Source organism: Centroberyx affinis, unplaced genomic scaffold (assembly GCF_046629955.1).
Source record: "Centroberyx affinis isolate AG114_WGS23_722 - 3 ecotype Tasmania unplaced genomic scaffold, CSIRO-AGI_Caff_v1 ptg003342l_1, whole genome shotgun sequence".
Lineage (NCBI taxonomy): Eukaryota > Metazoa > Chordata > Actinopteri > Beryciformes > Berycidae > Centroberyx > Centroberyx affinis.
In genome coordinates this window covers 79,831-150,905 of record NW_027281338.1, presented here as the reverse complement: position 1 = coordinate 150,905, position 71,075 = coordinate 79,831, and the positions used below count along the sequence as shown (strand labels likewise).

Below are 71,075 nucleotides of genomic sequence, written 5' to 3'. Positions count from 1 at the left end.
AATAAACGTTTTCTCCTTTTTCAGAGGAAGAGGCATTACTGGAGGCTGGACAGCAAGTGCCTGACTCTGTTTCAGAATGAAAGTGGAGCCAAGTTTTACAAGGTAGGCGACCCAGGCAGCCGGATCTGGTTTCAGCCGCTGGCCAAGCAAAGCAGCGGCTCAGACTGAACCAGAGGAGACTGAGAGAGAGAGAGTCAGGCTGACACAGCAACACTCAGCTCCGTGTTCACATCACACGCTCATTATTAGGATATTATGACTTCATTTTAATTAGTCTAATCAGAGTGTGATATAATGGGCTTTATACAATAGACAGTTTCAGTTAAGCGGACGCATGCCTTTATTGATCTCTATCAGTTTCTTATGGTAACCAGGGAGCGAGTCAATGATCTGTCTTGCTTTCTCCTATTTTTTATTCTCATGTATGTATAGCAGTATGTGTGTCTCATACCATCATCGTCATACCCACAGAAGCCGTAATACATTAACATCACAATAATCCTAAGAAATTATTTTGATATTGATATATAACGATATCTGCTAGCATATGCATTTTAAATAATCAAATGAATGTTCATTGCGTTAAATGGCATAGTAAAGTAAAATAGTAAATACTAAAGTATGTAGAACTCTTAATTTTCAAATAATATTCCCTAATTTGTTTTGGATCTCATTTTGTGAGTGTTTTTTTTATTAGTATTCGCTTTTTAGCGTTAATTTAGACAACAGAATTATGTATCACGCTAACTCGATATCAATGTTTTCATCACGATATTATTCTACTGAAAGACGATAAATATTGAATTATTGCCCAGCCCTACCTCAGGTACTATTCCTATAATAATACATACAATGTGCAAAACCGCAACAGGGTGAATACTTTCTGTGGCAACTGTACAGCTGATAACATATGAAGATATATTCATATGAAGTCATATGAAAATTCAAATTACATGCATTGTAATGTATGTAATTTTCCAGTGTGACTGAACTGCAACAACAGTGTATTTACGAATATATAACAGGTTTGAATTTGCATGCGATACCTGACAGTGAACTTAAAGTAATGTGTTGCCAGTTATTCTATAGTCTGACAGACTGAGCTGTAATACCTGTCACAGCAGTGATACAGGAGAGGATGCTCTTCTCTGTGATTAATGGATGTCATGGAGATCAAAGAAGTACGAGGAACAGCCAAGGACTACTGGCAGCATCGATATACCTGTACCACAGTAAATACAGCAGTAGATTTATGGCAGGAGAACATCGAGGAAAACACTGAGTCAGCAATCCCTGACGAACTGTGAAATCGATGATTATGTGGTGTGTGTTTTTATAAACAAGCTCCGGGCGAATATCAGAAGCTAGAAGATGAGTTTTGAGGAGATTATAGCAGTAATACCTGAGAGGGCGTTCTGCACTTGGTTTATGGTTCTGCAGTAGGAACATTTACATTTTCACTCTTATCCAGACTGACGTACAATGAGACTTATGTCAAACCCCCCCCCCCCCCCCCCCCCCCTTAACCCACGCTTTCCTGTCTCTCTTCACTGTCAGCCAACAAATAAAGCATAAAATGCCAAGAAATAATCTTAAAAAGTAGCATTTACATTCAAAATAAAAGAGAAAAAAAAGATTTACAAAAACGTCATCATGTCACAGTACCTGGTCCTTACTATTGGTTGTGTTTAATGTTGGTGATCTAGGAATTTAGGATTATTCTACTGTTGAACTGGTAAATTCACAATTTGCAATTATTTCTTTTAATGCTGTTATCTCGAGATCACAAGTTAATTATCTCGTTATCTTGAGAAAACAAGATAATCAACCCGTTATCACGAGAAAACAAAATGTTGTTTCCTCTTATTACTGATAATGTTTATCAGAGATCAGGAGTGCCGTGCCAGCATGCAGAGATGGCATCTTGACAACTGTAGCAACTGATTTAGATGAAAATGTCAGATCAAGGAGTATCCATTATTGATCAACACATCAGACTGTACTTCAATCAAGGTCTAACACAGGCAGAAATTGCATTGTGTCTTTCTGTTAGAGATAACATTCAGATCAGTCCTCTTCATTTAAGGAGAAGACTAGCAGTTCTGAATCCTCCCCGACAGTCATGACAGTGATCTTGAAGGCTGAAATCAGGTGTGATCAAATGAACCAGACACTCAGTTTCGAGTTCTCCATAATTATCCAGTGATCTCGAGAAATCGGCCTTTTGTTTTCTCGAAATAACAAGATAGATTAACCCATTATCTCGAGAAAACGAGCTTTGTTATCTCGAGATAACAATAACAGCATTAAAAAAATAATTGCAATCACGGTCGTTCTCAGCTTCCGTAAAAATGTAAACGCAATCCTTTATTGTCATTCTAACGGTGCGTTCATGTGCTGCTGGGAAAGTCCGTCACCCAGGTCTTCCAAGTCAGCTGCTAAACAGCGTTGCTTTCACGTGCTATTTAGTCAGAAAATCAAATGATACACAAACATGGCCGCCCTGCAGCTCAACAAGCTAATTCAACGAAGTTCACTGAAACAAATGTTAGTTGTGATGGTTATTCTGCCAACTACAAACCTGTAATAAAGCTGCATGTGTATAGAAGAACAAAATGTGATTTTTCAGCTATGTTGAGAAGGTTAAAGGTTATTATTGCATCATAACTCGGAAAACTGTTCACGTAAAATTTCCAAGTAGGAAATTCGGGGGTTTTTTGTCCTGATATATCCAATAGACAGGTTCTTTATAACAGTGGTTCTCAACGTGGGGTCTGGGGACCACCAGGGGTCCTTGAGGGGGTTCCAGGGGGTCCCCAGCAAACTGATGAATTGTTAAACTTCAGCAATATTTCATTTACAAGAAGTTAACACAGTTAGAGAATGTAGAAGAATGACTGTTTTGATCATAGTTTCTCTGTTATCTATCTACCTACATTATAGATAGTCATGGAATTCTGGACAAAATCATATCTAACAATAAAAATATTCTCAGATTTGGGTCTGAGAGACAAAATCTCATCAAATGGGGGTCCTTGGCCCTAATGTGGACTAAAGTAGAGGTCCTTGATATGAAAAAGGTTGAGAATCACTGCTTTATAAGACTGGAGGTGCGAGTTTCATCCCTCCTCCCGCCGCAGCGCTCGGCTCTCTGTCGTTTCTCTCTCTCCTTCATACTCTCCGTACACTCCCGCCTCCTTTCATCTCGTATCTGCCGGCGACCTGCTAACCTTTTAACACAAAGCGCCGCAGCACGTTTGTTTGAAGAGCGAGGCGGGGGCGGACGGAGTGAGGGAAGGGGAAGCCGGGAGAGATCTGTGGTCGTGTCGGGACCCCGCCGCCTCTTTGGCCCGACGCCACGCTGCCTCGTGCCCAAACCGGGGAGGCGCGTCCTGCCTTTTAATCAGGGTGGTGGGATGAAGGGATGTTTGAAGAAGGGGGAGGGTTGGGGGGCGGGGGGGGGGGGGCTTCCCTTTTACCGACCAGAGAGCTTTCTATCATGTGGTGAACTTGGCAAACCACAAGCCGTTCATCTGACACCGACGGCTGCCGAGGCTTGGACCCGCCGGGCCGATCCTTCTTCATATGTTTGTTCTCTTGGCGGGGAGGAGGGGATGGTGGGGTCGGAGTGGAGGGTGGGGGGGGGGGGGGGGTTGGGGGTCCCCCACTCTGCCAGAGGAGGAAGGAAGAGGGGCCGAGTTTTAAACATTGAAATTTGATGAGCGTCACACAGTTCAGGACGGAGGGAGAAGAGGAGAGGGTCTTTGGATCTTTTGGAGTAGAGAACGGAGTTGGGAGGACTAGTTGAGATCTAGTCTCGTTTCTAGTCGACCGGATCGTCTCTCGGCCTCATGGACCCTTCTTATTGGCTGACGTAACTCTTACAATGCTTATGACAAGGAGAGTTTCCTGGAGATTGAGGAGAGGAGATGTGTTGTAGGTGCAGAGATTTGAGTCTGAGAGCTGAGAGCGGACTGGGAACTGGCGCTAGCTGAAACTGTCTTTTGCATAATCTTGGACTCTTATTGATCGACGAGCCGGTATGTGAACTGTGAACGGGACAGCAATCAAAATTTTCTCTTCAACGGCTTTTAGCAGCTAGATCTGATTTTCACAATGGAGAAGGACCTGCAGACTTTTGCTGAATCCAAATGTCCGGACTTCAGCGGGCTTGCAGACTTCCGGACTCGCGCTCCCGTGAAGTCCAGGAGGCTTTAGGGCTGTCCGCTGTCAAAATTCATCAAGTCTGCAAAGGCTCTCATGCGGACTTTTAGGGGCGCTCCATGCAGACTTCCAGCGAGTCCGCTACCTTGCAGATCTCTCTGGGAATATTTCCCATCATTCACATTCGCATTACGGATGTGTTCTAAATCAGATGACAGAAGGGTTAGAGAAGAAGAAAGAAGAAGAAAAACAACAAGAAAGGCAAATGTCAAGCCTGACGGAAAAACAGCCAAAGAGGGGATTCCTGTGTACGTTTTTAACATCTAGACCTACTTATTGGATAGAGCTCAGGCCGCGAGTCTGTAGTCCACACTTTTGGATTCAGAAAATGTCCCAGTTCTGGTCAGTTCTGTACCTGCTGTAGTGACCGGTACAGAAGTGACCAGAATGTACCAGAGTTTGGCTAATAGCTGGTGGTAGTTTCTTCACCCTGACTGCCACCTTACGTCTCTGACCCCTCCTCCTCCTCCACCCACAGGAGATCCCCCTGTCGGAGATCCTGCAGGTGGATCCGGCTCAGGACTTGGGCAGCCTGGCCCAGGGCAGCAACCCCCACTGCTTCGAGGTGATCACGGCCAACATGGTGTACTACGTGGGAGAGAACACCGGCGGCCTGCACCACAACCCGGTGCTGGCGGCCTCCGGCGTGGGGCTGGACGTGGCCCAGAGCTGGGAGAAGGCCGTCCGCCAGGCGCTGATGCCCGTCACCCCCCAGCCCAGCGTCTGCACCGGGCCCGGCCAGGGCAAGGACCACAGTGAGTAACCAGTACCATCGGGCCAGTCCAATCCAGTCCAAGTTCAGTTCAGTTCAGTTCAGTCCAATCCAGTCCAATCCAGTCCAAGTTCAGTTCAGTTCAGTTCAGTCCAATCCAGTCCAGCTCAGTCCAAGTTCAGTTCAGTTCAGTCCAATCCAGTCCAGCTCAGTCCAAGTTCAGTTCAGTTCAGTCCAATCCAGTCCAGCTCAGTCCAAGTTCAGTTCAGTCCAATCGAGTCCAGTTCAGTCCAAGTTCAGTTCAGTTCAGAATCAGAATCAGAATCAGAATCAGAAATACTTTATTGATCCCCAAGGGAAATTTGGTTAAATTGCAGTTGCTCACATTCTAGAAGAGAAATATATATATAAGCATAGAGAAATTATAAGAAAAATAGAAATAAGAAAATAAGAAATATGTAAAATATGTGCATTATGCTACAATATATAACAATAATAATATAGAAATAAGAGAAATAAGAATTATGTACAAATACGTGCATAAATAATTAAATAATTAAATAATTATTGAACAGTTGTATTATTGCACAAACTTATTACCAGAATTATTATTATTATTATTATTATTATTATTATTATTATTATTATTATTATTATTATCATTATTATTATTATCATTATTATTATTATTATTATTATTATTATTATTATTACCAGAATCAGTTCAATCTAGTTCAGTTCAGTTAAGTTCAGTCCAGTCCAGTTCAGTTGTCTCTGAAGGGAAATTCTTCTTGCAGCCATGCATAAAAATATATAAATGTATATAAAGCATACAGATATGTAAAACATAAATACGGAAAAGTACATAAAACATAGTACAAGACAAAGGAGTCGTAAATTAAAAGTATCATCATCCACCCATAGAAATAGGGTTTGATATGGGATTTGAAGGCAGATGCTAGAGATTAGATATTAGACTGAAGCTGCTGATAGCCAATATTTTGCACCAATATTCAATATCTTTAAATTTAACCATTTTCATGCCAAAAAAAATGTAAGTATTCAGTGTTTCCTCCATCTCCATTTCTTCTCATCAGGGTGGAAAAGCTTCTGAAACATTTAGACCATCATGGGACACTAAAACTCTCCATTGAAACCCAGACTGATGAAATTCTGTTAGGGTTAGCAGCTCTTTGATGAATAAATAAAATGTGCAAAGAAAATAAGTTGACAGACTGATATTTCTGTAGATTTTTCTGTAGCTGCATCATTGACTTACACAGGGAATTGAACCCCTAACCCTGGCAGTGTTAGTGCCTTGCTCCACCCATCGAGTCGTTTCTTAAACCAGATTAGTCTGAGCTGCTGTGTGACTGAGACTGGGTTCTGTTTTGATGCCGTTGTGGATTTATGTGCGGAGAGCTTCCGAATATTGTTTCGGGGAGACAGCTGTTATGTAACCCGCCGCCGGCCCGTCACTGGAAACCCGCCGCCGACATTTTAACGTGATTGAAGGGATTTCGGAGGATTTTCCGCTCCAGCTCGTTCTGACTCAGCTCAGGTTGAAGTGACTTCTGCTCTGAAAATAGTTTGAGTTTCATTCCACAACGAGATCCCCAGCTTTTGAAACACCTGATCGCACGGCATGACAATAAACCTATTGGTCATCTGAGGACCTTAAACCAGTGGTTCTCAACATGGGGTCCGTAGACCACCAGTGGTCCTTGAGGAGGTTCCAGGGGGTCCCCAGCAAATTGATGAATTGTTGAACTTCAGCATTATTTCATTTACAAGAAGTTAACACAATTAGAGAATGTAGAAGAATGACTGTTTTGATCACAGTTTCTCTGTTATCTCTCTGCCTACAATACGGATAGTCGTGTAATTCTGGACAAAATCATATCTGACAATAAAAAATATTCTCAGATTTGGGCCTGAAAGACAAAATCTCAATGGGGGACTGTCTAAATGGGGGTCCGTGGCTCTAATGTGGACTAAATTAGGGGTCCTTGATATGAAAAAGGTTGAGAATCACTGCCTTAAATTACAAAACAGTGAGATTTTAGAAGATGTAGTCAACTGAATTTCTGAATATCAAGCAACCGTTTCCTTCCAAAATGGATAGTGTTTTGAAATTAAACTATTGAAATGCACATCAATAAATTAATGGATAGTGCTGTAACTTTTTGAGCTGAACCTGATATTCTGGAGTCACAATATTACAGTAACTACTACAGTATGCATTTATTTATTTTAAATACAGGCTGGAGCCTTTTTAACACCCCCAGTGACAAAAGGTACAACAATACAGTAAATTAAACCCAATTAGACAAACAAGAAAAATACAGGAATTAATCAAAATGCCGTTACGGAAAACTAAAGCACGCAAATACAATTATAAGAATGAAGTAATCACTAATCACATAAAAGCCTGGCTGTCCGTATAAATGTGGAAATAAGTGATTTAAAAGATGATTTACCACTGATTGTAGTAATTGAATAATTGGACACAAAAGTGTATCAGATGCTGTAAGGTTGTTGAAAATTGAAATATTTGACCTGACATTTTATCAAGTACAGTGAACCACTGTTACAGATATATTACTATCAATAAAGTTACATAAATTCTCTGAACGATGACCTAACTGATTGGTGTCAAATGGCCAGCTTCCAGCAGCAGATAAGATCATCGACACACAAACACTCAAATACTCTGAGGCTGCGTTCAACACCCAGCATGTTCTGATCGGTTTATCTGAACTCTGCAGTGTTTCCTCCCTTAGTTCAGTTGGTTTGTCCAGGTGAGAACGATGACCTCTGAACTCTGGTGGCACCAAATAACAGCACCGAGTCTCAGTTCTCTAACAAGAGAACTGAGGTGCAGTTTGTTAATCCAACCAGCTACAGGAAACCACCCCGAAACACAAGGGATTATGGGTAGAAGGAGACGGAAAGCCTAGCAGAACAAAATGAAGTCTGGACTGATGCTGATATTCAGCTGTTTCTTCATGTGTTCTTAACTGGTATGAACACCACAGAAGAAGAGACGGACAAGTCCAGACAGGATGACAGGTCACTAAAACTCTGTCCAATAAACAAGCTACTTGTGAGCCATGTGACTTGTTTTGTTTCCATGCCCTGGTCGGCTTGTAATTTGTCAGCGTGAACCTAAACAAACTAATTACAAAAACAACAAAGTCAAGTCCTCCACTATGTTTCAGACCAGAGAAAACAAACTGGAAGTGACATCACACCTTTGGGACGGGGATTGGCAGCCGTGTGGAAAGCCAAGAATCGGCAGGTTCTCGTTCCAACTGAACACAACACCTGGTGATTTTACTGATTAGCACTCCTTCAATCAGAGAGCAGGAACTAATCAGTGAAATCACCAGGTGTAGTGTTTTGTTTGTCTCGGCCTCCATGGCTCATGGTTGCCTATTGCTCCACATGCTAGTTGTCTCAAAGCTTCAAAATCCTACTTTAAAGGATAAGGCTGGTGTTTTTTAATGCATTTCTTACTGTCAACAATCCTATGAAAATAACAAAATCTAAATCCATTGTATTAAAAAAAAATATTAAAAAACATGTCAAAGAGCCATGCCGCTGCTCTGGACAGCGGAAAGTAGATCCGTAGCACAGAAAATAGTCCCCCAGCGTAATGAAGAATTTGTTCCCATTTAAATTTGATTTGGTAATAACTACATAAGCCTGACTTTTCATGGTAACAGTTAGCGATTTTTAAAATGTAAACTATGTCTTTGTGAGCTGTATTTAAAGGTTTTTAGCTTACAGTGACTTCCGGGTTGAAGGCTAAAAACGGAACGTGGGAAGTCAGAAAGTAACGGGAGTAGAGCAAACGCATTGTTGATTTTGTTATTTTCATAGGATTTGTTGACGGTAAGAAATGTATTTAAAAACACCGGCCTTATCCTTTAACCTGTCAGGCCCCTCTGTCCACATCAGTATACTCTTGGTTCTTTGTGGCACATCATTGAACCCCACTTTAACAGGTGAAATCAATCAGGGATAATCACTTTCACCTGGACTCACCTGCTCTGTTTGGTTCTTGGAAAGAGCAGCTGGTCCGTCAGCGCCTGATGGACTCACAAAATTCACCAGCTGCTTTCACTGTTTTACTTATTTATCTATTTATTTAATAGGGACAGATACAGGATACATAGAGAATAGTAGAGCAATTTTCCAATGTAATGCATCACAGCATTTATAGCTACTGCTAATTTCCGACGCTCGTCCCTCGTTGGGCTTTTTACAGGAAGAGACGACAGTCACGCGACAAAATAAAGCACACATACCATGTACATAATACTCACATACACAGCACAACTACACATTCTTTATATGTCTGAGAATTAATCTGTTGCTTGTAAATTAGATGGGATTATGGTGCATATTAATGTAGGCATATACATTTAATCTGTGTGGGTTTTTTTTTTTCCATTTATTTATTTATTAGTTATTATTATTATTATCGTCATTATTATTATGTTATAGATGTATAGGAGTCATTTGATTTGTTGACCAGAATGTGACCATGTTTATACAAAAATTCAATAAAATACTAATTCTGGAGCACGACAAAAAAGAATCAAATTAAACACACGACTGATACATACAGCAGAATACATAACAAAAAAGCATTAAATTAACCAGACGACAGATTGAATATCAGTATAGGAAAACATGAAAGAAAACCTGACTTTGACTAAGGTGTGGGAAAGAAGGAAGGAATCCTTATTTATTAGGAATTGTGAATGAGATATTGGATACTACGATACAGTTCATTGTTTGTAATGTAATTTGAAGGTGAATGGTAGATGTACTGACAACATGCACTCTGTTTTCAGTATTGTGCCTTTTGTTTGATCACTTTGTTTTAAAGTGTCTCGTAAGCCCATGTGGGCCGGGCACCAGTATGGTGTGACACTATAATAAAATCAAATCAATTAATCATACAGTATAAAATATGGCAAGAAGAATTGGATTAACCAGGAATAAATGACGATTTCCAGGCAAATATGATGTGTAGAATAGAAAATCGCCACTGAATGAAGGCTGGTTCAAGTCAAAGATTGTCAGCGTTTGCCTGGTGGCTGATATCAACTTCCCAGCTTGTATATCGCTGTCAATAAAGTTACATAAGTCCTCTGAATGATGACCCGACCGATGACCTAACTATTAATTCGCTGACTTCCCACGGCAGACTGCTAGTATCGATCTCAGAGGATGACCTGATCGAGCCTGGCCGCAGATCTGAAATCGATAACGGCTCATCAGTGGAAATTCACTCGCGGGACTCCGGACTCCGCTCTGCAGGAACGTGTCCTCGGCTTCTGATGTCACACAGAAGTACCGACATGCGACAAAGAGTTCATGGAGTCATTCCTATGTTTCCCAGATTTATATGGCACATAATGGGAACATGACAAAGGGTCCTATGTTCCCAGGGTCCTATGTTCCCAAGGTTCTATGTTCCCCAGCTCTATACAGCACATAATGGGAACCTGAAAAAGATGTTTCCCCAAGAGTCTGAGTCTGAGTTTGAGTAAAGTTTTATCCACAGAACCACCCAGACTCTTTAATATTCTCTGCCGGGTCAGATTTGACCCGGAACACCACAGATGTAACAATTTTTTTTAGAGACCTTCAAAATCAAATAAAATGATAACCATTGGTTTTGTTGTGTTTTTTGAAGCCTTGTTCCAATGAAAAAAAGTGGATAATATTTATGAAATATTTTAACTTGAAACGGGTCAAATTTGACCCGAACACAATAGGAGGGTTAATGTGTGTTAACAGAATATTGAACTGGGGACCTTAGGACCCTGGGAACATAGGACCCTGGGAACTTAGGACCTTGGGAACTTAGGACCCTGGGAACATAGGACACTGGAAACATAGGACCCTGGGAACTTAGGACCTTGGGAATATAGGACCCTGGGAACATAGGACACTGGGAACTTAGGACCCTGGGAACTTAGGACCTTGGGAACATAGGACCCTGGGAACATAGGACACTGGGAACATAGGACCTTGGGAACATAGGACCCTGGGAACATAGGACCCTGGGAACATAGGACCTTGGGAACTTAGGACCCTGGGAACATAGGACCTTGGGAACATAGGACCCTGGGAACATAGGACCTTGGGAACATAGGACCCTGGGAACATAGGACCTTGGGAACTTAGGACCCTGGGAACATAGATACGCCCCCGACTTCACGTGTCTCTTTTAGGCGAGTTCCTTTATTTGCACGTATAAAAATGAGAGAACACGAAGAAGAAAAAAATGAAACAATAATTGGGGATCCTCGTCCCAGCTGGACACATCCTCAATGCTCTTTCATCACTTGCTGAACAAATAATCTGCCGGTTCGCTCTCCAGCCTGATCCCAACAACAGATAGGAGGTTTCCTCTGTGAGCTCTTTCTTTCACAAAGAAGGAAATGTGGGAAATGAGATTTTAATGATTTGACAGTTTGCACAATAGAACGCCACACGTCTCAAATGATTGGAAGTGGGGGGGGGGGGTCTTCAAAATTTGTTCGGAAATGTGCGGTTGTGTGTTACAGTATCTCTCGGTTTATAAACTTACATGTATTTTGTCTGGTGTCTCCTCAGAGGATCTCTCCATCAGCATATCGGTGTCCAACTCCCAGATACAGGAAAATGTGGTACGTGCTTATCATCATTCATACCTTGTATTTTTTAGACTGTTTCTATGATTGCAAAGTTGTTTTTGGACAAAAACCATTCCATTTCTCGGGAAAGAAGCAATGTTTGTTTGTTTTTTTATCACTGATGTATCCTTGAAATTATACCTCAGGGATTTGACAAGTTTCAAAGGCCCAAGAGTCATGAAACACACTCAATGCACAAATGAGCTTGGAAAAGTTTTAAATTCAAGTAAGAAAGACAGCAAATGACTTCAGTGTCTGATTCTGTTCTCTGTCTTCTTTCTCCTTCAGGATATCAGCTCAGTGTACCAGATCTTTGCTGATGACGTTCTGGGCTCTGGGCAGTTTGGGATCGTCTATGGAGGTGAGACAGGCTGAGGTTCCTTTGTATCTCCAGTTTCCTCTCTAATGGGACGCCTGCTGATTTTCCTTTCTTTGCTATTCAAAGTAATCAGTAACCATGTCGTCCCCAATGAATGATGCAGAGTTGTAGTGGGGCAGTAAGTTGGAACATTTTGAAAATGTGGGAACAGCACAAAGAGACGCATCGTTCCTTTACATTTCACGGAAACCAGATCAGCAGTGTCCAAGATACTGTGTGTGACGTACAGACAAATAAACAAAGGTTGTAGCGCCTCCCTTGGGCCAATAAGTACACTTTTAAAGAATGATATTGTGCATGAGGGACGGATTGACGGACCGGGTCCAATCCGTAGTCCCTCCTCCAATTTCATTGTGAGGGAAGATAAACTTTTATTAAGATAAGATAATACTTTATTATCTGTTCTCATGGAAATTTGTCTTGCCTGACATGCTCCATCATTAAAGTACATGATACAACATTGAAAAAAACATGATAGTTTTGAACAAACACCTCATCAGAATGACATAATGCAGTAGACACGACACCTGCTGGGAAAAAAAAAAAAAATCACCTCCGTGCACTCCTCTGTTGATTGAGCAATGTTATGGAGTAAGGAACAAAGGAGTGCTTGTGTTTATTCCTCCTGCAACATGGCACCCTGAAGCGTTTCCCAGAGGGCAGCAGTTGATCCTCCTCATGCAAAACATGAGAAGAGTCCTGGACGATTCAAGAAATTATCTTCTGTCTCAAAATGTAGGAAAAAAAATATTGAAAATTGCTACAGTCGGTCCCTCTGGTCAGGGGAATGAGGAATCTACCATGTGCTCAGGACCTTTATCACGTCATCCCGTTTTCCCTCTCCCATCTTTCCTGTCGCTCCACTGCATACTGTCTAATAAAGCAGAATTACCATGAAAACGGGATAGTAAAAATTTGATGCAGTTGGTGGAGAGATGGCTGAAATTTCACCCCTTTCTCCTTTCCCTGTCTTTTGTAGGTAAACACAGAAAGACCGGGAGAGACGTGGCGATCAAAATCATCGACAAAATGAGGTTTCCGACCAAACAGGAGAGCCAGCTGAGGAATGAGGTGGCCATTCTCCAGGTGGGACAGACTTGTATTACCAGATAAAATACAGTAAGATCAAATTTAATGATCCTCGAGGGGAAATCGGATCCTTACAGCAGACTAGAGGTACAGCGTCTTCGTCATGGCTGGAAAGAATTCTCGCTATGTTGACCATTGACAGATTTATAGATTAGCAGATGCATGACTGGATATTATTCACATGATCAGATTTACAAACTGACATAACATGTAGAGAATGTGTACAGAAATGTGCACATTCTCTACATGTTTGCAGCGTTTTGAAATATTTCACCTCCATAAAACCGGAAGAGCCACACTTTCCAAGAGTTTTTGTATGAAGATGTTCGACTGCAAAAGCTTGATTGACCACAAGGATTATTACACTATTTACTGCAAACTGTTATTACGTTAATTACATTAATGGAAAGTTGTCAAAAAAAAACAAAATAAACAAATTCCACTGGACTTAAAATGACAGCTCACCTCTCAGATGAGTGGTGAAACGTCTTCACGCTTCATTTTAAGTCCAGTGGATTTTGTTTCTATTGGGTTTTTTTTTGGACGTCTTACTGTATGACTGAAATTAATCTACACAGACTTAATGGAAAGTTATTTCATAAACAGTTAATAATAATCCCCTGAAACCTGGTTTTGGAAACAGCTTTAAAACCAACCAAGTCAAAACTTTTAAATGATGTCAAAATTGTATCCTGTTAATCACGTCACGTAGTCTCCACACTCTTCTTGACTAAAACTTTGTCTCAGAGTGTGAATGAATCTTTCAGATTTAGTCTAATATTTAGTGTTACATCTTAGTGTGTGAAGTTCTGTTAATATTCCTGATGTGTTCCTGACAGAACCTCCACCACCCGGGGATCGTGAACCTGGAGTGTATGTTCGAGACCCCGGAGCGGGTGTTCGTGGTCATGGAGAAGCTTCACGGTGACATGCTGGAGATGATCTTATCCAGCGAGAAGAGCCGGCTGCCCGAACGCCTCACCAAGTTCCTGGTCACACAGGTCAGTGAGGAGGCTTTGGACGACGAATTCTCTTTGTTCACATGGCGGCCATATTTGATTTACATCATACTCCACTCGGGGTGGGAAACCCTACATGACGGTGACGCAGATGGAAACTCAACCAGCCTTTAGACAAATATTTTTTTAAAATATACTCCAAAATTATCCTTGTATTGTCGAAAGATGAGCAGAGCTGGAGATAGTTCAAATGAAAGGCTTCAGCAACTGGACTGATGTTGATCCATAACGTTAGCTAACATTAGCAATCAGCTACTTCATGTTGTTAATGTTATATAATCTCCAAACAACTCGGTCTTATACTTATTGTCAGTATTTACAGCATTTATGTTTAGTATTAGTAATGTGCTAACATTATGCTTCATATCCTTAGCCAAACTTCTTTGATAGTCAAACTCTTTATGCTAGCTGTGTCTGCTTGCTAATGCTAGCGTTTGGTTATTTTAGCTGTTTAAAACTGCTAATGTTAAAACTAGTTGGCTACAATTTCTATAATTAGACCTAGCTGATTTGGAGATAAAGCTAACAACATGAAGAAGCTGACTGCGAACATTAGCTAACGTTATGGATCAACATCAATCCTGTTGTTGTTTTCTCTAATTTGGAGTGTGATTTAAATTGTATTGCTCCTGTCTGTTTTAGTATGTAGTGAGCTGCTAACTCTCTGTATGTTAAACTGAAGATGGCTTGCAATGCAAAATAAATTTCATAGAAATTTGACAACAAAGTAGAATTAAATCTAGGTAACAATTTTAGCAAATTTTAACAATTCATGATTGGATGGTGAATTTGTACCTTTGGTGCCCACAGATCCTGGTGGCCCTCAGACATCTTCACTTCAAGAACATCGTCCACTGTGACCTGAAGCCTGAGAACGTTCTCCTGGCCTCCGCAGAACCCTTCCCTCAGGTTGGAACATCTTCTAATTCTACAAATATTATACGGTCTTTTGTAACTGTTAACTGTTAATTTTGAGTAACACAAAATACTACATTTACAACCTTAACTATTAGATGTGAAAGACTACTGACTCCACTCCCCTGCCTCTCTCCAGGTGAAGCTCTGTGACTTTGGCTTTGCTCGTATCATCGGGGAAAAGTCTTTCCGGCGCTCGGTGGTCGGCACCCCGGCCTATTTGGCCCCCGAGGTGCTTCGCAGCAAAGGCTACAACCGCTCTCTGGACATGTGGTCGGTCGGCGTCATCGTCTACGTCAGTCTGAGCGGAACGTTTCCCTTCAACGAGGACGAGGACATCAACGACCAGATCCAGAACGCCGCCTTCATGTACCCACCCAACCCCTGGAAGGACATCTCCGGAGAGGGTAAGGGACGTCTGGGGTTTTCATGGACCGAATACATAATCTCTACCGAAGACAGAATCTGGGTCTACAAATGTAGCTGTGATGTAAACGTAGCATCAGCGCTGCAGTCAAGACCACCTTAAGTCTAAGTCAGTTCTAAGACCAGGTCAAGTGGAGTTTGACTCAAGACCAGATCCAAAGGGGTTCGAGACCAAGTCAAGCCTCAGACCAGAGGAAATTGATTCCTATTCAAGACCAAAACAGGAAATGAACAGTGAACATGTCTTTCCAAATGTAAAAGTAATATTAATTAAAATAAATTAATTACATAGAGGTTTGAGGACCATAACATTCCCTTAAATGAATGCCTCAAAATGTTTGTAGTGCTGGAAATAAAATAGGTACGCGGAAAACAGTCGAGTCAACATCTAATAGCAGAGTCAAAATAGTGACTGGACAACTCTAAGACACCAAAAAAGTGGACTGGTAACTGCATGGTATGGACTCAAGACAAAGTCCATACCATGCAATTGTGATATTTTGGGGAAATTGTTTTAGAATTCCTTATATTTCTGTATTTGAAGTTGTTTCTATCATGAAAAGATGGACAGAAACCTATTTAAATGTCATGGTTAAAATGGAAGTCAGGGTTTAAAAATGGAATTGAGACATACAGTAAATGTAGTGTATGATGAAAACTGTGATTTTTTTACAATGGAGGTTTCAAGGATTTCAAGGGCTCAAGGGTCGGGAAACTCACGCAACACATATAAGACTGTGGAAACTTTCATTTCGGATTAGAAAAACAAAAGTTGCAGTTACCAGTTTTTTCTGTCTGGCTGGGACACTCCTCAGAGAAGGGAGCATCATGGCTGCATAGAAAGATATCAGATTAATAAATTAATTTCCTGTGTTGACTTTCACGCTGTGTGTTTGTCCTTCCCCACAGCCATAGACCTGATTAATAACCTGCTGCAGGTGAAGATGAGGAAGCGCTACAGCGTGGACAAATCTCTCAGCCACCCCTGGCTTCAGGTAATTATAATGTCTTTATTTTCCAAACAATTAGTATCCAATGCAGCATGACAGGAAAGATACAAGAGCAAGGGGACGGCATCGCTTCAGCTTTCAGCGTCTACTTGTAGTGTGTTTCATTTTAGTCTACTGTCATACCAGATTGTCTTGTAGTATGTGAAAGGAATAGTTCAGTAATTAACTACTCACCTCCATGGCTGTGGAAACTCCATTGAAGTTTATTGCAAGCAAAATTCTGAAAAAGTGCTTCGATGCTCCCTGATAAAGACAGGTATGCCACAACACGTTTGGTGCGCTTTTTAAATTTGGAATGTTGTAATATAATGTTAATCATCACAAGAAGAGAGATTTGCCTTGAATGCTTTTTTGGAATTTTGGAGATACAGCAGCATTCCTGTGTTCTCCTCCTCTTTGTTGAACTCCATTGAAGTTTGTCTGAAAACCAAACACAGAGCAAGCTGGCCCCTGTAGTTCCACCTCAGCCTTCTCCTGAACTATTGAAGTTAACGGGGCTTTTTACAGTTTATTTTTCTTTTTACAGTTCCCAAAAGTGAATGAATGTCAATCAAATAGCTCATGCAGCATAATCCAAGTGTTGTGTAGCCCGGTTGCCCTATTGGTCTAAAAGTCCAGCGTTTACCTCATGATCGCCTAAGATTTCCTCAATGCCACTGCTTTGTTTGAGAACATGTCAACAGTTGCACTGTAGTAAGAGCCTAGGAGTGTAGACGTGCATCGTAAAAAATATTCACCGTATTCAACAACTTACAGATGCACAGCCATTCAGTTTAGCCAGTACAACAGGTTCTTAGCGATGCCTGTTAGCTTACTGAGGCTCAATCTCTGAACTCATCGTCTATCGGTCTGACGACGATTAGACTCTGGGGGCGACGGACAAAATTTGGGGGTTTCCGGTGTAGCCAGCGGACATCCGGGCCAAGACTTCCTCTTCCGTGAGCCGGTCGTTGTTTACAGTCCGATTAGCAACTTGAGACGCGAGAGTCGAACGTTTCTCCACACAAAACACAAACATCGATACTTTTTGTAGGTGTTTTAGGTCCAGACGACATTTGGGCTAATCTCTATAAACAGATATCTGCATATGAGACGTCGTCTCTCAACTCCGACTCCATTCTCGCGTCTCAAGTTGCTAATCGGACTGTAAACAATGACCGGCGCACGGAAGGGGAAGTCTTGGCCCGGATGTCCGCTGGCTACACCGGTGGGTTCGATGGGTCGACGATGGGTTCCGAGATTGACTGAGGCTGAACCGATGCTGCCGTTCCTCACGCAGGACTACCAGACCTGGCTGGACCTCAGGGAGTTCGAGACCCGGCGGAGAGAGCGCTACATCACCCACGAAAGCGACGACGCCCGCTGGGAGGAGTACGCCGACGAGCAAGGCCTCCATTACCCCAAGCACTTCATCATGGCGCCCAACCTGGACGACATGGAGGAGGACCCCTAGTGGCCCGGAGGACCCACAATCCCCACGCCGTCCAGAGGAAGCGGCGGACGAGGGGCAAATCCCTCCGGGCTGCGGCGGATACTCTCTCCTGGAGCCTGTCGCCGTGGAGACCGTGAGCTTTCAAAAGGCCGCGCGGGTGTGCGTTAAGGGCGTGGCCTTGCACTGCATCGTGGGAAAGCGAGAATGCTCCGTCCAGGCGCCTGCATACGAGGACACTGTGACACGGGAACTCGCTGTGAGCGCCGACAACATTCAGGTTGATTTCCTAACATTCCAGACACTTTATGCATTTTACCTTTTCCTCCACTCACTGCCTTTTTCTACAAGCCATAATATACAGACTTTGTGAGCCTGAGAGACAAAGCCTGGATGTTTGAGGGATTCTCCCAGAATTCAACATTCAGTCTCTTGAATAAACCTCTGCACTGCCAGTCAAGCCGTGGAAGGGCTAGCTAAAACATTCGGACCAAATCCTAGAGACTTAAAGGACTTTTTTCAGCTCAAATTGCGTATTTTTATGATGTCATTATTACATTTGAAATCTCATAAAACCGTGTAGAGATGTTGTAAATCTACAACGAGAGTGCTATTTTTCAAAATGTTCTTTGAAATTGTCCCATGTGACGTTTTTTGAACTGGAACACTTCACTCAAAACACGTTATGTCTTGAATATGTACTGGCTGTAAGGTTAAGGTTTTTTTTTTTTTTAAGTTGTTATTTGTTGGGATGTCTTTGCACTATTGGGTAACTCCTTTAAAGGGGAATTCCACTGAAACTGACTTTTAGGTTGTTATTCCGCAAAAGTAAATGCTTTCCTAAAAGTTTCCCCAAGATTTTTTTCTGTTCATCATCTGTTTCATCACTGAATTGGCCTGATATGTCTGAAACGGAGTCACTTTCCTGACTCTATTTTAACAGGTAGAATTATGAGAAAAAAAAATCATTATAGATACAGGTTTAAAACAGGTACGGGAACTTGGCTTTCCATACGATCTTGAATACTCAAAGCTCTTAAAACTTGGGTTCAGTTCCCCAAGACAGCGAGCGTCTGCCCTGCTGAAGAACATTTTAGGATATTCTACGAAAACGTCTACTTTTGCAGAATAACAAAGCCAGAGTCATTTTCAGCGTACTTCCCCTTTAAACTCCGGCTCCCTCGGAGGCCTTGAATGAAGACTAGCTGGGAATCAGGAGCTGCTATCGTCTTACTGTGTTTCTGTAGAAACTGCCTGAGAAAACGGCTCTCCAGTAGAGCCTGGCGTGACTCCAGCCTGAGAATTTACTCCAGAAGTTTTATATTTTTGCTAGAACATCGTCGGCGTCAAGTGGATGATTGATTGATTGATTGAGTTTTGATGTGAAAATGTTAAAGGTGGAATGGTAAACTTAGGGAAATGTACATTTTACACTTTGGAATTTTACTCTTTAGGTATTTAGCTGACGCTCTTATCCAGAATGACTTACAATTAGTGCAGCAGTAGAATAAATTTCACTTCCTAGATCACCAACATTACAAGCAACCAGTAGTAAGGAGGTCAAAGGTCAAGGCTTCAGTGCCCTGACTATACGCCTGCAGTCATGAAAAGATCAGATAAGAGAGAAGTGCTGGGGAGGGAAATAAAAATGAGAGAGAGTGAGAGGTAGAAGGGATTTCTTTTTAAAATGAGAGAAATTTTGTGCGAGTAAAAGAGAGGGTGAAGTACTTCAGGGTAAAAGGTGTGGAGATATTCATCGAAAAAACATGAAAACTACAATATGATCTACTTCAATTTCCAAATCACAAGAGGCTGCAATTATTTTATGCTGCTGAACCCGATTTCTGACCTATAAACTAAATTGCAAATTTTAAGCAACTCACTTTTTGATTAAAAGTGTTTCTTGTTGGCTGAAATCTAAAATATTGAAAAATCAGTCTGTATTACTGTATTGCAATTTGTATCACAATCGCAATATTTTGCAAACTAATCACAATATGATTATTTGTCGATGTCAGCTGCAGTATGGCGGTGTGGGACCGGACCGGACCGGACCGGACCGGACTGTGTTTGGAGATATGGAGAGGAACAACAAACTTAAAATTCACATATTGATTTTCTGCTCAACCACAACTTCTCCTCAAGCATTAAATGTGTTATTTCCTCTCTGTTCGTACAGATGTGAAGCGTTCACAGCCGTGTTTCTCCTCCCTTCTCGCTTCTGTTCTGCTGTGTTTGTCCTAATCGTTCGTTCATCCTGCAGCGTCGGGTGTGGAGAGACGGTCCGACTCAAGGCCAGTCCTGCCTGAAGGCCGGGCGACGACAAAGACCGCGCGCTCTGTGATGGAAAAACAGAAAAATAAATAAAGTCTCCATGCAGACAAATGTCCATGTATTAATCCATAATAAGAGGCCTGTGTCTCCTGTCTGTGGCTTTAGCTGTCAGACACTGACGAAGAAAAACAAGGCCCTTAAAAACTTGGATACCACTTAATCACTCATAGTGTTAATCACTATTAGGGACTAAGTGAACAGCAAACCTACAGTTTTTTATAAATATCAGTTGAATCAGGTTGAATTAGACACACAACACCTCCAGAATAGAAATGAATAGAATAGAAATTCATTTACCAACCAAATTGGAAAACTGTTTTTGGCCTCACTTCATATGAACCAGAAGGCAGTCAGAGAGCGCAAACCTCCGCCAACGCTGAACAATCCTCCAACTCGCTGTTGCACCCAAACGCATCATTCCTATCACTTCAGTTTGAAGTTAAATTGATTTCTTCCCTTAGGATTTGAAGTCAAGTCTCTGTCTCTGTTAGTTTCATAGTTATGGCTAAAAAAAAACAAAAAAAACGATAATGGTCTAATGGAAGAAATCCCTGATCCAGCAAAATCGAACCAAATTTCTGTTTACCAAATTTCATGCAAATCTGTTCATAAGTTTTTGTGATATCCTGCTGGTGAAGGAAACATGATTCATCAAACCAGCACACAGAAAGGTGTAATTAGATTAATGATGTTGTTCATGTGTGTTTTTTTTTTTATTGTTTGGCTTTTCCCACACAGTCCATTTGTTCCTCCATGCTGCTCAGACTAAAATAGAACCATCAAACTCCCAGAATGGAAAAATAAAGGTTTATTTCCCAGAGAGACTGGACCGATGTTGTTTTGTTCTTGTCAGTAAGTGAAATTTTGTCCCCGCCAGACAAGGAGAGGAGGAGGCAACCAGTGCAATGCAAGGACACTGAAACTTGTATATAATATAAACAGGCAAACGTCCACATACTAACGCTGCCTGTGTCCACTTTAACTTTTAACTTAACTGAATTCAAAGTTTCCATGGTCAGTTATGTGTGGAGTGAGGTTCAGGACTCCTGGGCCTTGAAAACTGTTAAAACACTGTAGAATATCAACAATATATGGGTGTTAGTGAGGAAATGGTCCTGATGTTTTTGTTGCTTGACAATGATATATTGTATAAATAGTTGAGTAATATTCCTTGCATTGCACTGCTTGCGTCATTCTTTACCTTTAGCGTACGGTCTCCAGCTCAGGTTTATTATTCCTCACTGACTGTCAATTTTTATTAAGCAAGATTTATGAACAATTTCACAAACAGCTGCTTCATTAGATATGTAGCTCTCAAATCATATAAAGATAAAAGACAAAAGACGTGCATCTGCACACAAAAAAAAAATTTAAATCCAGGAAAGATTTAAAAAATGAAAGAATTTTTTGTCTTTATTTTTTAAATTATACATTTAGATTTTTTTTTTTTTTTAACAGGTTTCAAGGCCCAAGGGTGCATTCAACGCATAAATGTCAGTGAGAACTTTCAATTCAGTTCAAATAAGAGAAACACAACGTTATGAGGATTTTGCACAACAGCAGTAATATTAATATACAGAGAAGCATGGACTTATGTGTTCGCTTTAAGGGGAGCATTTTATTTATTTGTCAGTAAATTTATGGATCTCTTTTAAATTTTGTAATTTTTTCTGGTTTTCAGTTTCAGCTCCTTAGCTTTGTACTGCAGAATATTCTGTTACAGAGTTAGTTTGCCATACAGATGATGTTGAATTTTCAAAGAGCATTTACGGAGACGTAACCTCTGGGAAAAGGTTTAATAATGTGCTGCCACTGGATTGGCAATTTTCAGTTTTGGCATATCTAATTAAAACCGACCTAAACAGTGAAATGTTTAATTTGTGTTATCTCAAGATACAGATTTAAAAGGCAGATCCCAACCCTTCAGACTCTGGTTGCAGTTTCAAGGCGAGAAACCTGTTAAATATCTTTAACAGTTCAAGGAATTAATAAAATCCTGTAATTCCTTCCAGATTTAAGAGTCAGACTCCGTTGAATGAACGTGTTCAGCAAAGAAACCAAAGAGGAATAATGATCCACACAAAGATGTTTGGGAACGATCATTTAATTATCGATCTCGAACACGATCGCCTCACACCGGCGCTCCTCTGGAAGGCGGCTGGTTGTTTTGGCAGGGATATCCCCCCCCCTCCCCATCCCCCCCCACCTCTTGTAACCGAATCTTTTAATTGCTACCGGAGGAAAGCCGAGCGCGTTGTGAATGGCTGCCGCACAACTCTGAGCTCACCAAATTGCTTCAAGATGTTCCTGAGACCACGAGGCCGAGCAACGGTTTACGAGGGAGAAAAAGGATCCTGCTGCCTCAGGCTTCACCTCTGAACCATGACCTGAAGTGGAGTCACCGCTTTTACCCGACACTCACTGTCATGTCAGGATGCACTGAATCTTAAGCCCAGGGGTTCTAAAACACTCTCCAGTTTTAAAATTCAGTACATTTCACAGGATAAGTTTGGCAATTTTGGACCTATATATAAGTCGTTTCCATCCCTGTAGCTCTTGGACCCACAGACAGTATTGTCTCCAGTCAGCTGTCAGTAAGCTGTCAGCAACAATGAGTCCAAACTGTTGGTCAAAATATCTCCAAAAAATGCCAAACAATTTCAAATGCCAAAATCTTTATTGTCTTGTATTTTTATATCAAAAAATCTATTACTTTTACTTCCCTGGAGAGTATTTTCAGTGGTTACTTCACGGTGCATCAGTAGGTGTACATATAAAATCGAAACAATAATACCATCACAGATTTTTGAACAACCAAAAAAGATATTTGAACACTTTTCCCTCCGTCATGTCCCGCCCAAACATCCCGTTTCAACCAGAAATACATTCACAGAATTACGGAAGCAAAACATCAATGCCATTTCCCTGTGACTTTAAAGCTGCACTAGGAGATATTTCTTTTTTTTATGTAAAAATACATAAAATGAGTGTCCCATCCCCACTAACTGAAATGCTGTAGATTCTCCCCGTTTGTCCAAATTACTAAATTCTGCTGTCACTTTGCTCACTGGTGGGAAATCTTCTGGAAGAGACCGATCCAAACTGAAGAGGGAAAATCCAGAAGTGACTCACCAACGTTAGATCTTCTCCTCTCTCGTCCCTTTGGTTTCCTTTGGTATAAAGCAGCACAGACCGCTTTACTGAGTTCAAACAGTTTTCTAACAGTTACCTGTAGCTGCTACATGGAGCCTCCAAAACTCAAAGTTGCAGCTCTACTTTCTTCACTGGAGTTCAAAATTTTTGCCAGCGTTCAGTATGATGTAAACTCCTAAATATCTGGGTAATATGACTGTCAACTCCAACTGCCATATCGCTCTACAGCTGAACATTATCCTGCATAACAACAAGCATCACAGTATTTCAAATGACAGTGTGTTAAAAACGAGTCATGTACGACGAGTTAATGTTTGTCCCATACTTTTTGTGTGCAATTCACAAACTTTTAAGATCTCTAGAAATTATCAGATTCATTTTCCAGACTTTCATGAACTGCTGAGGAAACTTTTCCAAAGGGGTTTTCCAAAGTCCTGCCGGCCTTTCAGGAAGCCCGGCGTGTCTCTGATCCGATCACGAGAAGCTGAGCTCGGTGAATCCAGCCACAGGCAGCGGCGCTGGGCTCTTCTTCTCCATCTTTAATCCCTGCGGTGTCTTGGGTTTGGCCAGCCGGCTGTGGTGGAGCAGGCTGAAGAACTGGAAGCGCTCTCCCATCTTCCTCGGGTTGGTCAGCAGGTCGAAGCCCCGGATCAGCTGCTGCCTGGTGGACGGGTCCCTGCAGTTCCTCAGCAGAACCTGAGGAATACAGAGAGTCAATCTGCTGGGGATCTAAAGGTTTCTGTTATTGTTCTCTGTGGCCAGCGCCACTCATTGACTTTTTACTCAGTTGTCCGTGAAGCACTTAGCAACACTTTTGCGAAGTGCTAAATTAAGTTTATTATTATTATTTCTCTGACTGGGACACTTGATTAGATTAGATGAGACTTTAATGATCCCTGTGTGGAAACAGGTTGTTGCAGCAGCAGATGAAGGACAGAGCCAAGAAAAATGGGATATAAATAAGAACAGAGCAAATAGGGGATGTTTAATATATGGCAGCCAACAATACTGGAACATATTAAGTAAGGGATAATGTTTAGCGAAACAAGTTAGCTGAGCGTTTGCCAATCATATCACTCCAAAGTCAAGAAGTCCAGTTTATTTTGTTGATTTCTAATCAAATTAAATGGTGACAACTTGTGGCAAAAAGACGTTACTCTTTGTTTACTGCAGAGAAACACAGTGCAGAGAAACAGTGACTGTAACTATGGTTACAGTGCTGCTACAGTGTAGCATGGATGTTAGCAACAGATGTTTCTATGGTTAGAGTTCTGCTGCACTATTTTTGGAGGAAGCATGTAGATTACTTTGGCTTGTAATAAAACAATCATTATCCCTAACATATACGAGTGAAAAAACATGAAAAACTCCAAAATACATGATTGCCAAGCTAAAAAGAAGCCTTTCTTAGTTCCTGAAAAGCCAACATTTTGGATATACCGGACAGTGGCAATATCAACATGCATTACAAAAATAAAAATACAGAGATACATGCACATAACGTAAACAAATCTGAGTTTTTTCACACTGTATGGCCTCAAAAGCTGGCCTTCCAGTTGGGGGACAACTGGACTCACTCACCACTAATTGTGATTAATAATCGTGATCACGATATCTTGTAAAGTAATCAGATTCATCGGTTTAGCCGTGATCCTGCCTATCCAAGCTACCAAAGCGCTCGTTCGTCAAAAGCCCGTCGGCTCCGTTCACCTGCAGCCGAGTGTCGATGCCCATGTTCTTCAGGAAGTTGCTCTGGCTGACGGGACCCAGACAGGCCACGCCCCCTCCGGCCATCCTCCGCAGGTAGCTGAAGTCCACGTCGGCGGTCAGGTCGGCCGAGCCCGGGGAGGCCAGGACGTCGTGGAGCTGGTGACCTTTGAACCCCTGAGGAAGGAGGGAGGGGGGGGGAGCAGAGAGGATAGATGGTTCTGGGTCATCAGTTTCGCTGATGATGCGGTTCTGTATGTGGCTAAGTGGGTGGAGATTGGCATTAACACTGCCAGAGTTAGGGGTAGACCGATATATGGGGCCGATACTGGCATTTTATTAAATATCAGATATCATCCAGTCAGTGTCGTCCACCTCTGATATGATGGAGGTTCCTCCCTGACCACAGCTACAGAAAACTGGAATTTCTTGGATTTTCTTTGATCATTGTTATTTGTCCATTTATTATTCAATAATGTTTTTTGTAAATTAATTCTTCATGTAAAGGCAGCATTGTATCCCAGAGTTCCTCTACCATAAAATAGGTGTGGTGGGTCAGCCTGGCTTAAAGAGCTGCTGACTCTAAAAGAATTTCATTAGTCTGGGTTTCAGTGGAGAGTTTTAGTGTCCCATGATGGCCTGCATGCTGTTTCAGAGAAAATCCTAGAGGAAACGCTGAATATATGGAATTTTTTGGCATTTAAACATCATTAAATTTAAAGATGCTATCGGCATCTATATATTATCCCATTTGATCACCCCCCTGCCCACTTTCAATACAAACATCAGTCAGACCCATCGCTTGTTACTGAGGGGGAACACCAATGAAAATTCCTTTTCTGTTGTTATTCTGCAATTTCCTAAAAATTCCCCAAGATTTTTTTTCCCCCATTCTTTAACAGAAGGTACGAGTTCACAACGAAAATCAAAGAAAATGCAGTGACATGACATCATCAAGTTGTGTTGCATGAGATGTTTGAAATAATTTTTTTAAGGACTAATAGCAATGGGGGAAAAAAAAGGTTCAGGACACCAACTTGATCCGTTCAACATCCCACAATTCACCAGCCACTTTCACTGTTTTACCAGCCAACTAGATGTTTAGAACAGAATAAAGCCCTACAAAGGAAAACTGCAATATCTACTTTTTCTATGTTATTAAAGCCAAAGGTCAAGACTTAGATTTCATATCAACAAAAGTTATACCATTAAATACTATAAAAAAACCCATAAAATATTCACCCTCTGCTTTCAATGTCACATTTGTCAGGAAAGGAGATGAATTTTGAAGTTGTGTCACAACTTTTTTTGTCAAACTGACATGGTTGGTAAATCTTGGTCATACAATTTTTATTCACTTATATATTCTATCTATTCCCCTGTGATGTCGGCTTTGAAATATGAGACTTCTCTGGTTGTGGGGGATGGGGAAGATAATTTTCATTTTTTTTTATATGATGTAAGAAATGGAAAGAAAACTAATTAAATTTGGTCACAAAAGTGTCAGGACTTCCCAACTTACTGCTCTACGGTTTTGTAAGGCAGAATAAGGCTTCAAATGTTGCAAGTTGGTTACCTGTAGAATAGGCTAACTTACCTGAAAAATAAAATAATAAAATTTATCACAATTTATTTCTTATGATAAAGCCCCAGTCACTTTTATATTGTTTTCACTTGCTTAGATAATATTGAAGGGATCAAGCTGCTGTTCTGAACCATTTTTCCCTCCATTGCTATTAGCTTTAGTTCCCTGGACTGAGCAATCCTTCAGCGGGCCTTTTGGAATAATTAAATTTACTGTGTGGTTAAAGCACCATCAGATCACTACGATTTTATGGACATTTCATATCCACATACTTATATTTAGCATGTAGAATTCTGCCAAAAAAAGTCTAAACATATCATATAACTTTGGAAATACAGTTGTGGGAAAATGACTGTCCATAAAATTTACTTGCAAGCATCTCAGGCAATTCAGAATGGATAACAATCACTGAAAAAAAAATCTTAGGAAATTTCAAGAAAATGTTTAGTGGAATTCGTCTTCATGTGGAGGCGGAGCGGAGGAAGAGGAGCGCTGGCTGGTCGGACCGTTTCCCCCCCGCCCCCCCGCCCCCCCGCCCCCCCGGCAGCAGAGGCCAAACGACGCTTCGCCTGCTTCCTACATCTGTTTCCTTCAACTATACTGCTGCTGCTAACCACTTTACCCCACACACACACACACACACACACACACACACACACACACACACACACACACACACACACAGGGAGTGTGGTATAGGATACATACTCAAAATGGACTCTAGCTGTTCTTATGTGAGGTAAACATGTGTTTCACATATGAACGGTTTCATTCCAAAATACTGTGCATCCATTTTGAAAAAAATAAAAAGGAGCTACCTGATGTTTGTTGCTTAATATTTAAAATCAGATTATCATTCTCTTACCTCCAGAAGTTCAAAAATACTCAAAGATCAGAGTATTTTTGAAATAGTGTATATTTTTTATAAGTATTTTCTTTTATAAGTAAAGGGTTCCAAAAGTTCAATCATACTCAATAATCAGTTTTACTTTCATGTGTTTGTATTTTTCAAATAGTGTATATCCCATTTTAAAATGAAACCAGTCATATTTTCAAACTGTTTAAGTTCTGTTTACATGTGTGATACTGTTCTGGACATGAAGTAATCTGCTAAATCACTTCAAAACACACACTGACTGGCTGATTTTAATTTTTTTTTAATAAAAGCCCGACATCAGCCCCAGATATCAGTCTAGCCCTCGTTTCATACTCTGAATGTGTCCGTCTTGGTTCCATCGTGGCCGTAGTCGGCGATCAACGCCGCGCCGCCGTCCTCCGCGATCCGATTGGCCAGCTGCTGGACGATGACCCCTCCCTCTGGACACACCTCCACGTGAACGCGCTTTTCATCTGCCTGAGGGACACACACACCCACACACACACACATACACACACACAGAGGTTGTGGGTGGAGAAATTGGTCTCTCTCCTCTTCCCCGATGGATCTCTCCCTGTGTGATTGTTGAACGTCTCTCGGTGCAAAATGGCGGCTCTAGAAAGAAGCCCTCGCTCTTTGATTCTGAGGGACTGACACCAAAACCTGACGTTTACCGCTGAGGTTTTACATCCTGAAACATTTTCTCATATCAAACTCCACTGGAGCTGCTGGAAACATCTGGAGGTGACGTCACCTCGTCTACGATTGGCCGGTTATCCACCAAGAAGAAAAACATAACAAACTACTGAATAGAGCCAGGAATGAAAAGTACATCACCAATAGCCGTTTTGTTAACAGTTTTCCAAGTATTATAGGTGGATTTTTTCCTTTAGAATAGACTGAATCATCTAGTATATTTTCAGAGAATTTGAGTGACATACAGCACTTTGCCTTCTGCTTCCCTTGCCTGACAGTCACAGTTTACGCTCCTTTTTCGTTACCACATCACTGCTGCTTGAAACCAGCTCAAAACCCCATTGTACGAATTCAAAAATAATAGCCAGCCTCCGTGAGAGAATAATCATTATTTTCCTAACTCCTGAGAAACTCACTTTTTACAGTTTCGTGGTTCGCTTCCGACGGCGGCTCTGCGGACAGCAGCTCCGGCCGTTAAACAGGATTTAAAAAGCTGGGAGCTTCAGCCACACTAGCTGATGATGTCAGGCGCTTGGCAGGACGTTCAAAGTGTCTGAACGCAGCCGGAGAGGCCAAATCAAACAGGCGGGTAATGTATAGACGGTATATAAACGTGGGCAATAAAAGCCAGATGGGGCGCAGACGTTCAGAGATGAGGGAGAGCGGCTATAAAACATCTTTCTAGAGTATATTAGAGGAGTTCATTTCCACAACGCTGTATATCCATTTTGACGGGAAAAAACATGAACTTAAATCCATCATTCAGTACTTTAATCAGCAATACTGAAACATTTCATTTAATTTAGATTTGCCTGCTGTTGCCGAAAATAGTCAAAATGTTTGATATAAGATGCCAGAAGTTCAATAATTTTCCTCAAACTCAAGTCAGAGACTAATAATCCGATCACAATATCAATCAAACCTATCATTTTAGTCATAACCCTGATTGTACTTAGTATGTTGTGAATTTGAGTCTGACTTACAACCTTAATCATATACCATCTTCTCTCTCTCCACTGCACACTGTCTAGCAAAGCAGAAAATCCTTAAAAAGTTAAAATGATCCAACACTAGATCTGGCAATGCAATGCAATGTTTTTCATCCTTTTAAGGCGGTGTGGTTACAGCTAAAATGATAACCCCAACTATTTTGGTAGATACTGTGCTCATGGTTATAAATCACAATTATTAGTCTTGATGATTTGTGAAACAAGAATATTTATTGCACTTTTCACATCTTAAATCAACATTTTGACAGCTTGACTAACTTCTCACCACTCAACAGAATGTCACAAATCTACAATTATTAATTGTGAAAATCAAAATGCTGATATACAGTTCTAAACAGATAATTTTGCAGCCCTACATCCTTTTAAAAAACGGGCATAAAATGGTTAATATCTTTAGTTTCTATGGAGCCTGACAGGTGACATCGGAAAAACTGTTTTTTACTATGTGGCCATAAAGTGTGTGTATGATTTAGTTTTAGCCTGAAGGTTTTAGTAGAGCACATGTTCAACACAACAGGTGACAGAAGACATATTATCACCCAACACCTTGGAGCTGATTAGTTATGAATTCAGTGATTTGCATACTTTATACAGTGAATGAGCCCATGATTTTTCAAGAGGGGAATCAAGTGTCTCTTGCTCAGTCTGGTTCTCTGTCTGATGATAAGCGACTCCAATATTTTGTGGTTATTTCAGTCCAGGGTAAAAAACTAAATGAATGAATTGCAATATCTCAACCTCCATCTCTACCATCAGAGAATGGTAGCGATGTTACTCTCAAAATCCTTTTTATTGTTTTAAACCGAAGCCAGGCTTTACCTAAACCACGACCAGACCCTAGGATCCGAGACCCGACCCAGGACCCGTACGGGTTCAGGTCCATGTTTTATTATGGTCAATCGGGTCCGGGTCGGGTCCCATTCAATTACCGCAGGTCCCGGGTCTGTTTATCATTATGTGTAATATCCGAGTGGATCCGAGAAGACCTGTGATGAGCGCTGATCACGTGACGCCAGGAGTTCGGTCCTCCTCATTTGAAGAGCCATACGTGATATTATAGACCAATTTATCACCACAGGAACGCAAAACTGACCAATAGAAACAATGTACTGCAACTATTGTTTTAATCATCCATTTAACATGCAATGTAATTTCCTTGTCACTTAGCCTATTGTAGCTACGTAGCTGCTAGATTCCATTATGGAGTCTCACTGTCATCTACAGGACAAACTGTAGAACGACACAACTTGGCAAGTCTTTCTGTTATTTTGATCTCCTTTTATTAGGCACCATATGTTGTATCCAACATGATAAAAGTTTTTAGCAGTAGAACGGCATTTTTAGCAGCAATTTTAATTACCGGGTTTGTCGGGTCCATAAAATTGGGTCTCTCTTCTCTTGGACATGCACCGGGTCGGGTCTGTAATATCTCGGGCAAAAACGGGTCGGTATATATATTTTTTACAAATTATCGGGTCCAATCGGATCTTGGAACGAATTTCTCAGGTCCTTTAGGGTTCGGGTCCGTCATTTTGGACCAGTGAAGACCTCTAGACCAGACTTTATCTAACCGTGACCAGGCTTTACCTAAACCATGACCAGGCTTTAGTCATTTGTGCACACACTTTACTCAATCGTGGCCATGCATTAAAGGATAAGGCTGGTGTTTTTTAATGTATTGCTTACCATCAACAAACCCTATGAAAATAACAACATCAACAATGCGTTTGCTCTACTCCCGTTACTTTCTGACTTCCCACGTACCGTTTTTAGCCTTCAACCCGGAAGTCATTGGCTCCAACTGTAAGCTAAAAACCTTGAAATTCAGCTCACAAAGACATAGTTTACATTTTAAAAATTGCTAACTGTTACCATGAAAAGTCAGGCTGTTGTAGTTATTACCAAATCAAATTCAAATGGGAACAAATTCTTCATTACGCCAGGGACTATTTTCCGTGCTACGGAACTACTTTCCTGAGATGGAAAACATCTTTACGGTCGGCTTATTAAGTTGTTTGAGGAAAAAGTGGTCCGGCCCGGTGCATCGTGATGATGAAATATGCTGCAGAGCAGCAGCATGGCTCTGTGACGGGTTTTTAATCGTTTTTTAATACAATGGAGTTCTATGGCTGCTGGGACATGGCTGCATTGGGCACCGGCTACATGGACGAGACTTGGTGGCAAAACCAAATCATTGCTGATTTTGTTATTTTCATAGGATTTGTTGACAGTAAGAAATGCATTAAAAAACACCAGCCTTATCCTTTAAAAATGTTTTTTTCCCCAGCGTCACCTGGCAGGATCTGTAGGTTTCTGACCTGTATGAGCGTGGAGGAGGCCAGCGTGGGAGACGGCAGCAGGACGAACCTCAGCTGGTCCGGCTTCTCTGGGTCGATATCCACCACCACTTCCCTCCAGCCCTTCTCCGTTCTCTGCCCGGACCGAACCGACACAAACCAACACAAACCGACACAGCCTCAGACCAGCAGGAAACAGCACAGACATGATCAGTCCCTCCAGATTTCCACAGACAAATCAATGAACCTCTGCTGCACTGCAAAATAATAGTTAAGTCACAGAACGGTGCTGGAAAACGGTCAAAAATGTGGTGCAGTTGTGCATCACCGCCTCTAGGTGTCACCGAAGGATCGCTGAGTCTTCACTCCGTCCCAGTCTGAGTTCCCAGGATGCTTTTCACCACCCGCATACAGCACAGAGCCAGAGTTATAGATTTGGATTTTCCATTACATTTTACTTTTATATAGTTTTCAACTTTTATTTCAATTTCAGTTTAGTTTTAGCTAGTTTTCAGTGTGGCTTTGGTAGTTTTAGTTTATATTTTTCACAAATGTTTAGTTTTAATTGTGTTTTTATTTAGTTTCAGTTCCAGTTTTAGTATTTTTGTTAGGGGTGATATTTTAAAGTATAATGATAGAATGTTTGCAGCAGTAGTGTACAAGCAATGAAAAGAAACACAACAAAAAAATAAACAGAACAGACATTTTCAAGTGTGATCACTTATATCGATGTGATTTCAAAAAAGCCACATGTTTAGATTCAAATCTCCAACATCACTCTGAAATGCCAGGTGTAACCACGGCCTCTGATCGATCAGACCGCTTGGCTGAAACTATTCCTTCCTTGTATCATATTTGTCAAAACATTTCCATAATCTTGTTGTCAAAACGTACCTGGAATTTGTGGATCGGCAGAGCGTCGAAGAACTCGTGAGCCAGATAGATGCTGAATCCTGGGAGGCGGAGAAAAACAAACTATCAGATAATTAGCCAATAGTACAATTGGAACATTGGTAAAATTTCAAAGTTGGGAATACAACTTTTACTTTCTTTTATGTATTAGGCAGCCATAAACTAATCTAATTCTAATTCTAATGTGTAGTAGCAGCAGCAGTAGCAGCAGCAATAGTAGTAGTATTAGCAGTAGCAGAAGTAGCAGTAGTAGTCGCAGTAGTAACAGCAATAGTAGTAGTAGTAGTAGTGGCAGCAGCAGTAGAAGTAGCAGTAGTAGAAGCAATAGTAGTAGCATTAGTATTATTAGTAGTAGTAGTAGCAGCAGTAGTAGAGGTAGTAGTAGTATAAGTAGCAGTAGTAGCGGCAATGATGGTGGTAGTAGTAGTAGTAGTAGTAGCAGCAGCAGCAACATTAGTATTAGTAGTATTAGTAGTATTCATAGTAGTAGTAGTATTCCTAGTAGTAGCAGTATCCTGGATTTCAGTGGAGAGTTTTAGTGTCCCATGATCGGTCTAAATGGTCAAATTCAAAAATAATGAATATCAGCAGAAAATAAGAACTACCAGCAGCTTCGTCTCTCCGGAGCTGTCATGGCGGGACGGCGGCTGTGTACCTGTGGGGACGTCGTCTATGCGGCGGTACCAGCTGACCGGCAGGCCGCCGCTGGTTTCGCCGCGCCGGTAAACCGGTTCGTCCTCGCTGTCCGCCTCCTGGTTCTGGTTTCCGGTCAGACGCTCCGCCTGGATCCGGCTCAGCGCTGGACTCACCTCGACCAGGTGGAGCGACACCGACGCCCCGCCCAGGGCAGCCCGCAGCTGGCTGAACACCTGGAGAAACCACACACACACACACGCACACACACACACACACACGAACACACACACACACACACACACACACACACACGTCATTAAAGGCCTTACTTAGGCTGCGAAACATTCATCGTCTTTTGAGACACTTCTTAAAACTCACTTTTACACATTTGCTTTTAAGTAATGATTTTTTATTAATTGGTTTTGACCTCCTTTAACGTTTTACTTTTCTTGCTTTGCTTTTATGAGTTACAATAAGATAAGATGGAACTTTAATGGTGCAAAGTGCAAATTTTTATTCTAATTAGGTTTAGTAACGTGTACACACATTCATCTCTCTCTCTCTCTCTCCCTCTCTCTCTCTCTAATAGCTCCCTCTACTGGTGATCGATTAAATTGACAGAAATATCACTCCACAAGCTGAACAGGATGAACCTGGTAAATACAGAACTTAATTTCTCCAGACCTTATACTGTTATTTGTTATATTAACTTATTGCACTATTGCAGAATTTCCCTCATTGCTAAATCCAGGATCCCACTGTGGTCCTGATGTAAAATTCCTTGACTTTTCCATTATTTTCCATAACTGGGACCAGGCGGTTCCATCTCCCAAAAACTGTTCTTCCTTCCTAGTTTTTTTGTTCAAGTTGTTTTTCAGTCTGGTTTCCACTCCAGTTGGGCTGAAAACCATCTGATGCAACGAATGTGTGAAAGAAGTTGCAAAACACATTCTGCCTTATTGTAAAATTCCCCTGAAATTCCCTGACTTCCCCAGAGAATTTATGAAATTCCCTGACTCTCCCCGTCTGGAATAGACTGTTCCATGATTATTCCAGTGATTTTCCAGAACCGGTGGGAAAGCCTGTTGTGTTTTTTCCGGCGGTACGCACTCTGAGGACGTCGCTGGCCAGGGAGCCTTTTCCAGGTCCGAACTCCACCAGCTGCAGCCGACTGGGACGTCCTGCTCCCATCCACTCACTAACACACCAGACCCCGACCAGCTGCAGACAGGAGACACATACAGATCGAAACAAACGACAACAAACAGAAAGAAGACGGTCTGCAGGCCGCCACAACGTCTCTGCATAGAGAGCTGAAATTAGGGCTGAGCGATATGATTGAAATCAGTATCACAATAATCACAGGGATTTTTTTTGATATCGATATCAATGAAATCACGTGTTAAATAATCAAATTAATGTTCATCCCATAAAACCGAATGGTAATGTTAGGTGTGATGTCAAACAAAACTGCCATTTTCAAATAATATTAATCCGTGTGTCATTTGTTCTTTTCATATTCAGTTGAGAATCCAAAATTGGAAAATGAAAAAATGATTTGTTATTTAATTATTCGTTTATGAATCTGATACCAAAAAACAAATAACGGTTTGTTTTTCGTACTTTTGATTTTATGCTCAAGTCAAAAATAGGAAATGAAAAAACGGGCCACAGGCCAAACTTGATTTTGATATTTAATTTGTTCGATTTGTGTGAAGTTATCGTTTCGTTAGCTTGATTCAGTTTTTCTAGCCTTGACGATCAATCATGGAGAGTTTCATCTTGTTCAGAGGAGCTAAACGCTTAAACTGTCAAGGAAGACGACATGACAACCGAAAAAATCAGCAGGATCTTCCAGGTATTGTAGTTTTGTCTAAAAATACATCATATTTATTCTGTAAAATTGCAGATGTACGTTATTTTCACACTTAGCTGTTGGTGAATTTGCTGCGAGCTTATCAAGTGCAACACACGAAACACGAAGCACAAATCGGACAGATTAAATATCAAAATCAAGTTCGGCCCGTGGCCTGTTTTTTCATTTCCTATTTTTGATCTGAGCATAAAATTGAAAGTACAAAAAACAAACCGTTGTTTGTTTTTTGGAATCAGATTCATAAACGAATAACGAAATAACTAATTGTTTTGTAATTTTCCGATTTTGGATTCTCAATTGAATATGAAAAGAACAAATGATACACAGATTAATATTCCTTAAAATGTTTCATACATCATTTAGTCCGTTTTTAAATACAATTTGCATGTTATCATCAGTTCAGACAGCAGAATTGTGTGTCACAGAATCCCAAATCATCATATCATTCCACTGAAAGACCATAAAGGATAACACTGAATTATCGCCCAGCCCTAGCTGAAATGTGCCAAGCTTGTTTTGCAGTGTCTCTGCTTCCAGAAGTAAAACAGAGCTGACAGTGGTAGTAGACAGTCTGTGATATCGTATTGAATCACAGACTGATGAGATCTAACAGTAGAAGTGGATCAGAGGGAGTTTTCCTTCAAGGTGGAATTCCAGTTTTCGTCACCTCACCTCTCCAAAGATCTGACTGATTTCTGGTGACGTGATGAAATCTCCCTCCGGTCCCAGCATGTTGTTCCTCACATAATAACCCTGAGAGACAAAACACAAACACAAAATATATAACATAATGACACAAACTTTGATGAACTCAGCTAACAGCAGAGTGTCTGCAACTTTTATCACGTTACATCTAAGAGTTTTTACAGGACATCTGCAGGATTCACAAAGCCAAATTTAAGAGTTGTGCTACCTGGAATTGCGTTTAACACCAATTTAAAAACCAAAATAAAGAAGCAAAGCTTTCAAGAAACAGTCCGTTTCTGACTGAGCACAGCTAATGAAACTATAAACAGGCAGAATAAGAAAAATGACAACTGGAAATGAATCGTTAAGGGTCATGAAGTCCAACCGTGTTTAGTGAAGCAGATTGATCTACGAACTCTGGATTCTGGATTCATTGAAGAAACCTGACATTACATGGAGAATCAATAAGACCTCTAATAACTGGATTTAAGACATTTTAATACTTTTGAAGACCGTAAATTTAGATCCTGTATTTCAAGACTTTTTCAAACTTTTGGAGACCTTTTTAATGCCAGTTAATATGACTTATAAAAGCAAAGAAACTAACCTCTAAAGCAACTATTCAACTGCATCCAGGCCTGTACCAGATGTAGGTGAGTGGTACTTACCGTCACAGGGTTGGTGAGCACCTCTCTCATGTACTCTGCTACAGGAATGGGACCTGTGGCTTTTATTTTGGAGGTGAGATGTCGCAGCATGGAGGCTCGGGGCTTTTCCTCCTCTGGTGAAGAGCTGCAGGAAAACCTGGACTGTGCTGCTCTCCATCTCACTGGGAAGACAGATATGAAAAGACCAGAGGTGTGACCAAGTCAGCTTAAGTCAAGTCCCAAGTCTAAATGTAGATTACCAAATCAAGTCCAAGTCAAGTCCAACTCATTAATGTCAAGTCTCAAGTCTAAATGTAGAACAGCAAGTCAAGTCAGAACAAATCAAGAGTCCAGTATCAATTTAATATCTTAAAGAAAACTAAATATCTAGGACTTTTCAATGCAATATGGTTTTAATAGGATAAAAATTTGGTAAGAGCATCATGAGTTTGATTTCTATAATCAGTTTCAACTTCAATAAATTCAATCATTCCATACAAATTCAGAAAACAGAATTTAAATTCAGTCGTCTGCTGGAACAAATCTCATCACTTTCAATCTAAGTCATTTACACAAACACAAGATCTCAAGTCAAGACTTTAGAAACCTTTTCAGGTCATCAGAGTACAAGTCAAGGCCCAAGTCACCAGAACCCAAGTCAAGTCTTCTCTTCATGCATCAAGTCGAGTCTCAAGATATTCAGATTGTGACTCTGGAAAACAGTATTTACTCCCAGCATTTAAGAAGAGTTAAAAGTGACTAGCATAACCACCAGTGTCACATGAAAACCTTGCATCACCCAAATAAATATGTTTTTTTGGGGTGAGAAATCAAGACCAATGGCCATGTTTATAGGTTAAAAAATTAGAAATCCACCATTTGAAAAAAGTTACACCTTCTCTCACAAAATGGTTGATAGAACAGCATTAAAATAATCTGATGGACTTTGTAAAGGATAAGATACGATATGACACTTTATGTTTAATTCCTGTGGGGAAATGAGGTTGTGCAAAAGCAATAGGGAGAAGACAAGTAGACTATAAGCAATAAAGTAGCAATTTAAAAAATAAGCCATAAAGCAGTGGAAGATTCATAAAACATCAATGCAATGAAATAAAATGTAAACAATGTGTGAATCATGTGAAAATGTGCACTGTATTCACATGAACAAGTCTGCAGAAGGGCTTATTATGTACAAAGTATGTAACTAAAGTCCAAGGCTCCCACACATTTTACATTTTAAAATTGCATACTTTTCAAGACCTTAACTTTAGATGATGCAGACTTATCACTCATTATTTAATATGTCTATATAGTATAGACCAGTGATTCTCAACCTTTTTCATATCAAGGACCCTCATTTAGTCCACATTTGGGCCTCGGACCCCCATTTGATGAGATTTTGTGTCTCGGACCCAAATATGCGAATATTTTTACTGCTAGATATGATTTTGTCCAGAATTCCATGACTATCTGTATTGTAGGTAGAGAGAAACAGAGAAACTGTGACACAACAGTCATTCTTCTACATTTTCTAATTGCATTAACTTCTTGTAAATTAAATAATGGTGAAGTTTAACAATTCATCAATTTGCCTGGGGACCCCCTGGAACCCCCTCGACGACCTCTGGTGGTCCCCGGACCCCACGTTGAGAAACACTGGCATAGACTACATAGGCTGATAATATTACCAGAGTGATGGTGAGTTTCCAGACTTTTTTCCAAACCTCCTAAGTATTTTTTGTGTTTTTATTTTTCATACTTTTTAAGATATGGAACATTTTCGAAATCATTTTGCATATATTCCCATAAAATAAAAACACATTTAAAGACTGGACAATTCTCTCAATTTCAGAGGCATTGAGTGACACACATCAGGTAAATAATTTTGGTCTAAATAGAAAAGTTATAGCCTATGAAATTTTGAAACACAATTCCTCTAGTAAACACTTCATAGTAAGCATTTACCAACCACATTTTAACTCCTCTTACCTGATGATAATGCAGTAACAGGGTGAATAACGGCTCTGTTGATAAAATACAGTGTTTTCAAAGCAAAAGCTCTCATTCTGCTCTGCTGTGTATATTTCCTACGCACCGCTCGAAAATGCTAATATCACTTGGCTTGGCTGCATCACTTCCCAAGAGAACTGTCATTAAAATTTAACTTCATTTAAGTTCAGTAGGGGACCAACTTTCTGCTCAACTCACTGCCAGGACTAGCCGGCTAGTGGCTAGCTGTCAGAGTTAGCTAGCGGCTAGCATTAGCTAACTACATTACAATGAACAACAAACAAATAGGTTAACGTTAACGACAACAAGCAGACCGAGCCGGAGAGTATTTGTTAGCTTTCGACACTACATTCAGATAAATATATACATTCATTCGTGTATTTCTGACTTTAACGGCAATTAAGAGCGAAATGCTAACGCTAACAGCATCAAGAACACTCAAGGTAAGGTCTGGTGTCAAGCTAGCCACAATAAAATACATTGCATCCGGCAAAACTTTCAAAATAAAACACTTTTTTTGACAAACGTTGCAATGTACAAGGGTGGAAGTAAGTCACTAATTACATTTAGTCAGGTTACTGTAATTGAGTAGCTTGTTTGTGTACTTGTAATGTTTGAGTATTTTTAAAGTCGGTAATCTTACTTACTTTTTACTAAAGTAGTGAAGTAGGCTATTGTAGCCTACTTTTTAAATCACATCCAATGCAGACTACTACAGATTTTGTGTTTCTCCATCAGCAACAGAAACTTGTGGAGCCATTGACAGTGCGAAGAGTAATCTGGTTTTCCTTTGTTTTGTAACTTCCAAATTTTCCAATTAAAATCACATGGTATTATACATTCTTTCATCCTTTCAATTTCATTTTTAAGTGTGACAAAGCTCCGCCCCTTGCTTAACCTGAGACAAACGAGGAAACAGGCTGTCATTCTACTACTCCTCACTAACAAGACACACACACACACACACCGAGAGACAGACGATAAGATTCACCTTTAAACCAAAGCCACGACTTCCACTGAGGGAGGACAGCTACAGGAGGGAATACTGGGAATACTGGGAATACTGGCAATACTGGGAATACTGGAATACTGCCACTTCAACCTGCTGCTGACTCCACACACTGAACAGGAGATTTAGAGAAATGCGACTCTAAGTGAAAGTAACTTCCAGGGTACTTTCCAGAGGAGGAAGTGGTGCCACAACTGACTGACTCACTTTCTGTTTGAGCCGTCTGCTTGGTGAGTTTTCAGTTTCACTCAGAGAAAATGTCTTCCATATCAGAGGAGAATCTCTCCTGTTATGTCTGCCATGACATCTTTAAAGATCCTGTCGTCCTGTCATGTAGCCACAGCTTCTGTAAAGCCTGTCTGCAGAGCTGGTGGACAGAGAAACAATTACGTGAGTGTCCAATTTGTAAGAGAAGATCTACAAAGAAGAAACCACCTTGTAACTTGGTGTTAAAGAACCTGTGTGAGGCTTTCTTACTGGAGAGAGATCAGAGAGCTTCAGCAGGATCTGAGCTTCTCTGCAGTCTGCACTCTGAGAAACTCAATCTATTCTGTCTGGACCATCAGCAGCCAGTGTGTGTTGTCTGTCTGCATTCAGAAACACACACCAACCACAGAATCAGACCCATCGATGAAGCTGCACGGCATCACAAGGAAGAACTTCAGAAATCACTGAAGCCCTTACAGGAGAAACTGGAGCTCTTTAATGAAGTTAAAGGAAACTGTGATCAAACAGCAGAACACATTAAGGTCCAGGCCCAACGCACAGAGAGGCAGATTAAGGAGCAGTTTAAGAAGCTTCACCAGTTTCTACAAGAGGAAGAGGAGGCCAGGATCGCTGCACTGAGGGAGGAAGAGGAGCAGAAGAGTCGGACGATGAAGGAGAAGATTGAGGGTCTGAGCAGAGAGATAGCAGCTCTTTCAGACACAGTCAGAGCCATACAGAAGGAGCTGAGAGCTGAAGACGTCTCGTTCCTGCAGAACTACAAGGCTACAGTGGAAAGAGTCCAGCGCCCCCTGCTGGAGGATCCACAGCTGGTCTCAGGAGCTCTGATAGACGAGGCCAAACACCTGGGCAACCTGAGCTTCACAGTCTGGGACAAGATGAAGGAGATGGTCTCCTACACTCCTGTGGTTCTGGACCCAAACACTGCCCATCAAGAACTCATCCTGTCTGAAGATATGACCAGTCTGAGACATGGAGAAGAACAGCAGCTTCCTGATAATCCAGAGAGGTTTGACTGGTTCGGCTCTGTTCTGGGATCTGAGGGCTTTAACTCAGGAACTCACAGCTGGGATGTTGAGGTTGGAGACAATACACACTGGGTAGTGGGTGTGTTAGCAGAGTCTGTCCAGAGGAAGGGAGACATAGAGTCTGGATTTTGGATAGTATGGTTCTTTAATGGTAAATACAGAGCATCTTCCTCATCAATTCTACCCCTTGTTCTCCCAGTGAGGAAGAAGCTCCAGAGGATCAGACTGCATCTGGACTGGAACAGAGGAAAACTGTCATTCTCTGATCCTGATACTAACACACACATACACACCTTCACACACACCTTCACTGACAGGCTGTTTCCATACTTTAACACTGAGGATGAACGCCCTCTGAAGATTTTACCAGTGAAGGTCTCTGTAACAGTGGACCAGCACAGAGATGAAGATGATAGTGATGATGATGATGTTGAAGATGATGATGATGATGATGATGATGATGATCTGCAAGGTGGCGGACTCTCTGGAAGTCCTCATGAGAGCCATTACAGACTTCATCAGTGGCAGAAGACTTTATTCTAATACATCATCACTATATTCTGTCAGAATAAACTGAAAGACTGAGCTCAAACACATTGAGACAGACTGTCAGTGTGGCAGTGGAATCTGTTGTACTGTCAGAAGACTTTTGTTTCAGTGTGTAGAAAAGAGTTAGTCACCCTAGAACTCAGTTTCCCATGATCCTCTACTCCCTCCCACTCTCACTGCCCAGCTGTGTATGATTAGGACTGATGCACTCAGTTTGTTCCCTTTGTCTAACAACTGTGTTCCAACAACCTTCTCATCTGACCATCGGTCCCGCTGCCTTAAAGATTGTGTGTATATGACAAATGTAAGTAATTATTTACTGTTTGCATTGTTAATTGTTAATGGTAAAAGATATTTTGTTTATCATGTACATTTGTTTAATATATATATCTGATTCTTGTTGGATGCACTACACTGGTGTTTAGATGTCTTGGGGGCTTTTGATTTTATTATATATATATTATCTAGCAATTTATTAAACAACTTAAGATGTATTAATAATAGATGTAATAACTTGTCAAAATGTAATAAAATAATAAAATTGTCCCTCTAAATGAATTGAAAATGTAATAAAAGCCTGTGTGTAACATTTTTAACTGATGTTGTAATAATAATTTTGACTTCAAATGTAATAAGTCATAAGGAGAATGTACTAACTTGGGTTTTTACATTATCAGTCTATATCGTTGTTGTTGTTGTTGTTGTTGTTTTTTTACATTATCATAAAAAACAAATGCTATACTCATGAAGTAGTAATTGCCGGGTAGGGTATTGTTACATTTTGAACATTTTGAAAAGAAAACATTTCTGTTGTTCTCATTAAAGCTGTGTTCTGTTGTTTGGCTAAAGAGCTGCTCAGGGTGTCTTTATTCAGGGAGACACATAATATTCATAATATTCAACATAATAACCCTAATGTTAATAATTAAAAACTATAAGACTAAAATTAAAAGTGTCTAAAGTGGTGCTGAGCATTACGTCCTGTGTAATAAAAACTCCTGTGTAAGTTGAGTCCAAGGATAAAGTCATTAGGTGCATAATGTCCATGTGAGACATTGTCCAGATCAACTGATTAGTGCAGGTTTCTCTTTTTCAACTTTATTATATTTATTTATTCATATATTTATTTATTCATTTGTTCATGTATTTTTTTTTGCTATTTAACTAAATATGTATGCATGTAGATAAGTACATACGTGTACACATTTGTGTGTATGTAGAACTATGTGTTTATGTTTGAATGAATGTACATATGTGTATACACATTCATTAATCTCTACTTTAATCTTGATAGATTGTATATTGGCAGTGGGACCTAAAGGGTGGGGGGTTATGGGGGTAAAAAAAAAAAAAAAAAAGGGGTAAGTGTTGTTATGCCTGATCTCTTTTGTCATATATATCTGCACTTTGCTATCCCTGAATAAAAATATGGTTAAAAAAAATAACATGAGGTTGAGAGTTAAAAATGAATAATGTGCAATGTACAATTGTTTTTAATCAATTGTGTATACTCAAGATTCAGCAAAGAAGTTTGAATATGCTCAGAAACAAATTATTAAAAAACATTATTACCTGCAGGACAAAGTTTCTATCACTGCAAAGCAACACAATCTTAGATTTCAGGCAATTTCAATGTGTCAGTCACAGTTAAACAGCCAATGACCTACAAGAGAATTTGATGTGGCACCAAGGTTGGCCAATCATGGCCACCGTTTGGATCCGCCCCTGCCTTGAGTAACATTTGCCAAATCACATGATATTGACTGTTAATCATTCTTAGTTCATCCTTTCACTTTAATTTTGAAGCGTGACAAAGCTCCTCCCCTTATCTGCTTCACCTGAGACAAACCAGGAAATAGTCTGTCATTCTTCCTCTCCTCACTGAGAAGAGACACACATGCTAAATCCAAATGTCCACCCTCTGGACTTGTGGACTGAGCCCTCGCGGACTTCAGTCGTATGTATGTATGTGAAGTGTTCAACATCATCACATCAAGTCTGCGAGGGAACGAGACTGCAAGGCTCTGCAAGCCACTGATAGACAGGCCTGATATTTGGCATTACACTGCACAGCTTTTATAGGCTACCATCACTTAACGACTACAATAATATAATGCATTTTGATTACCGCCATTCTGCGAGGGTGGAGTAGTTTGCCACTTGGAAGACAGCAGGCATGGGGCCAAAGGTACAGTCCAGACCGGCCAAGCTGAGGGCGCTGCAACTGGGACAGGGCAGACTTTGGCTTCTGAGTCTAACCTGTTGAAGGAAAGGTTGAACTCATTCGCCTTGTCCACATTTCCCACCGTCGCACTGCTGTTCTTCTGTTTACAGCCTGTCCTCATTCCACTCCACACCCCCCTTGTGTTGTTCTGCTGCAGCTTCTGCTCTACCTTCCTCCTGTAGCCCTCCTTCGCCTCCCTCAGCTGGTGCTTGAGCTGTCCCTGTATACACCTCAGCTCCTCCCTGTCTCCATCTCTGAAGGCCCTTTTCTTCTGGTTGAGAAGGGCCTTGACGTCGCTGGTAATCCAGGGTTTATTGTTGGGGTAGCAGCGTACAGTCGTAATGGGAATGACATTATCCATACAAAAGTTAATATAATCTGTGGTGCAGTGTGCTCCAGATGAGGGAGAGAATGTTGAACATTGAAACAGAAACTTGAACATTGCTTCATGCTGTTTTCTTCTACTCCTCATCACTTCGGGGAAAGCAGGTGCCATCCTGCACAGTGGGATTTAGCCTCAAACCCAACACAAGGGGTCTCTCATTTTATCAGTTGTTTTTTTTTCAATATATTTATATTCAAGGGCACTTCCAGTCAGAATCACAGTCAGGAGTTTCCAAACCAACTCTCCCACACCCTCCCTCCCACCACACATATCAACAGGAAGGGAACAGGTACAACAAAATCCAACAATAAAATAAAAAAAAAAAATGTATATAAATAATAATAATGATAAAAAATTAAAAAGAAAATAATAATAATAAAATAGACACAATAATAAAAAAGATAAGTTAAAAAAAATACATCAATAAGTCAAAATTACAAGTTCATCATATCAGAAATTGTCCATTACGTTTCAGTCTGTCTCATTGCCTGCCATGTAGGCAAGAAATACGCCCCACACCTTGTCGAAGGCTCTTGGTTTCTTCTTCAAGTTATATATTATCTTTTCCGGTGGAACATAAGACGAAAGCTCCTTCAGCCACATAGTAGAGCATGGTGGTACAGCACTTTTCCATCTCAATGCAATACACTTATTGGCAACAATCAGAGCCATTTTGATAAATCTAATATTCTGACTGTTCCTTGAAGGCAGTATAGATTAATCTCCCAACAATACCAGCCTTTAAAGTAAGCTCTAAGCCAGTCACCTTTTCAATAGAGTCCTTCACAACTCTCCAATATTCTTCTAAATGGGTGCAAGACCAAAACATATGGACCAGAGATCCGATTTCTGTTTTGCATCTAGGACATAAATCAGAATAGTTCAGATGTATTTTATTTAGTTGCTGTGGTGTATAATATGTTCTATGGATCAAGTTAAATTGTTGCAGTTTATGGCAACTGTTGAATGAGAATGTCTGACTCTTTTGACAAATTAACTTCGCTCCACTCTTCGTCCTTAAATGCAATACCAAGATTTTGCTCCCATTTTACCTCAACTCCCACTGGGCCACAGTTAAATAATTTAATCAACATTTTATACATAAATGAAACAAAGTTCTTTACATATTGTCTGCCCCTTATGTTAGTGTCCAACTCCATAGGGGCTAAAGGCAATAATCTACCACCTTCTTGAACTCAAACGTGAAATTGGAATTTTGTCCGCAGCTGCCTCAAAGGTCAGTAATAGCTTATTTTTTAAATAGGTCCCCAAATGTTTGAATACCCTTACTATACCAAATCAAAGAAGTTCCATCCCTAAGTACCTCAGGTAGAGCTGGGTTGGCGTAGAAAGGGGTAGCTGTGTAAATGGATTGTTGATTTTTGTTTTTTTTCCTAATATCTGACCAAATTCTGCAACCATGCTTAACAAATAGGTTATTATGAAATAGAGAAATGGAAGGCTAGAAAGGGTAACATCCAATAATTGATGTTGCTCAATTTGTAACCAAGAGGGGGGGCTCTGTGTGTTTGTTTGCCAAGCCCATATGACCATAGATTGTGCTGCTAAATAGTATAGGTGAAAATCTGGTAGGCCTAATCCTCCCTCATATGGACTTAGACAGAGAACCTTCAATTTTATTCTAGCCATCTTCCCCCTGCCAGAGACATTTTATTATCACACTATTTAAACGTTTGAAAAAGTGCTATGGGACATGAATAGGAAGAGTCCTAAATAGATATAAGAACTTAGGAAGTATACTCATTTTAATACAGTTTACCCTACCTATTAAAGAGACAGGCAGTGATTTCCATCTATCCAACTCTTGCTCTACCTTCTTGAGCAGAGGGCTGTTGTTCAAAGAGAATGTATGGTCTAATCTATTTGATATTTGTAAACCAAGGTAAGTTAGACAACTATCATTCCATGAAAAGGGTACATTCAATTTGGACATTGCTTCTGCTGCTAAGTTTAGATGCATGATAATGCTCTTTGTGGCATTTACCTTATAGCCTGATATAGCACCATAGATACCCAGCAATTCAACCAAATTTGTAAGGGAGATCCCAGGCTTTGTTAAATAGAGCATAATATCATCAGCGTATAATGATATGGTATGTTTAACATTCCAGACTTGTACGCCATGGATCTGTGAATGTGATCGAATTGCTATAGCCAATGGCTCAATTACAAGGGGAAAAGGAAGAGGTGAAACAGGGCACCCCTGCCGGGTTCCCCTTGTCAAAGGGACTTGAGAGGAGATGTCAGAGTTAGTGAGGATAGCTGCTTTTGGATGTTGATAGAGAATTCAAATCATGGCCAGAAATCTGGGACCAAAGTTCATTTTCTTAAGGACGGTAAACAAAAAATTCCATTCGACACAGTCGAAGGCCTTTTCAGCATCTAAGGAGACTGCTAGAATAGGCACTTCAATCTGTTTAGCAAAATAGAGAATATTATAGAGCCGTCAAACATTAGCACAGGGTGAGCAATTAGTGACAAATCCAGTTTGATCCATGGACACAAGACCAGGTATGAGATGAGCTAATTAGGTATGAGATGAGCTAACCTAGTTGCAATAATTTTAGCCAGAATCTTGTAATCCGAATTCAGTAGTGATATTGGTCTATATGAACCACAAAAATTAGTATCTTGTCCTGGTTTAAGTAGCAGAGTAATTAACGCTTGCTCTAATGTATCAGGTAGCTTTCCATTAACAAGGGTTTCCCTATACATGTCTACCAAGGGGCAAAGAAGCCCACTGGGTAACATTAGTGTGTCATGAATTGCTCTGTTCAGTATAGATATATGACGTGGAATGTAAATGGTATGAATCAGACCTTGAAAAGGAAAACAATTCTTTACATTTTTTATTTTTTACATAAGCAGAATGCTGATTTGATTGTCTTACAAGAGACCCACAGTAGAGGATCATATTAAATTAGGACACCAGACAGCTGTTTTTCTCCTCATTTTCTTCCCAGGCAAGGGGTGTGGCCTTGACTGGTAATAAAGTGCCTTTTCAACAGGATAGAATAATTAAATTAAAGGGGGCCGGTATGTCATAGTAAGAGACTTTGTGGCCTCCAAACCAATTGTTCTTGTAATTGTCTATGGGCCAAATTTCGATGATCCACAATTTTATTATAACTTGTTTTTGAAACTGAATCATTCCTCCTCCGAGCCTATAATTGGTGGTGATTTTAATCTGGCTCTGGATATGCTTGATAGGTCGGCCATTAGTCGGTTTCTTTTACGGCAGCAGCTAAGGTATTAAAACAGGAACTGTCCTATCATAACCTCATTGATGTATGGAGATCTTGTAATACAAACAAACAGGAATACTCCTTCTATTCACATAAACATAACAGTTACTCTAAAATAGACCTATTTTATTTATATGCCGGGAAGGAACAACTTGTCTCCTCGTGGTTATTTAGCTAGAACAATTTCTGATCATTCTCCGTTAGTGATGCTGATTGAACATTGACATACTGCAGTAGGCCGAAAGCGATGGAGATTTAGCAACCACCTTCTTAACGACCTAGAATTTATTAACCTTATTAATACTAACATTGAGATTTTAAATTTAAAAAATCTGAAAATAAAAATACGGGCCCCTTGCCAATGATTTGGGATTCCATGAAAGCCTATCTAAGAGGTCTTACTATTTCATATACATCTGGTAAACGTAAACAGAATGGGTCAAAGTTAAGCTCCTTAGAATCAGATATTAACACTTTGGAAAAAAAACATAGAGAGAGTCAGGATGATAATTACCTATTACAGCTAAATTCCAAAAGATTAGAATATAACATCCTTATTAGCCGTGAAGCTGAAAATGCTCTTTTAAGAACTAAAGCCCAATACTATGAGCATGAAGAGACGGCTGGCTCATTGCTTGCCTGGCAGATCCGAAGGGAAGAAGCTAATAGGACAATTACTACAATTAAACTGAGAGATGGCTCGGTAACTAGGGAGCCACAGCTCCCTGGCAGCATTTACAGAATTTTATAGAACATTATACACTTCTCAGGGAAGGGAGACAGTTTCAATAGAGGCTTTCCTAAACACTTTAGCTGTTTCTGTTATGTCAGAAGAGGATCAAGAGAACCTTGAAGCTGATATTACTGAAGAGGAGGTCCAAAGGGCTATATACTGTCTGCTGGGGGGCAAATCCCCTGGGCCAGATGGATTCCCAATAGATTTTTATAAAAAATTGTATCAGTTTTCACAAACAAACACACATGCATGGAAACATGAGTGTGGAGCTATTTTTCTCATCATTTCTCCCTGACAACACATTGGAGAATCATTTTCATCATTATAATTCATTTTTACTTGAGTCTATCTGGCCCCCAAGTGCAAAAATCATGGGAACCTATATTTACACAAGTTTTATGTGAAAACTGATAAAATGAGAGACCCGTGGTGACTAACTGCTAACAATAGTATATTAGGAAAAACCTGTGCTGTGCCCTCATACTTTGACCATTTTCATAAATTCCAACAGATTTGTGCTCAACTTAGCTATTACTTTAAGTGTTGCAAAGGAAATTTTCCACCATGGACATGTATGGGTTAATTTTGAAGCGTGACACCACTCCACCCCTTAATCTGCTTCAGTCAACACAAACCAGGAAACAGGCTGTCATTATTTCTCTCCTCACTGAGTAGAGACACACACACACCGAGAGACAGACGATAGGATTCACCTTCAGACCAAACCCACGACTTCCACTGAGGGAGGACAGCTACAGGAGGGAATACTGGGAATACTGGAATACTGCCACTTCAACCTGCTGCTGACTCCTCACACTGAACAGGAGATTTAGAGAAACACGACTCAAAGTGAAAGTAACTTCCAGTGAACTTTCCAGAGGAGGGAGTGGTGCCACGACTGACTGACTCACTTCCTGTTTGAGCCGTCTGCCTGGTGAGTTTTCAGCTTCACTCAGAGAGAAAATGTCTTCCATATCAGAGGAGGATTTCTCCTGTTCTGTCTGCCATGACATCTTTAAAGATCCTGTCGTCCTGTCATGTAGCCACAGCTTCTGTAAAGCCTGTCTGCAGAGCTGGTGGACAGAGAAACTAATACATGACTGTCCAATTTGTAAGGAAATATCTTTACATGGTGAACCACCTGTTAGCTTGGTGTTAAAGAACCTGTGTGAGGCTTTCTTACTGGAGAGAGATCAGAGAGCTTCAGCAGGATCTGAGCTTCTCTGCAGTCTGCACTCTGAGAAACTCAAGCTCTTCTGTCTGGACCATCAGCAGACAGTGTGTGTTGTCTGTCTGCATTCAGAAACACACACCAACCACAGAATCAGACCCATCGATGAAGCTGCACGGCATCACAAGGAAGAAGTCCAAGAATCACTGAAGTCCTTACAGGAGAAACTGAAGCTGTTTAATGAAGTTAAAGGAAACTGTGATCAAACAGCAAAACACATTAAGGTCCAGGCCCGACACACAGAGAGGCAGATTAAGAAGCAGTTTAAGAAGCTTCACCAGTTTCTCCAAGAGGAAGAGCAGGCCAGGATCGCTGCACTGAGGGAGGAAGAGGAGCAGAAGAGTCAGATGATGAAGGAGAAGATTGAGGGTCTGAGCAGAGAGATAGCAGCTCTTTCAGACACAGTCAGAGCCATAGAGAAGGAGCTGAGAGCTGAAGACGTCTCGTTCCTGCAGAACTACAAGGCTACAGTGGAAAGAGTCCAGCGCCCCCTGCTGGAGGATCCACAGCTGGTCTCAGGAGCTCTGATAGACGAGGCCAAACACCTGGGCAACCTGAGCTTCACAGTCTGGGACAAGATGAAGCAGATGGTCTCCTACACTTCGGTGATCCTGAATCCCAACACTGCCTATCCAGAACTCATCCTGTCTGAAGATCTGACCAGTGTGAGACGTGGAGAGAGACAGCAGCTTCCTGAAAACCCAGAGAGGATTGACCACTTCTACTCTCTCCTGGCCTCTGAGGGCTTTAACTCAGGAACTCACAGCTGGGATGTTGAGGTTGGAAACAGTCCAGATTGGGGCCTGGGTGTGGCAGCAGAGTCTGTCCAGAGGAAGGGATTCATACGGTCTGGATTATGGAGGATAGGGTTCTTTAATGGTGTATACACGGCACTCTCCCCACCAGATCCAGTCACTATTCTCCCAGTGAAGAAGAAGTTCCAGAGGATCAGACTGCATCTGGACTGGAACAGAGGAAAACTGTCATTCTCTGATCCGGATACTAACACACACATACACACCTTCACACACACCTTCACTGACAGGCTGTTTCCATACTTTAACACTGATGAAGAACTCCCTCTGAAGATTTTACCAGTGAAGGTACCCAGCTTCGTATTTTTCAAAGAAATTCAACAGCCATCAGCGGGTGTACTCCACCATTGAAAAAGCTCTCCAAACTTGCCCACTGTAGTCTATACTGACCACAGTCTGCTAGTGTTCATCAATCAAATGTGAAACACTAATCAGAGATTAATGTGTTGGGCATTGTTCCTTCAAGCTTTCAGCGTGGAGGTCAAACATGTCAGGACAGGGACAATGTTTGGGCCGACACTGTCGCGCTTTTGAGTTTTGTCTGTGTGCGTGAATAATGTCTCATGTGGGACTTCCATGATTCACCGTCATAGGGTGGGGGTGTTACATTTGCCCCTCTGCTGTTTATTTTGTTTTTGCTCTGTCTCTCTAGTTCTCCCCAGGTTCCTTGACAACTGATTGACCACACCTGGAACATCGTACAAGGCCTATAAAAGGAAGCCTGTGGAGAAGGAGAGAGGGCGGCACTATTTTCTTCCCGTTCTGTTGCAGTGTTAAGTTTATTTGCTTTATTATTTGGGTTGGATGCCTCTGGTAGTCCAGTTTTCCGGGTTTAGTTTACTTCAACACATGTTTTGGTAGTTTAAGGGGAGGGTTCACACAGCACATTGTGTGGCTGGCCCAGTGTCTTACCCCTCCTTTTGTTAATTTTGGTTGGGACCTCCAACTCCACTTTTTCCCCTTTTTGTAATATTGCTTAAACCTCCTTTTTTTGTACTAAATGATTTCTATTCTTTTTGCAAACTTGTGGTGGATTTTTGTACTTTTATGGTCTCTAGTGGAGCCTATGAGAATTGAGTTTAACAAGCTCATAACAGATAGTGATGATGATTATGATCTGCAGGGTGGCAGGATGTTCCAGGCCCTGGCACTGGAACACCTAAATGGAATGGAACTATCATTAATGTTATTACACCTGTGTTTACCCTGCTATGACACATCAAAATGGCCGCTGTGGAAAAAGGCCTATTCAGGAGATGAGCCCGAATTCAAAAGGAGAAGAGCAGAGTGATGAAGAAGAGAAGGAAAAGAGAGATTGGCTTAAAGAGTCAAATGAGATAGAAAGGTTGAAATAATGCATAACTGGGTTTAGTATATTTCCCTTTGTTTTGTTTGACATATACTTAAGAATAACCATGCTTAGTCTATGCTTCATATAATCAAATTATAATAATCACTTAATCAAAGTAATCATTGTAATCATGTTTAATAATCAGTGTAATCAAATTTAACAAGTGTGAAATGTGATTTATTTAATGTGTATGCATTATGGTCAAAGGTTAAGTAGTATTTTGTTATGAGTGCTGTCCCTTTAAGGTAGGGAATGACATAGTACAGTAGTAGACTGACACAGAAACAATGTAATATAAGGGCCGTCGCTGACAAACATGATAGTATGGGATTCTGACACACTGCATGTGTCCTGAAAATATGATGTGGCCAACAGGTGTTTGGCTAAAGCACAAAAAGGTGCAATAAAAACATGAATTTATGTTTTATGTTGTGCACCTGCAAAAGTTGCAATTGAGTCATGTAACAGGTCTATAAAAGCTGATGATCCGAGACCCTTCTTTGCCCCGTTTTGGATCCTTATCACCGAGGACGGACCGTATTTTATCTGGACTACCCCCTTTCTTGGGCTTTCAGACGCAGCCGCTGGCAAAAAGAAGGGTTGGAAACTCACAGAAAACTGGAAAATTTGGGAACTTTGATAAAACTTGGACTATTGTAAAACACCTTTTTTTTGGATTATCATAACCTAAACCAATTTTCATTTTTATATTTTTGAATTTTATTAATTGTATCCATTTTACTCATTTTTATTTTTAACCTTTATATAGGCCTACCACACTCATTATATCTGGTATATTTTTATACAACTAGAAGGAAAAGCTTTTGGGTTGTGAGTAAATTCTTTTACTTTGCTTAATAAACCAGTACGCATATTGATTTAAAACCCAGACACTAGAATCCTTGTTTGTTGTGTGTGATTTACTGTTATCAGCCTCACACTCGCTTTGAGATCATTTAAGTCCGAACTCTCAGCACAGGTCACAGTAACGTATATTTCCTCATGAGGGTTCACCAGAATGCTCAAAATTCCACGTATTTATACCTCCAGAGGGTCTGGTATTAATTGAGGGGATTAATCTATATTTGCATCTAATTTTTGTCTGAAATCTGGGGGGTGAGAGTGCTACGGGAAGTGTTTGACATATACTTGATCTATGTAATAGGTATGTCGCATTTGGGCACTGCCAAAGAATAAAAACAGTATAGGTCTTTTAAACAGTGAGTATTTTTCACTTTTCTTACAATTTTATATCATTAACTTGGCTCTAAGTCTATCTTGAGTCTATGAACACACCTGTGAAGTTCTCTCATGCAAAAATAATTTAGAAATATTTTCAGTAATTAATTCTCCAGTGCCCCTCTCCCACCTAAAGAGCAGCTACAGGCCACTTGAGTGTGGACTGGAAGGCTCCGCCCCCCCCAGCACTGCCAGACAGTGGCCCCGCCCCACTCTTCACTTAGCCAACCACAAGGAATGTGACACTGTGGCTTGTTCATCTCCTCAGCCAATCACTGCTGAGTTTACCTGACTGCTCTATTGTATTTCCACCCTTAAAACAGCACTATTCAGACAGCACACATGATGGTAACAGTGGAGATTCTAGGACTTTTTCAATGGGGTTTGAGAGTTAATGCAACATATAGTAGAGCGGAACAATTCATCTAAAAAAACCAAATCGAAATCGCAATATGAACCTCTGCAATTTTCAAATCGCAGAGGCTGGAATTAATTTCTTAAGAGAGAGTTTAGTCCAAAATAGATTTCTAAACAAGGTGTTTCAGAGCTGCAGGTAATCTTTGGTCCACGAGTCAAAACCTTTCATCAGACTCAAACTCAGTAAATCCTGCACACTGACATCTATTTTTCTTAACAAAATGACTTTTCTTTAAGATAAGATAAGATAAGATGCACTTTTTTGATCTCCTAGAGGAAATTCGGGTGTCACAGCAGCAATGTACAGTACAGTAGCAGAACAAAGAGAATGTATTAAAAAAAATAGAATAAGAATAGTGCAGAAAAGACATAGGCAATGTACATAAACAATATAACAATATAAATATAAAATGGTTAAAAAGTGTCTCAGTGTCCAACCCTCCTACTATCTTAAAATTAACAAACACCTTTTGTGTTTGGGGTCAAATTGACCGCAGCAATTTAAACCTACAAAACATGAATTGTATGGGAAAGTTCCCTCAGTGTCAGCCAAAACAAAGAGAAAGAAAATATGTGTAAAATTTTTATATTTTCTCTGGTTTTATAAGGCTTCTGTGACCCCAAACAACACCTCTGTATACAAAGTGTGTACAGGACCTTGAAAACATGTCATCACGTTAAATTTTATGTTTACCAGTTTTCCCCATGAAATTAGGAAAAATCATGAAATATGAAGCTGGAAAAATAATGTTAATCATGTTGTTAGCGACGTTAAATGTAGAATGGGGTCAAACTGACCCCAAACATAATAGGAGGGCTAAACAATTTTAAAGTTCTAAAAAATGTATGATAACAAAAACTTGTGATGATATGAATCGCAGTATAAATCGCAATGGCAATATTCTGTAAAATAATCGCAATTCGATTTTTCAGCAATATCTTTCAGTCGTAATATACAGTAGTTTGATTGTTTTTAATCAATTGTGTGTATTCAAGATTCAGCAAAGTTTGAATATGCTCAGAAAAAAATGATTAAACAAATGATTACCTGCAAGAAAAAGTTTATCACTGCAAAGACTCGTTTGACTCAAAATTAAACAGCCAATGACGTACAAGACAACTTGGGGTGGCACCAAGGGTGGCTGTGATTGGCATGTCAAAGCTCCGCCTCTTATCTGCTTCACCCAACACAAACCAGGAAACAGGCTGTCATTCTTCTTCCTCTCCTCACTGAGAAAAGACACACACACCGAGAGACAGACGATAAGATTCACCTTCAGACCAAACCCATGACTGGACAGCTACAGGAGGGAATACTGGGAATACTGGAATACTGGGAATATTGGAATACTGGAATACTGCCACTTCAACCTGCTGCTGACTCCTCACACTGAACAGGAGATTTCAAGAAACACGACTCAAAGTGAAAGTAACTTTCAGAGAACTTTCTAGAGGAGGAAGTGGTGCCACGACTGACTGACTCACTTCCTGTGTGAGTTGTCTGCCTGGTGAGTTTTCAGCTTCACTCAGAGAGAAAATGTCTTCCATATCAGAAGAGGATCTCTCCTGTTGTGTCTGCCATGACATCTTTAAAGATCCTGTTGTCCTGTCATGTAGCCACAGCTTCTGTAAAGCCTGTCTGCAGAGCTGGTGGACAGAGAAACGAATACATGACTGTCCAATTTGTAAGGAAATATCTTTACATGGTGAAGCACCTTGTAACTTGGTGTTAAAGAACCTGTGTGAGGCTTTCTTACTGGAGAGAGATCAGAGAGCTTCAGCAGGGTCTGAGCTTCTCTGCAGTCTGCACTCTGAGAAACTCAAGCTCTTCTGTCTGGACCATCAGCAGACAGTGTGTGTTGTCTGTCTGCATTCAGTAACACACACCAACCACAGAATCAGACCCATCGATGAAGCTGCACGGCATCACAAGGAGGAACTTCAGAAATCACTGAAGCCCTTAAAGAAGAAACTGAAGCGCTTTAATAAAGTTAAAGGAAACTGTGATCAAACAGCAGAACACATTAAGGTCCAGGCCCGACACACAGAGAGGCAGATTAAGGAGCAGTTTAAGAAGCTTCACCAGTTTCTACAAGAGGAAGAGGAGGCCAGGATCGCTGCACTGAGGGAGGAAGAGGAGCAGAAGAGTCAGACGATGAAGGAGAAGATTGAGGGTCTGAGCAGAGAGATAGCAGCTCTTTCAGACACAGTCAGAGCCATAGAGAAGGAGCTGAGAGCTGAAGACGTCTCGTTCCTGCAGAACTACAAGGCTACAGTGGAAAGAGTCCAGCGCCCCCTGCTGGAGGATCCACAGCTGGTCTCAGGAGCTCTGATAGACGAGGCCAAACACCTGGGCAACCTGAGCTTCACAGTCTGGGACAAGATGAAGGAGATGGTCTCCTACACTCCTGTGATCCTGGACCCAAACACTGCTGATCCAGAACTCATCCTGTGTGAAGATCTGACCAGTTTAAGACGTGGAGAAGAACAGCAGCTTCCTGACAATCCAGAGAGAATTGACTTCTACTGCTCTGTTCTGGGATCTGAGGGCTTTGACTCAGGAACTCACAGCTGGGATGTTGAGGTTGGAGACAATACACACTGGGTAGTGGGTGTGGCAGCAGAGTCTGTCCAGAGGAAGGGAGTCATAGGGTCTCGATCATGGAGAATAGGTTTCACTAATGGTGAATACATAGCATCCTCCTCACCAATTCTACCCCTTGTTCTCCCAGTGAAGAAGAAGTTCCAGAGGATCAGACTGCATCTGGACTGGAACAAAAGAAAACTGACATTCTCTGATCCTGATACTAACACACACATACACACCTTCACATACACCTTCACTGATAGGCTGTTTCCATACTTTTACACTGGGAATGATGAACTCCCTCTGAAGATTTTACCAGTGAAGGTCTCTGTAACAGTGGACCAGCACAGTAATGATGAAGATGAAGATGATGATGGTGATAATTATGATGATTATGTTAATTATGATGATGATGATGATGATGATGATGATGATGATGGTGATGACGATGATGATGATGATGATGATGATGATGATGATGATGATGATGGTTAGGGTTCAAACACATTGAGACAGACTGTCAGTGTGGCAGTGGAATCTGTTGTACTGTCAGAAGACTTTTGTTTCAGTGTGTAGGAAAGAGTTACTCACCCTAGAACTCAGTTTCCCATGATCCTCTACTCCCTCCCTCGTGACCTTTCACCTGCCACTCCACCTCACTGCCCAGCTGTGTATGATTAGGACTGATGCACTCAGTTTGTTCCCTTTGTCTAACAACTGTGTTCCAACAACCTTCCAACTGACCATCGGTCCCGCTGCCTTAAAGATTGTGTGTATATGACAAATGTAAGTGATTATTTACTGTTTGAATTGTTGATTGTAAAAGATATTTTTATTATCATGTACATTTGTTTAATATATATCTATCTGATTCCTGTTGGATGCACTAAACTGCCCTGCGTTCAGCCCAGACAAAGCGTAGCAAAACGTTTATTTAAACGGAAACGGAAACGGAAACGGTTGCGTAACACACAGCCTGTTGTGTCACGCAAGCGTTGCAACTACGGCAGCTGAGGAGGCCATTCTTTGCGTTCTTTAAATATGTGTTTAATAATACAAAATACACTCGATGTTACAGTCACTGCCCTTGCTGTCCAGAATAGCAGAGAACATCCCAATGGAGTGAAGGGGTTTGTGGAAACTGTGCTTCCTAATTATAGTGATCCAGCATTTGCCTCATTTGCATTTCAGGATGACAAGGCAAACATTTCAGGTGAAGGATAATCCACTTCTTACCTTCGAGACTGCGTTAGGATCTATATGAGCTAATTATTTTATTATGAGGCCTATCATTATTGCTGATCACTGTTGTTGTGATATGATATTGTAATATTTACCATTATATATTTAGAGGAGTAGAGTGGAGTAGAAAAGTTTATGAAAGTGTCACTCCACAATGGAAACAATAGCAAAAGATACAAACATGTCTTCTAATTGGTTCAGTTGTTGCAGACAGCAAGCTGCAGCGGACACATTTGTAAAGGACTTTTGTTGGATCCATTGTGCGCACTGCCTTTTTAATACAGCAGGGTTTATATACACGTCGCTGCTGATTGGCTAACACCTCTGACACACCCACCAAACGAGAGACAACGTACCTCAAAGCCCGTTGCACACCGTTTCGAGGAAACATGACGTTCAACCCGGAAACCGTAGCAAAACGGTGCACACTGTATTTAGATTGAACGTGCCCCAGGTGTTTAGATGTCAACTGTAATCATCATTCAGCTTTGGCAGTTATTATTTATAGTTGGTGTTATTTTGGTTAGTTTATAGTCTAATCAGTATATTTGTAGGTAAGTGAACTTTAACTTGATTCAATATTAATAATTCCTCAGGTACCTGTAGTAATGTGCACTGGTCATATTTGTGAATGTTTGAATTGAATATTGAATTTGATTGAGGTTGATTGCTATGTTTATTGATTATTGTATTCCTTTTCTTCTTGGCTTGTATTACAGAACCACACAGACAAATATACAACATACATTCAAATAAACTTTGATGCATCGATCTGGACTGTGGGACATTTTTTATACAACCTGACCGTTGTACCATGGTGGTGATAGTCTCCTGAACACATAGAACCAACCCCTTTCTAACACAGTGTGTGTTTGACTAACATTTACTTTGGACTGCAATCAATAAAATACAAAGGACAGGAAAGTGTGAGAAAACATGGCTTCTGATCACTGATCACTGACTTGGGGACTTTTGATTTTATTATGAATATATTATCCAGCAATTTATTAAACAACTTAAGATGTATAAACTGCTGGCTAATATAATAACTTGTCAAAATGTAGTAAAAATGTGTTGAAAATGTAATAAAAGCCTGTGTGTAACATATATTTAACCGACAATGTAATGATAATATTGACTTAAACTGTAATAAGTCATAAGTATAGGACGTGCTAACTTGAGTTTTTACATTATCAGTCAATATTGTTGTTACATCATCAGTAAAAAAAATAAAAAAGCTACAATCCTTATACAGTAGTAATTGCCGATTAATGTAATATTTTTATCCAGCAATTTATTACATTATCAGGCAGGCTATTATTACCTTTTGAACTCATTTATTACATTAGTTATTACATTATCAGTTGCTACAGGTTTGAAGCTTGTTGAAGGACGCTCTCTAACTCGCTCTTCTTCATTTTAAAAACACTTTTATATGGAAAAGAGAAATATTTCTGTTGTTATTGTTCTCATTAAAGCTGTGTTCTGTTGTTTGACTAAAGAGCTGCTCAGGGTGTCTTTATTCAGGCCAAAGATGATGATGGTGGTGATGATGATGATAATGATGGTGGTGATGATGATGATGATGTCTGCACTAACGGCCTCACAGACTTTGAGGCGCATTCCCGAGTGTTTAGGGCTGTCCCAGTGAAAAACCAGCAAGTGCATGAGGTTCTGATGTAGACTTTTCAAAGCCCACATGCGGCCTCTCTGTGAGTCCGCATGTCGGCAGATTTTTCTGAGGAACTTGCCCACAATTCACAGTGAGATTGGTGACGTAGAAAGCCGGCTGTGACTGTCCTGTCCCCCAAAACTGTAAACAAAAAAAAACAAACAAGGATGGTGTAGTGAGAAAGTGCACAGACGTTTATTTGTAAGTGTAAACATTTACCTAACTCGCTATTATAGTGAATTATTGCACGTGTGTGTACACTTATTTGTATTTTCTGTCAAAATGTCTGCATAAGATTTACATTTGACTTGGTTGTGGCTTTCTTGACTTTTGATAGCTTTGTAACGTTTATAAAAATGGAGTTATCAGCAAACTGAGCAGCTCATCAAACTGCGGGTGGAACACGAGTCCAAATTCACGGGACTTTGGAACTCCTCTGCCCAAGGTTTCGAGTGAGTATTTTAGTTGACATCTAGTTCATTCATACACAGCTGATTTAGTTAACACAACATTTACTGTTTCCAGTAAGCTCGATAGCTACAGTTATACTGAAAAGTAGCCGAATCGGCTTTGCAAGAATCAGCAATGAATGGACTGGAAATTGTATAGGATCACTTAACATATTGAGGTCTAACGACATGATATCCTAATTACTTGTTTTGTTATGTCAACACATGAAGACACTTGTTAAAGGATAAGGCTGGTGTTTTTTAATGCATTTCTTTCAACAACAAATCAACAAATCCTATGAAAATAACAAAATCAGCAATGAATTTGTTTTGCTGACAAATCTCGTCCATGTAGCCGATGCCCAGTAAAGCCTCATGTCCCAGCAGCCATAGAACTCCATTGTATTAAAAAACTATTAAAAACACGTCACAGAGCCATGCTGCTGCTCTGCAGCATATTTCATCATCATGATGCACCGGGCCGGATGACTTTTTCCTCAAACAACTTAATAAGTTGCCCGTAAACACGTTTTTGGTCTCAGGAAAGTAGTTCCGTAGCACAGAAAATAGTCCCCGGCGTAATGAAGAATTTGTTCCCATTTGAATTTGATTTGGTAATAACTACAACAGCCTGACTTTTCATGGTAACAGTTAGCAATTGTTAAAATGTAAACTTTGTGAGCTGTATTTAAAGATTTTTAGCTTACAATTGGAGCCAATGACTTCCGGGTTGAAGGCTAAACAGGAAACGTGGGAAGTCAATCAGAGTTTAACAGCCAATGATGAAAATTTGGGGTGGCACCTTTTGGATCCGTCCCCTACCCTTGAGTCACATTTGCCAAATCACATGGTATTGACTGTTAATGATTCTTAGTTCATCCTTTCGCTATAATTTTGAAGCGTGACAATCATGGGAACCTATATTTTTTTTTTTTGAGAAAACTGATAAAATGAGAGACCCTTTGTGACTAACTACTGAAAATAGTATATTAAGAAAAACTTGCGCTGTGGCCTCATACTTTGACCAATTTTAAAAATTGGTGCTCAGCTTAGCTATTACTTTAAGTGCTGCAAAGGAAATTTTCCACTGTGGACATTTATGAGTTAATTTTGAAGTGTGACAACGCTCCGCCCCTTATTTATTTTTTTATTTTTTTATTTTTTTATTTACCTTTATTTATTCAGGGTGGTCAATTGAGAGCGGGTGCCCTCTTTTACAATGACGCCCTGACACAATACAATAACAATAAAGCATCACAGAGACACACGATATAACAACACAATATATAGAAAATACATAAAGCCATACATATACATATAACATAAAGCTAGCACAGGAGTAACCTTCAATAAAAACTTAAAATGATTGAGTGAAACCATCTGTTTTAGTTTCAGCAATTCCTGCAGGCTGTTCCACTTGTCTGGTGCATAAAAACTAAAAGCTAATTTCCCAAGTTCAGTGTTAATGAAGGGAGTTTCAAGAGTCAAATATTCCTGTGCACGTGTCTTATAAGAGAGAGATTTGAGCTTTAAAAGAGATGTCTGCTTCACCAGACATAAACCAGCAAACACGTTGTCACTCTTCCTCTCCTCACTGAGAAGAGACACACACACCGAGAGACAGACGATAAGATTCACCTTCAGACCAAACCCACGACTTCCACTGAGGGAGGACAGCTACAGGAGGGAATACTGGGAACACTGGGAAAATTGGGAATACTGCCACTTTAACATGCTGCTGACTACACACACTGAATTGAAGATTTAGACAACCAGGACTCAAAGTGAAAGTAACTTTCGGGGAACTTTCTAGAGGAGGGAGTGGTGCCACAGCTGACTGGCTCACTTCCAGTTTGAACCATCTGCCTGGTGAGATTTCAGCTTCACTCAGAGAGAAAATGTCTTCCATATCAGAGGAGCATTTCTACTGTCCCGTCTGCCATGACATCTTTAAAGATCCTGTCATCTTGTCATGTAGCCACAGCTTCTGTAAAGCCTGTCTGCAGAGCTGGTGGACAGAGAAACAAATACATGACTGTCCAATTTGTAAGAGAAGATCTTCAAAGGAGGAACCGCCTTGTAACTTGGTGTTAAAGAACCTGTGTGAGGCTTTCTTACTGGAGAGAGATCAGAGAGCTTCAGCAGGATCTGAGCTTCTCTGCAGTCTGCACTCTGAGAAACTCAAGCTCTTCTGTCTGGACCATCAGCAGACAGTGTGTGTTGTCTGTCTGCATTCAGAAACACACACCAACCACAGAATCAGACCCATCGATGAAGCTGCACGGCATCACAAGGAGGAACTTCAGGAATCATTGAAGCTCTTACAGGAGAAACTGAAGCGCTTTAATGAAGTTAAAGGAAACTGTGATCAAACAGCAGAACACATTAAGGTCCAGGCCCGACACACAGAGAGGCAGATTAAGGAGCAGTTTAAGAAGCTTCACCAGTTTCTACAAGAGGAAGAGGAGGCCAGGATCACTGCACTGAGGGAGGAAGAGGAGCAGAAGAGTCAGATGATGAAGAAGAAGATTGAGGGTCTGAGCAGAGAGATAGCAGCTCTTTCAGACACAGTCAGAGCCATAGAGAAGGAGCTGAGAGCTGAAGACGTCTCGTTCCTGCAGAACTACAAGGCTACAGTGGAAAGAGTCCAGCGCCTCCTGCTGGAGGATCCACAGCTGGTCTCAGGAGCTCTGATAGACGAGGCCAAACACCTGGGCAACCTGAGCTTCACAGTCTGGGACAAGATGAAGGAGATGGTCTCCTACACTCCTGTGATTCTGGACCCAAACACTGCCTATCCAGAACTCATCCTGTCTGAAGATCTGACCAGTGTGAGATGTGGAGAGAGACAGCAGCTTCCTGACTTCTACTGCTCTGTTCTGGGATCTGAGGGCTTTAACTCAGGAACCCACAGCTGGGATGTTGAGGTTGGAGACAATACATACTGGGAACTGGGTGTGGCAGCAGAGTCTGTCCAGAGGAAGGGAGTCATATGGTCTGGATTATGGACAATAGGGTTCTATAATGGTAAATACAGAGCATTCTCCCCATCAGATCCACTCACTGTTCTCCCAGTGAGGAAGAAGCTCCAGAGGATCAGACTGCATCTGGACTGGAACAGAGGAAAACTGTCATTCTCTGATCCTGATACTAACACACACATACACACCTTCACACACACCTTCACTGACAGGCTGTTTCCATACTTTTACACTGTGAATATATTCCCTCTGAAGATTTTACCAGTGAAGGTCTCTGTAACAGTGGACCAGCACAGTTAGAGATGAAGATGATGATGGTGATGATGATGATGATGATGATCTGCAGGGTGGCGGACTCTCTGGAAGTCCTCATGAGAGCCATTACAGACTTCATCAGTGGCAGAAGACTTTATTCTAATACATCTTCACGATATTCTGTCAGAATAAACTGAAAGACTGAGCTCAAACACATTGAGACAGACTGTCAGTGTGGCAGTGGAATCTGTTGTACTGTCAGAACACTTTTGTTTCAGTGTGTGCTTTGACTAACTTTTATTTTTGCGTGCAATCAATAAAATACAAATGACGGGAAAGTAGGAGGAAACATGGCTTCTGATCACTGATCACTGACTTGAGGGCTTTGATTGTATTATATCTATATTATCCGGCAACAGCTTAAGATGTATTAACTGCTGGATAATGTAATAACTTGTCAAAATGTAATAAAAATGTCCATCTAACTGGGGTGAAAATGTAATAAAAGCCTGTGTGTAACATATTTTAACTGACATTGTAATAATAGTATTGATCTAAAATGTAATAAGTCATAAGGATAAGAAGAATGTGCTAACTTGGGTTTTTTACATTATCAGTCAATATTGTTCTTACATCATCAGTAAAAAAAGCTACAATCCTTATACAGTAGTAATTTTCTGAATGTAACATTTTGATTTAAGTACATTATCCCACAATTTATTACATTAACAGGTAGACTATTATTACATTTTGAACTCATTTATTATATTAGTTATTACATTATCAGTTGCTACAGGTTTTAAGCTTTTTGCTCTTCTTTATTTTAAAAACACTTTTATATTGAAAATATAATTATTTCTGTTTTTGTTGTTGTCATTAAAGCTGTGTTCTGTTGTTTGACTAAAGAGCTCAGGGTGTCTTTATTCAAGCCGATAATGATGATGATGATGATGATGATGATGACAACAGTAGTGAAAGGAGAATGGAAGTGAGCACATTGTCTCCAGAGTGGACAGAGCAGAAGACACAGACAGTTCAAATATTCAACATAACCCAATCCAACATGAACCATTTTTGAGGGTGAAATATTCACTAAGACATAATGAGACCTAATAAAAACCTAATAACCTAATAAAAACAAAATAATAATGAATTGTCTTTTGGCATATCCAGAGCTCACATTACCCAACTTTAATTTGCAGAATATCTTTTACACCCTCCCACTGAAAATACTTCAACTATTACTTTTTCAAATTTAAAGAATCTAGTCTGAACTCTGTCCTCTCTCCTTTTAGAATCACATGGAAAAGATCACAGCTGACAATGTTCTCTGTTCTAAAGAGGAACTCAGGAACTTTTACTCTGAGGACATTTTAAATCACACACTTTGTACTCTTACTGCAGTAGATTTTTACACCAGTACTTTCACTTCTATTTAAGTAAAATATCAGCAAACTAACAGTACTTCCACCTGAGTAGGATATTGTAGTACTCTTTCCACCATTGCCTACTACTGAAACTACTACAGCAACTAAGTATTACGGCAACTACTGCAGTACAACTACTATATCTACTACTGCAAAAAAGGATGTATGATTATGAACATGTTTGTGTCTTCTTTGGGACAATGTACGTGTGTTACTTTTCAACACAATATATGTTGTGTTAAAATGTATTGTCATTAGCATTTGTGGTGTTGAAAAGTAATGAACACAAATGTGTGCTGTCCCAAAGAAGACACACAGATGTGTTAAAAATGATGCATCTTTTTTTTTTTTAGAGTACTACTACTACCACCTATAGTGTTACCATAGCAACCACTAGTAATCACTTAGCAACCACCTTGTAACACTCTAGAAACCACCCAGCAACCTTTTCAGTTCGGTAAAAATCTATATGACAAAAGTTCATAGCGTACATCTCACTAAGCAGTATCAACCTGATTATAGGAGGATAAGGTCTTTTAAAAAAGGAGTATTTTTCACATTTCTTACAATTTTATATCATTATCTTGAGTCTAAGTCTAACTTGAGTCTAAGAACAAACCTGTGACATTTCCTCATGCAAATGTTTTATTTTTCTTTTTTAATATTTTTAGTAATTAATTCTGCCCCTCTCCCACCAACAGGCCATTTGGGCTTACAGTTTTTGGCTGGACCGCAACAGCGGAGCCAGCCCTACAAACGCGAATGTCTGTTACTGACTGACTGACTGAGTGACTGAGTGATCAAGTTACACCATTGGTCGGCCGTGGCACGTGGCACATCAAAGCGCCACAGAGCCAGAAATTTCAGTTTCGTTTTCTCCGCCGTCTAGTTTCTCCGCTGAGATCAGGAGCCCGTTTCTCCCACACAGTAAGCAGGCTGACCAATATCATGCATGTAAGCTGAAGCTAAAGTAGAATCTGTACAATTATATCATATCACCGTTTATGTCGATGCATATGCGCGAGCTCAGTCCACCTGAAGCCCCTCTGTTCTGAGAGAGACACAAACAAGCATGGAGGTTCCATCACGCCGACGGCTTATTGCCGACCTTCCCGAAGTTTCCCGGGGCCACGGTTTCCAGCCGGTGCCGCTAGTTGGCCGCCGATTTGTTCCCGATGATCCGGCCGGGGTCCCGACGACGATGCACCCCCGGTGTCCGGCGAACAGCGTTTTCGGCACCGACGGGTAACAGAGCGCCTGGCGCTTGGATCGGCAGGATCGATGCGGGCCGTGGGTGGAGATGACAGCGGTGGAGAGAGAGACGGGACGCGCTGGAACGATCAGTATGGATGTATGGACTATTATTCTGTATTAGCAGTCTACAGCCAGGGGTTAAAGTGGGCCGGACCGATCCGGAACGGCGTTGGCACCTAAATAAATAAGTAAGTAAAGTCAATAGATAAGATAGTAAGTAGATAGTAAGTAAATAAATCTGATTGGCAGTTTCATACATAATAATGACAAGCGAGTTCACAGGGCTGCCAACTCTCACGCATTGACCGAGAGACTCACGCAATTGACATTTTTCACACGCTGTCACGCCACAAGTCTATTTTCTCACGCAATGAAAAACAAATTCATAACTGATAACGGCGAGATGTGAAAAAAGGAAACTGACAGCAGGACAGACGAGACAGAGCAGCACAGCGCAGCAGCGAGTTATTCAGACCATCTGAATAGCGAGAAATATACACAAATTATTACTTTATATTATTATATTATTATTATATTATTATTATATTATTATTATATTGTAATTTATTCCCATGCATGCAGCTCTTCTGCGTCTCTCCCTCTCCTCTCGCGCCGTGCGCACGCAGGCAGGAGTGAGAGTGAGTTGCTATGGTTACGGGGATGCTCTGTGCCTGTCGCTCTGAAACTTGAATGTAAGCACCTCAATGCTGAAATATAGTAATATAACATAATTTTACATTTTTGGTTAACATTATACAGGGTTGCTGTTTCTTGACTTAATCCAAGAGGTTAGGTGGTGTAGAAATGCAGGAAATTTGTTTTAAATTACTATTTTTTTCTTTCTTTTTTTCATATGTTCTAATTATACCTTGTTTCATTTCACCTTCTAAATAGGGGGCAGAGGGACTCAACTAGGCCTCTTGATGTAATGGTGACTGCAAGGGACTCAGGCCCAGAGGAGACAGAGGAGCTGCCCTCTACATCCACCAGCTCTTCTCCATATGCTCCAGGGCCAACCACAGCACTGAAGACCAGTGTTGGGAATAACGTGTTACAAAGTTTTTCTGACCATGGGAAGCAATGTTAATGTGTTGAATCCCAAAGCATTTGGCAAAAAATTGATGTGGCTGATGCTGGTTTTCTCTACTTGTTTTTGTCTAACCCAGAGAGTCTGATGATCACAGTGTAGCTCCTCTCTCTGCTGAGAGCAGGGACTGTAGGATGGGGTGCACTTGTAATTGTTACCAGCGTACGCCGAAACTGGCCCGGGTGGGTGGAGTCAGCACTTATATTAAAACGGGCTACGCCGCAGCATGCATAACAAGTGCAGCATTATATATTGATATGCAAATTATCGTATGACATCATCTGGCGACTTCTAGTGACTTTCTGAGCAGCCAATAGCTACTTTCCTTGGTGCGGTAACTTAGCCCACACAGTGTACTGATGCTTGATTTGAAGGCCTGTCAAGGCTACAATAAATACGCCTATCAAAACATATCTATTGTGTTTTATTGTTCCTCTACTTACTTTTCATCATAGTGATAATGGGTACAATGATAGATAAAATTTGACAGTTGTCTTGTCCCACACTGTGCCACAGCAACACTAAAATAATATAGCTATGTGTAGTGAGAGAATTGAAGCAGACATTTAAAAGTAACACAAAGGTTACTTTACCTAGTAACTAATTACTTTTATTATGCAGTAATTGGTAAAGTTATTCAATTCCTTTTTGAGAAAAGTAACTAGTAACTGTAACTAATTATTCATTTTCAGTAACTCGCCCAACACTGCTGAACAACACTGCCCAAAAAGAGGAGAAATGAAGAGTTCCTCAAAGAATATTCAGAGTGGCAGGGAAAGAGGGTGAAGGAGATGGAGGAAAAGGAGGAGAGGGAGAAAAAAAAACAAGAGCAGCTGGATACCATGATCAGCATTTTTGGCAAACTTATAGACAAACTATAAGTATTTTAGTCATGGTCCCTCCATGGCAGTGGAAGGTGCTGAGGTGCTGACACGCGGGCAGCCTGTCCCTCATCTGGGCCCCACTCCACTAACAGAAGTCAACTGGCTCAAGTGGAGCAGGGGGACGAAGGTCTTCAGGTCGGGGCTCTAGTTCCTCCATTACGTCACCATGGTCCAGACAGACGTTGGAGCAGAACTTGGGCTTCACCTCTAGAGCCTTGTGGAGGGTTGCCCTCCACCGCGCTTTCAAATGTGCGCTCAATAATAGAACGGGCTCTGGCATGCCTTTGGTTGAAGCGCTCCTCCATCCTTCCTTGCAAAGGCATCTTATATGGGTAATGAGGACTACAGGCTGTTCAGGGTATGGGTAGCCTCCATCACCCAATATAAAATAACCAGGTGGGGGGTACAAGGCATCAACATAGACCGGGCTGCTTTTTTAAAATATGGGTGTCATGAACAGAACCTCCATACCCAACAAAAATGTCCAGGAATTTTCCAGTGGAGTCACAGATGGCTTGGAGTTGAATGGAATGAAATTGCTTGTAATTGAAGTAATCTGCCTGGTTGTGTTTGGGTGGTTTGATTCTGATGTGCCAGCCGTCTATGGCCCCCACAGCCTTGTTAAATGCCTCATGTTGTGCCAGTCTTCCAAATCCCCTGCCAACTTCATCAATGGTGTTTTTGCAGGAGGAAAAAAGATTATCTTGGCCTTGACCTTGCGGATCTCCTTGGCAATTCTGTGCACCACTCTAAAAACAGTTGATTTGGGCACATCAAAAGCCTGTGCAGTGACACGATAAGACACCCCATGTGCCAGCCAAAAAACAAAAAGTAGCACCTCCAGATGATGTCCCCAGCCTTGATCCCTCTCCACATGCAGAATGTTTAGCAGACCGTTGAATGCTGCTCTTGACATCCTGAAGTCAGCATTCAGGTCTCGCTCCACATCCATATACAGCCTCAGGACTGAGACATTGATATTTAATCTAGCATAGTGGGTCAGGTGGTTTACCTAAATGAACAAAGAAACATGATATTAACTTTTGAAGAATACAAGATGGCCTGTAATGAAGTAATGTAATGTAGCCTATAGGCTTAACGTAGCACATTGTAATGAAGGGTAGATCATATGCAGCTTGCAGGAGGCTTGGAAAAAATGAAACGTAACATCAACACCTGTCACTCTTCAGTGCTTCTTTCAGTCTAAAAGGAAGCCTTGGTCACTTAAAACAACAATATCTTACATTTCAGGCAATTTCAATGTGTCGATCAGAGTTAAACAGCCAATGATGAAAATTTGGGGTGGCACCTTTTGGATCCGCCCCCTGCCCTTGAGTCACATTTGCCAAATCACATGGTATTGACTGTTAATCATTCTTAGTTCATCCTTTCGCTATAATTTTGAAGCATGACAATCATGGGAACCTAAGTTTTTTTGTGAAAACTGATAAAATGAGAGACCCCTTGTGACTAACTATTGAAAATAGTATATTAAGAAAAACTTGCGCTGTGGCCTCATACTTTGACCAATTTTAAAACTTGGTGCTCAGCTTAGCTATTACTTTAAGAGCTGCAAAGGAAATTTTCCACCGTGGACATTTATGGGTTAATTTTGAAGCATGACAACGCTCCGCCCCTTATCTGCTTCACCAGACATAAACCAGCAAACACGTTGTCATTCAAACTCTCCTCACTGAGGAGAGACACACACACCGAGAGACAGACGATAAGATTCACCTTCAGACCAAACCCACAACTTCCACTGAGGGAGGACAGCTACAGGAGGGAATACTGGGAATACTGGAATACTGCCACTTCAACCTGCTGCTGACTCCTCACACTGAACTGAAGATTTAGAGAAACACGACTCAAAGTGAAAGTAACTTCCAGTGAACTTTCTAGAGGAGGGAGTGGTGCCACAACTGACTGGCTCACTTCCAGTTTGAGCCATCTGCCTGGTGAGATTTTAGCTTCACTCAGAGAGAAAATGTCTTCCATCTCAGAGGAGAATCTCTCCTGTTCTGTCTGCCATGACATCTTTAAAGATCCTGTCCTCCTGTCATGTAGCCACAGCTTCTGTAAAGCCTGTCTGCAGAGCTGGTGGACAGAGAAACAAATACATGACTGTCCAATTTGTAAGAGAAGATCTTCAAGGACTGAACCAACTGTTAGCTTGGTGTTAAAGAACCTGTGTGAGGCTTTCTTATTGGAGAGAGATCAGAGAGCTTCAGCAGGATCTGAGCTTCTCTGCAGTCTGCACTCTGAGAAACTCAAGCTCTTCTGTCTGGACCATCAGCAGCCAGTGTGTGTTGTCTGTCTGCATTCAGAAACACACACCAACCACAGAATCAGACCCATCGATGAAGCTGCACGGCATCACAAGGAAGAACTTCAGAAATCACTGAAGCTCTTAAAGGAGAAACTGAAGCTATTTAATGAAGTTAAAGGAAACTGTGATCAAACAGCAAAACACATTAAGGTCCAGGCCCGACACACAGAGAGGCAGATTAAGGAGCAGTTTAAGAAGCTTCACCAGTTTCTACAAGAGGAAGAGGAGGCCAGGATCGCTGCACTGAAGGAGGAAGAGGAGCAGAAGAGTCAGACGATGAAGGAGAACATTGAGGGTCTGAGCAGAGAGATAGCAGCTCTTTCAGACACAGTCAGAGCCATAGAGAAGGAGCTGAGAGCTGAAGACGTCTCGTTCCTGCAGAACTACAAGGCTACAGTGGAAAGAGTCCAGCGCCCCCTGCTGGAGGATCCACAGCTGGTCTCAGGAGCTCTGATAGACGAGGCCAAACACCTGGGCAACCTGAGCTTCACAGTCTGGGACAAGATGAAGGAGATGGTCTCCTACACTCCTGTGATTCTGGACCCCAACACTGCCAGTCCAGAACTCATCCTGTCTGAAGATCTGACCAGGGTGAGACGTGGAGAGAGACACCAGCTTCCTGAAAACACAGAGAGGATTGACAGCTTCTGGTCTGTCCTGGGCTCTGAGGGCTTTAACTCAGGAACTCACAGCTGGGTTGTTGAGGTTGGAGACAGTCCAGTATGGGAACTGGGTGTGTTAGCAGAGTCTGTCCAGAGGAAGGGAGGCATATCGGCTGGATTATGGAGAATAGAGTTCTATAATGGTAAATACAGAACACGATCCCATCAGATCCAGTTACTGTTCTCCCAGTGAAGAAGAAGCTCCAGAGGATCAGACTGCATCTGGACTGGAACAGAGGAAAACTGTCATTCTCTGATCCTGATACTAACACACACATACACACCTTCACACACACCTTCACTGACAGGCTGTTTCCACACTTTAACACTTGGGATGAACTCCCTCTGAAGATTTTTCCAGTGAAGGTCTCTGTAACAGTGGACCAGCACAGTTAGAGATGAAGATGATGATGATGAAGAGTTACTCACCCTAGAATTCAGTTCCCCATGATCCTCTACTCCCTCCCACTTGACCTTTCACCTGCCACTCCACCTCACTGCCCAGCTGTGTATGATTAGGACTGATGCACTCAGTTTGTTCCCTTTGTCTAACAACTGTGTTCCAACAACCTTCCAACTGACCATCGGTCCCGCTGCCTTAAAGTCCCACTGAAACGGAAGTTAGAGCGTCTTTAGCTTCTGTCCTGTGACGTATTTCCCAGTGAAACGGAATATTTGAGCGGTGTACAGTTACAAGAGGGATTTAAATCAAATCCTTCGCATTTGATTGGACCGCTAAACAGTGGGCGGGGCTTAGAGTTTAGCAGCGATACGGAGCTACAGAGGACTGTTGGCTCCACACACACCAGGTTGAAGAATGATTGATGGGTGGATGTCATGATATTATTGGTTGAAATTGGTTGGTTCATGCTTACGTAAGCACACGGCATATTTTGTTTTACAGGAAGAAAACATGATTGGATTTTGATATAAGAATACAAAGAAATTGATTTGGCATATATTGTTAAATAGGTGCACAATATGACCAGGGATATGATCTAAAAGGGTTAAAAATGCATTTTTCATTTCATCTCGAATTTAAAGATTGTGTGTATATGACAAATGTAAGTGATTATTTACTGTTTGAATTGTTGATTATTAATGGTAAAAGATATTTTCATTATCATGTGCATATCTAATTCCTGTTGGATTCACTAAACTGGTGTTTAGATGTCAGCTGTAATCATCATTCAGCTTTGGCAGTTATTATTTGTAGTTGGTGTTATTTTGGTTAGTTTATAGTCTAATCAGTATATTTGTAGGTAAGTGACAGTTTAACTTGATTCAATATTAATAATTCCTCATGTACCTGTAGTAATGTGCACTGGTCATATTTGTGAATGTTTGAATTGAATATTGAATTTGATTGAGGTTGATTGTTGTGTTTATTGATTATTGTATTCCTTTTCTTCTTGGCTTGTATTACAGAACCACACAGAC

The 71,075-nt window shown here is 40.9% G+C and overlaps 7 protein-coding genes across 7 annotated transcripts in view; 6 read left to right on the top strand and 1 right to left on the bottom strand.

Annotated features, from left to right (window-relative positions):
• Window positions 1–19,775, top strand: part of LOC139660568 (serine/threonine-protein kinase D3-like) — a 29,759-nt gene extending 9,984 nt beyond the window's left edge. Inside the window, exons 6-15 of the mRNA XM_071538741.1 lie at window positions 25–102; window positions 4,703–4,979; window positions 11,576–11,628; window positions 11,923–11,995; window positions 12,993–13,099; window positions 13,942–14,103; window positions 14,932–15,030; window positions 15,176–15,443; window positions 16,372–16,457; window positions 17,752–19,775. Coding sequence (XP_071394842.1) covers window positions 25–102; window positions 4,703–4,979; window positions 11,576–11,628; window positions 11,923–11,995; window positions 12,993–13,099; window positions 13,942–14,103; window positions 14,932–15,030; window positions 15,176–15,443; window positions 16,372–16,457; window positions 17,752–17,925 — 1,377 coding nt within the window. The 3' untranslated portion in view covers window positions 17,926–19,775. The remainder of the gene's footprint in view (window positions 1–24; window positions 103–4,702; window positions 4,980–11,575; window positions 11,629–11,922; window positions 11,996–12,992; window positions 13,100–13,941; window positions 14,104–14,931; window positions 15,031–15,175; window positions 15,444–16,371; window positions 16,458–17,751) is intronic.
• A 2,681-nt stretch (window positions 19,776–22,456) lies between these two features.
• On the bottom strand, window positions 22,457–38,766 carry ndufaf7 (NADH:ubiquinone oxidoreductase complex assembly factor 7). Its single transcript, XM_071538740.1, has 10 exons — window positions 38,311–38,766; window positions 36,340–36,500; window positions 35,657–35,737; window positions 34,219–34,329; window positions 33,128–33,341; window positions 32,455–32,513; window positions 31,582–31,695; window positions 27,891–28,034; window positions 25,099–25,272; window positions 22,457–24,084 (listed from the first exon to the last, which is right to left on the bottom strand). Exons 1-10 carry the CDS (start codon window positions 38,384–38,386, stop codon window positions 23,863–23,865), a joined length of 1,356 nt encoding a protein of 451 aa, XP_071394841.1. The 5' UTR covers window positions 38,387–38,766; the 3' UTR covers window positions 22,457–23,862.
• An 831-nt stretch (window positions 38,767–39,597) lies between these two features.
• On the top strand, window positions 39,598–42,452 carry LOC139660566 (E3 ubiquitin-protein ligase TRIM39-like). The gene has a single exon (XM_071538739.1). The coding sequence runs from the start codon at window positions 39,598–39,600 to the stop codon at window positions 41,134–41,136; it is 1,539 nt and encodes a 512-aa protein (XP_071394840.1). The 3' UTR covers window positions 41,137–42,452.
• A 5,974-nt stretch (window positions 42,453–48,426) lies between these two features.
• LOC139660569 (E3 ubiquitin-protein ligase TRIM39-like) lies at window positions 48,427–52,260 on the top strand. The gene is made up of 2 exons (XM_071538742.1): window positions 48,427–50,087; window positions 50,452–52,260. Exons 1-2 carry the CDS (start codon window positions 48,717–48,719, stop codon window positions 50,479–50,481), a joined length of 1,401 nt encoding a protein of 466 aa, XP_071394843.1. The 5' UTR covers window positions 48,427–48,716; the 3' UTR covers window positions 50,482–52,260.
• A 1,782-nt stretch (window positions 52,261–54,042) lies between these two features.
• LOC139660572 (E3 ubiquitin-protein ligase TRIM39-like) lies at window positions 54,043–57,746 on the top strand. Its single transcript, XM_071538745.1, has 2 exons — window positions 54,043–54,524; window positions 54,588–57,746. Exons 1-2 carry the CDS (start codon window positions 54,344–54,346, stop codon window positions 55,886–55,888), a joined length of 1,482 nt encoding a protein of 493 aa, XP_071394846.1. The 5' UTR covers window positions 54,043–54,343; the 3' UTR covers window positions 55,889–57,746.
• Window positions 57,747–60,654: 2,908 nt separating this feature from the next.
• On the top strand, window positions 60,655–62,719 carry LOC139660576 (E3 ubiquitin-protein ligase TRIM39-like). The gene is made up of 2 exons (XM_071538748.1): window positions 60,655–61,783; window positions 61,832–62,719. Exons 1-2 carry the CDS (start codon window positions 60,655–60,657, stop codon window positions 62,035–62,037), a joined length of 1,335 nt encoding a protein of 444 aa, XP_071394849.1. The 3' UTR covers window positions 62,038–62,719.
• A 5,631-nt stretch (window positions 62,720–68,350) lies between these two features.
• Window positions 68,351–70,441, top strand: LOC139660575 (E3 ubiquitin-protein ligase TRIM39-like). The gene is made up of 2 exons (XM_071538747.1): window positions 68,351–69,778; window positions 69,826–70,441. Exons 1-2 carry the CDS (start codon window positions 68,632–68,634, stop codon window positions 70,029–70,031), a joined length of 1,353 nt encoding a protein of 450 aa, XP_071394848.1. The 5' UTR covers window positions 68,351–68,631; the 3' UTR covers window positions 70,032–70,441.
• Window positions 70,442–71,075: the final 634 nt, after the last annotated feature.

Coding starts and splice junctions, on each gene's coding strand:
- LOC139660575 (XM_071538747.1), top strand. CDS start 68,632: ATGTCTTCCATCTCAGAGGAGAATCTCTCCTGTTCTGTCTGCCATGAC. Junction 69,779..69,825: donor GAGAATAGAGTTCTATAATG/GTAAATACAGAA, acceptor CTGTTCTCCCAG/TGAAGAAGAAGCTCCAGAGG.
- LOC139660576 (XM_071538748.1), top strand. CDS start 60,655: ATGTCTTCCATATCAGAGGAGCATTTCTACTGTCCCGTCTGCCATGAC. Junction 61,784..61,831: donor GACAATAGGGTTCTATAATG/GTAAATACAGAG, acceptor CTGTTCTCCCAG/TGAGGAAGAAGCTCCAGAGG.
- ndufaf7 (XM_071538740.1), bottom strand. CDS start 38,386: ATGAGAGCTTTTGCTTTGAAAACACTGTATTTTATCAACAGAGCCGTT. Junction 32,514..33,127: donor CATAGACGACGTCCCCACAG/GTACACAGCCGC, acceptor TCCGCCTCCCAG/GATTCAGCATCTATCTGGCT. Junction 31,696..32,454: donor TGCCGATCCACAAATTCCAG/GTACGTTTTGAC, acceptor CGGTCCGGGCAG/AGAACGGAGAAGGGCTGGAG.
- LOC139660569 (XM_071538742.1), top strand. CDS start 48,717: ATGTCTTCCATATCAGAGGAGGATTTCTCCTGTTCTGTCTGCCATGAC. Junction 50,088..50,451: donor TGAAGATTTTACCAGTGAAG/GTACCCAGCTTC, acceptor CTGTCTCTCTAG/TTCTCCCCAGGTTCCTTGAC.
- LOC139660566 (XM_071538739.1), top strand. CDS start 39,598: ATGTCTTCCATATCAGAGGAGAATCTCTCCTGTTATGTCTGCCATGAC.
- LOC139660572 (XM_071538745.1), top strand. CDS start 54,344: ATGTCTTCCATATCAGAAGAGGATCTCTCCTGTTGTGTCTGCCATGAC. Junction 54,525..54,587: donor TTTACATGGTGAAGCACCTT/GTAACTTGGTGT, acceptor AGAGAGCTTCAG/CAGGGTCTGAGCTTCTCTGC.